The 71,135-nt window shown below is 42.3% G+C and overlaps 2 protein-coding genes and 1 long non-coding RNA gene across 3 annotated transcripts; 1 reads left to right on the forward strand and 2 right to left on the reverse strand.

Annotated features, from left to right (window-relative positions):
* Positions 1-17,088: 17,088 nt before the first annotated feature.
* On the reverse strand, positions 17,089-21,810 carry HSBP1 (heat shock factor binding protein 1). Its single transcript, XM_030457871.1, has 4 exons — positions 21,699-21,810; positions 20,940-21,006; positions 20,568-20,688; positions 17,089-18,477 (listed from the first exon to the last, which is right to left on the reverse strand). The coding sequence occupies exons 1-3, from the start codon at positions 21,741-21,743 to the stop codon at positions 20,570-20,572; spliced, it is 231 nt and encodes a 76-aa protein (XP_030313731.1). The 5' UTR covers positions 21,744-21,810; the 3' UTR covers positions 17,089-18,477; positions 20,568-20,569.
* On the forward strand, positions 17,517-43,723 carry LOC115598947. The gene is made up of 3 exons (XR_003988035.1): positions 17,517-17,604; positions 33,141-33,153; positions 43,712-43,723. It is a non-coding gene; the product is annotated as an uncharacterized LOC115598947 (long non-coding RNA).
* Positions 43,724-48,716: 4,993 nt separating this feature from the next.
* Positions 48,717-59,774, reverse strand: KCNG4 (potassium voltage-gated channel modifier subfamily G member 4). The gene is made up of 2 exons (XM_008491654.2): positions 59,040-59,774; positions 48,717-49,502 (listed from the first exon to the last, which is right to left on the reverse strand). Exons 1-2 carry the CDS (start codon positions 59,772-59,774, stop codon positions 48,717-48,719), a joined length of 1,521 nt encoding a protein of 506 aa, XP_008489876.1.
* Positions 59,775-71,135: the final 11,361 nt, after the last annotated feature.

Genomic DNA, 71,135 nt, shown 5'->3' on the forward strand with positions numbered 1-71,135 from the left:
AATTGAAGTTATTTGAACTCCTTTTATTCCCTTATTGTGAATTTTTTCCCCTACCCCTGTTCATTTTTCTTCAGGGAGAAAAGGATTGGGAAAATATGGAGTTACCAGGAGTCAGAGGCCTAGAAAGGATTTTATCTGAGTGTTGTGAAGCCTGGAGGTCTAAGGCCATACAGCTATGACAGCAAGTAGGTCCCTTCATGGAGGCAAAATGTCTAAAGACCAACTTGTATCTGCTGTGGTGGTGTAATGGATGTAATGTATGTAATACAATTGTGATCTGTGAGGGTGTAATGAAAAGCTGAAAACCTCTGGGGCAAAAGGAGGGAAAGGCAAGTGTAGATAGGGGACTGTTTGCACTGATTTTCTTCTTGCTGCCTGATTTCCTCAGAGAGTCAGCAGAGCAGCTTCTCTTTCTCCAGCCTGTCCAGACAGGACCTTTCATGAGTGCTAAATTTACATTTCTAAACCAAATGTTCACTCCATATTATTTTTGAATATGCAATTACATGGCATGCATGCTTGTATTTCTCTTGATGAGCATGTTTACAAGACCAGCATTTGTGATGCTTTTAAACCCAAGATAATTTAGCCTTCTAATTTTAGAGCTTGCTTTCTCTCTTCTGTGCAAACCTGGTGTTACCAATTGTAAATTGGACCCAGCTTTAACTTACAGAATTTAAAGCAGATTATAAGATTTGATTTTAAAAAATAAGGATCTATTCTTTTCCCCCATGTGCACTTCACTGTGGACTCCCCTGAAGAGTAAGCACATCATGGATTAAGCTCCTCACCAGGTCATTGCTTCCACCTGAAGGATTTGATATGGACAAAGAGGGTCCCCTCAAGTAAGGATTCCACTCAGCAAACTAATAAAAGTTTTTGTGTGCCTGCAGACTTCAGGATTTGTTGCTGTGAAGAACAGGAGCTCTCTGGTCAGCAATCAGAACCAGCAAACCCTTTGTGTTTCTGTGGCCATGTCCAGAGCCTGGTGCTGAGGTCCCGTTGTGTGTGGGAGCTCCTGCCAGGATCTGCCTCATCTCCTTCTGTGCTCCCTGACACACACAGCCTGGGGACATGGGGACAGAGAGGTTAAAGACTCCATGCAGAATGTCAGACCTTTTCTTTCTGCTTGTCCTTTTGCCAGAACAAATTAAGTGCTGGAGAAATGTGTCTTCTCTAGCTACAGCTCTTATGGGAGGATCCTCTTGCTGTTGTTTTATGTTTTTTTGTTGTTTTTTTTTTCCCCCACCAGATTCTTCCCTCTCTCTGATCTTGTTTTGAGTGAGGTTTCTTGCTCCAGAGATATGCCACAAGGGCTGAGCCTCTTCACACCAGGTTATAAATTAATAATTCAGGCTGTTGGCATTCATCCACATCCTCACCAAGGCTGTTGCCCAAATGAACTTATTCTTAAATACTTTTTTGCCTTTTTTTCTTGTTCTTACTTCTACTCTACTACCTCTCTCCCTTCTTGAAAGACAACAGTCTGTACCAACTCCCTCTTCCATGAAGTTCTCCAGGGACTACTGACTGCTCCTGTGGATATCTTGCATCACTAACAAGAAACAGGTTAAGATGTTCATCCTGCTTTGGGGTTAGAAATCATTTGTATTGCTCATACCTCTTGATTGTAAAGATCACTGGTCAGCAGGGCCCAACTCTGACACCTGTGCAGAAAACACTGCTCTCTATAAACTAAAATGGGAATATTTCTGGTAGAGCTTGTGTTAGCTCTGCTCCCTTCTAGAACAGGAACATGTTGTGATCTTGAGCAGGGAAGCTCTGAATTGGAGAGGCTGATCATGGGAGACAAATCTGTGTTAGTAGGAAGTAACTGGGAGGTGCTTGCTTTGCTCTGCCATCATTAATTTCTTAGCAATCTGCAGAAAAACCTGCTAAAGCCTTTCCTGAGCTTCCTCTGAGGATGCTTCCACTGGTGACCTGTGACACCACAGGGGAGGAGGATCTTTGTCTTGCTTTCTTGGTTTGACACAGAGTTCACCTCACTCCACAGAAAACCCTTCTGCCCACATGTTCCTTCTCCCTGATTGTAGGAAGATTCGTTCTCTTGGGACAAACCTTGTGTCACTGTGAAGAGAAATCAGTAGAGAGCCATGAAGTAATATTTGGGCTGCAGTTCAGCACAAGAAAGCAGCAGCTTCCCATCCCTCCAGCAAAGCTGCCACTTCTGACTTTGTCAGTGCCCTCCTGAATGATTTTATCCAGCAAGGACACCAAATAGCAGTGGTTTAGTCCAAAGGGATATTAGGCTGCTAAGTTCATGTCATGTCTGCTTTTGAAAGGCCAGCACCAGGCTGTCCTTGCTGGGCTGGGTAAAGGTGAATTATTCTGGTTCTTATCCCCTTGGGCAACACAGTGTTCCCCTGTAAAGCTGAACTTTAAATATGGTGGTTAAGACTTGTCCAGGCTTGAGGTTTAGCTCATACAAATCCTGACAGTAAAAATTACTCTAAATTATGACCAAACTTTTCCTTCCTCCCCACTCCTTTGCCCTTCCAGGATTGTTTTTGGAGAGAAAACTGAATCAGAATAGCTCAGGAAGATAAAAAAAGTGGCTTTAAAGCCAATTTTTCCAGTTCTCTTCCTAATATAAGCATTTATTGCAACATTCTGTGCCACGGTTGAAAGCCCCATGGTTGTGACATACTTTTCTATTATAAAATTGGCTCTTTGAGCAGGTAAGAAGTGGAGTGGGAGCACATCCAGCTGCATGGAGAGCTCAAGGGTAAGGAAGGTGTGGTGGAATTCACTTTCCTGGCTAAAAGCTCTATCAGTGTTGATGATATTGATGATATTGATGATGAGAAAGTGTTGATGCAAAAGCAGGTAAGTGAAGAGAAGTCACTAACATGGAAGTCACATCTGGAAGTTGGGCCACCAGGCACAAGAAACTCTGGGAATTATTTCCAACTGGGCTATTAAAGGGCTGTGCTGCCATTTCACCACTTTGTCCCTGTTCTGCCACTTTTTTTTCTTTCTCTATTCACGTGGCAAGCACCAAAGAGCAGTGACTGTGGGTGCTGCAAAGCTGGATTGATGCAAGGTCTGAGTTCAAATCAGGGAAGAGCCCCAAACTCATGGCAGGGAGCTGCAATCTGCTCTTCCAGAAGCAGCACATCCAAAATGGCAGTGAAAAGGAAGGGCAGGGATGTGAGCCTGCTGCCCCTGATTTTTGGGAAAGAAGGGGTCAGGAATTAACACCTTTTCTCAGGACCCAGCAATACCAGTCAGACTTTTGGTGGATCCAGCACTGGCAGAGTTGGCAGGAAGCCCATGGCCACTTTGGTCCTCCCAGCACTCTGCTGCTTTGCCTCTACCTGGAGGTGACTGAAAATACAGGCAGCCTGCATAGCACATTTGTCAGTTCAATTAAATGAGCTTAAAAAGGTCTCTTCTATTAAACAGATGCAGTTTTCTTACATATTCAAGGTCTGTTTTTCAAGGACTCTGTGTACAGCTCCCAGCCTGCCAGGGCTCTGATCTCACTGGGGATCTTGAAGCAGTGTCAGGAGCTAAGTACAATTTTACTTAGGCTGAAACAACATCTCCTTTGACTTAAGATAATGGTGCTCTACAAAGCTGCAGGAGTCTGCTTTTAGTCACCCTGTAAAAATACTCAGTGATGTTGCAGAGGGAAAGAGAAAAAAACCAAATTCTCTTGTGCCAAGTGATAAAACCTGCATAAGGTTATACTCCTGTCCTTTGCCCTTGTAATGCCTTTCAGAGAAGGATCTTGAGACAACTTCCAGACATTAGTTAATTAATCTCCATAACATCCCTGTGAATTAGGTGACTTATCTACTATTGTACAGATGGGTGAAATGAGGAGCAGAGAGTTTGTGTCTTTCCTGAAGTCAAACAGTGAGTTTGGGGGAAATTTTAGGAATAAAATGAAGGGCAACAATTCTATTCAAGAGCCAGGCCCTTCCACCAAGACTGGTTACCCAGGAAAGCTACCTCCCTCTTTACACCATGCCTTGTTTAGAAGGAAAGTGGTTAGACTCAAAGATGTCCATGGGTGTTAGCAAAACATTAGCTCATTGTATTTTACATGTTTGAAATAGATGACCTGGATTCTTGGGTTATAAGTGAGAGATTGCACTATGTAAAACTGATTTCTTATTTAAAGCCAATTAAACCCTTCTCACAGGGGAATGAAATTGGGTTTAAAGACACCAACTCCACGTGTATGTTTTGCCCCAAAAGCACTAACACTTCAAACTGAAATGTTTGGTTTTGAATGGCTTCCAAGTTTGGCACTCTAGAGAAACTGATTTTCAGCAGATTTTTTGATCTTGTTTTTCTTTTTTGTTTTTTGTTTTTTTTTTTCCTATCAGGAAAAGGAACTACTGCTTTGCTTTGTATTTAATCAGATATTCTGGAAGTCTGAGATTCCTTGATTTATAAGTTTTGACAGCCTGGGAAAAAGAGAGAGGTATCCCAAACCTGTCCCACATGCTATAGTCCAAACCAATATATACAGCAGGAAGGGCAGGAGTCTTGGAGAGCACTGAAGTTATAGTTGCCACCTGGTTTCTGGCAGGTACCATATTTACTAGCATGAAGCCCATTACTCTTTGAAATGCTCCAGCTCCAGCTGCTGATCTATTCTATTTTAACAAGATGTTTAAAAATCCCCAGCTGTTTATGAAGAGCCAGCACAAAGGAGATGATCTGTGTGACAGACAGAAGAGGAGTATGGGCCTCACAAACACTCCGTGGTGACTTTGGTGATTAATAGTGACACGTTGAATTTGGCTGCTCTTACTTGAAGCAATCCACAGGCAGATGGTGAAGGAATGGAGGGAGCTTGGAAGGAAGAGGCAGAGAGGGATTTCCCACCTGCCCCCCAGTCAGCATTCCCAGGGGCTGGCACAGCCTGGGATGGAGAGGAGGCTGGAGGGTGGTTCTGGGACATGATGGGCTGGGTGGGATGCACAATCTGGTCCTGCAGCTCATCTCCTGGGAATGACAAACCTGGGATAAGTCAGCACTTCTTCTCCCACTAGGGAAAGAAGCAAGCATGGCCTTGTTCCAACCAGCAACAAATTACCTTTGTTCTCCCAATTAATTTAGCCTTCTGCTTAGAGTGCAGCAAACGTATAATTAGCTGAAGCAAGACAGAAATGTTATTTCAAAAAACTGTTTGAAATATCCCGAAGAGGCATTCCAGGAGGCTTTACCCAGTGTTCCTGCATCTCCATTCCCACTGTAATTACCAATGAGCCTCCTTGTTTAATTCTATTTTATGGAGCTCTTCTTTCCTGCTCTGCTGCTGTTAGAAATTTGCTGATGTGGAAGAAACGCTGGGAGTGTCAAGAGGAGAATCATGGCAGAATGAGTTCCTTTTGAAAAATCACTATTTAAAACTAAAGCAGAGGCTTGCTGCTTTTTTGGTCTGAAAGACTGAGTGGCAGGGATGAATCCTCAGCAGAGGAACACAGAATCTGCTGTTATTCTTTGCTCTTTTTTGCTTGGGGAGATGGGAGGAGCTGGAACATCATCTCTCTGGCCCATGTGTTCTCTTATGGAAGTGGAAAAGTGAAGGCATTAAAGTGCAACATAAATTTGACTTCCAGTGTAATCTGAAAGCATCCTTATTCTGTGTTTGTCAAGGTGCAGTTTGAAATTCAAGTCAATATCAGAAGACAAAAGGTGGTTACTTTCATCTGGAAGTGAGATACCAGTATGATCTGTGGCTTTCATCTGTGGGTTCCCTGCCTCCCAGTCCCTAGAACTTTAGGTCTTTAATATTCCAACCTGTCACCTGAGCTGAGGGAGGAGGAGGACACAGGTAATGCCCCATCCATCCCACCTCATGCTGCCAGCCCTCAGAAACAAAAATACTTATTTCCTCCTACCCTTCTGATTCTACCTCATTGAAGTGAGTTCTTTCTGGTCTGTGCTGGGATAATAAAAGAGAATCAGATTTATTTTTTTTGCAGAGGAACAGAGATTCTGCAGATTCTGTTTTGCTTAGAAATTTGAAAGCTGCTTTATTGGAGAAAATGGGACAGAGATGCTGCTTCCTGCCATGCCCACGTGGTTTTATTTGGGGTTGGTATGCAGCCTAAGTACTGGATTGGATTACAACTACCAGCAGTGATTAAGGAAAATATTCTGTCCAGTTTTAACACCACTGGGAAGCTGCTTGCAGTCACCCTCACAAAGGTGCTGCTATTAAAATGGGTTTGTCTGTCTCTCTCAGATGAGGTCAGAGAATCACTTAACATGGAAAAAAAAAAAAAAAAAAAAAAGAAAAAAGAAGAGCAGCACACCATGAAGCAGACTGGCTGTGGAAAACCAAGAAGGATTATGTCTTCATTTGCTTCATTATGTAATTTCCAAAGTGCCTCCCCTAAAGTTAAGCCAAGTGTCCTCACTGCCCAAGACATCTCTTCATCCCTCAAGTATTATTCTTACCCAGAAACCACCCAGCACAGGCTGGAATTCAGTTCCCTGCTGGGCTGAGAAGTGGCACTGAAATCACCAAGGAGTTTAGGACGGGGAAGGAAAGATGCCATCACCCAGTACACCCAGTTTCAACTTCAGGGGACATTTGGGAGGCGAATTGTCAGCACCTGATCTACAACTGGGTCACTGGGCCAGCAAGTTGGGAGTGGCAAAGCCCTCTGCATCCTGCCATCTGCCAAGGCTGCTCAGCAAGCAGCACTGATTGCCACGCTAGCTGAGCACCTAATGACTACAAGGAGCAAAGATCTCTGCTGCATCCTCAGCCAGAACCTGCTCCTTCCCTTCAGGATGCTCTGATCCCTTGCTAATGACTACAAGGAGCAAGGATCTCTGCTGGATCCTCAGCCAGAACCTGCTCCTTCCCTTCAGGATGCTCCGATCCATTGCTAATGACTACAAGGAGCAAGGATCTCTGCTGGATCCTCAGCCAGAACCTACTCCTTCCCTTCAGGATGCTCTGATCCATTGCAGAGGGTGCAGTGCCATCTACTGAGCCTTCCCTGCCTTCCTCAGAAGTGGGAAGCAAGCTGCTTCAGCTTCCAAGCTTTTCCTCCTGCTCTCTGCTGACTTCATTTCAGCCAGAGCCTCTCCTTCCCCTGGGTCAGAGCCCTCCCATGTGTTCTGGCTGGAGCTGGAGGCATTCATGATAAATAATGGCCCAGCACCTCTTACAGAAGAGTCACACAAGCAATTTTGAAATCACATTATTCCAACCACTTTCCTGGGTGCTTTTGTGTCAGTTTTGAAGGCTATGAGACAGATTTAATGGGGAAAAAGCCTAATTTTTATCCACCTCATATATTTCTATCCGTTTTTAGGTTCTTTTGCAGCTGAATAGCTCTTGGACTCTGAGCTGTTTGTGGTTACTGTATGCATTGCTTACTCCAAAGCTTCCCAGTTACACAAACAGACCCAAACCACAGCTCTTGGGAGAGAGGGGGGGATTTGGGATCAACCTGGTGGGCCAGAATCCTATAGGAAATGTAGATTGAGGCATAAATCAAATATTGAGGTTTGCCATCACTAATGAATTAAATAATATTGTCCTCAATTGCACACACCTGTCTTGTAAAGGGGAAAACTGATGAGATTTCCTCTTTTCTTGTAACCTGAGGGAATTTCTATCCCACAGGCTCCAAGTTTGACAGTCACAAATGCTTCAGTGCTGCTTCCTCCTTCCCTTCAGGCAATAAATCTGTTCCTGCTCTTAGGAACAGGAAAAATCAAGGACTTGTTCTTGCTGCCATCACCAGGCTTTGACTCCAAGGCACCAACTGGAGGTTTTGGGTTCTTAAACTGAGTTCCTAAAAGCTGCAGAATCAGGGAAATCTGGCTCTGAAGCTTTGGGGCAAGGTTGGGTCTGGCCCATATGTCTGCTCCCTGGTGTGATCCCTTCAGAAGCTGATTAGCTCCACCAACTCCACCTGGAAAGTGGTAAAATCAGAGTCCTGGCCAGAGAAGATTTATGGATTTTCCATGCAAGCCTGGACTCTCAAAAATTTGGACTAACTTCCCACTGAAGCAAAACTTCAGCAGTAATAACTGTAATAGAAATGTAATGGAAATGTAGCACCACTCTGAGAAGGGCAGCTCAGAAAAAAAAAAAAAAAAAGACCAACATATTTCTGCTACTGAGCTTATAGAAGTATTTCCTCTGTGAGCAAGGTTTTTGCCACCCAGTTTAAAATTCAGATTTAAACCTCTGGTTCTGTGTACCAGAGAACAGGGGGAGTCTAATCAGTTAACTTTACCATAAGAGGAGGATTTTAAAAAATGGTCATTGTAAGAGGTAAGATGGGCTGATGTTTAAATAGTGATAGCTATTTGGGTGAAGATTAGAGGATTTTTAGTCACAGATTCAAATTCCTTTGTTAAATAAAAGTTCTAGTGACATTTTTGCAATAATGCTGAGGAATTATACTGTGTGTTTAGTGTGTGATAAAGCTTAACCTGGAGGATCTCCTCCTCCAGAAGTACAAGAGCCTTGTTTACCAGGAAGAAGCTGACCCATCCTCACTGCTGCTGCTCTTTCACCTTGGCATCCAAAGCACAAAGAACTCCAAGCTGAGCATCATCTTTGAGGCTGGCCTAAGAGGGAAGTCAAGTGGGAGTGCTCCAGAGTCATAAAACCTCATTGAAATTTCTATCACTGAGCATCTGTAAGAATAATTCAACTATAAATCTGATAGACTTGATAGCACAGTTATGCTTTGGTAGAGGCTGAGAGATAGCTGACTTCTCAAGGTTCTCTCTGGGGTTTTTTTCTCTGATTCTGACAACAGCTCCAGAGAAAACAGAGCTAGAAAAACCTTGCTCTGGCTTCCCTGTGCTTAGCAGTTCCCATTTCCCATTTAAGAGAAAGAGTTTTCAAAGGGATTTCCATAGCCTGGCACAGAGCTTTTCCTATCTTCAAGAAAATTTCCAATATTTATGCTGGGCTGTGAATGTGTGTTCACCCATCACCTTGAAGTTGGAGATATTGTACCCAGTACCCTGAGGTGAAGCATAAATCATCTGTGTCCTTGCAGTGGGGCCATGTGCCCTCCACCCTTTCCCTCTCTGAGAGCTGCGTTTTCCTGGGTATCTCCAAATAACAATTTCTCTCCTCAGCCCCAGTTAATACATGCTAACCTTAGTGTAAACAGTTTTTCATAGATAAATTCCCTCAGGAAAACTTTCTGCTTGATTTTTTTGTCGAGTTACTTCGCTTTAATCATGCAGAATTCTCAGGGTTTCCAGCCATGTGCCTCCTGCAGAGGTGTTCTGCCTGCTAATGATAGGCACTCGAGTTGTTGATTTTGTTTCTGCAAGGGCACTTGAAGGACAACTCTCCACTTTTCTTGCCATTCCTTCCTCTCTTCTACAAGAAAAACTGCAGAACTTTTGCAAAGTGTAATAGTCCCTTTGCTTGGTAAACTTGCCTCAGAAAATATATGGGTGTTGCTGGCAAGAAGGAGCCACTGGTTTCTGTGGGTTTTAAAAGGTTGCTGTAGGGGAAGGATTCCATCTTGTGCTGAGACAAGCTGTAAAAAAGTAAGAAAAAGACTAATGGATACCAAAAAATGAAAGCTTTCTGTCCTCAGAATGAAGATTCATTACACAAACTCCAGGCATGTCTTTAAGAGGGATTTTCAAGCATGCAGGGAAAACAAAGGTTTGTGTAGTTCTAAGCAAAGCCCTGTCTCAAATCATCTGCTGCTTTTTCTCTTGGAATCAGGGATATTTAGCAGACATAGGAAAGGTTGCTACAGCCTTTCCTGTGCCTCTGGGGAGCATTTCACTGCCCTTCTGCCTTCCCCAAGGCACACACCAGTCTGGCAAATCCCAGATCCAGGGCAAACTCCTCTGCTGCCTGGAATGGGAGCTGCCCTGTGGCCAGCTCTGAATTGCACCTCTGCATTCCCTTGAAAGGGTTTTTGAGACCTGGATCCACATGTTTTGTGCTGCCCCCATCTCCCTGTGCCTTTCCATCAATCAGCTCCAACATCCCTCCTTTCCTGGGGGGATTTGGGGAGGATGTGAGCAGTTGCCCCCTCCCTGTGCCTACTGCAGAGAGAGCCAGGATGTGCTGAATCCTCTGCTAGACAAGAAATTAGCCTGGGATGCTTGAGAATGCCCATTAGGGGCCTGTGTTTATACACACCCTGTGTGTTTTAAAAGAAAATGGAATGAATGATTTTACAGGCTTTATGCCAGCAGTGAATAAAGCATTAATAACACCAGGGATGGCAGCCCCTGCCTTTAATGTTGCCTGCCAGCTAAATTCCTATATTTCTCCTAAAATTTCACTCATTTCTTTGCCAGTGCTCAGAATATAAAATTATTTAACCTGCAACAGTGCCCATGTGTCCCCAGTGTGTTGTTTCCTTTAGTGGTGAAGGACTGGAGCTGGGGGCTGTGTTGGAGGCTTCCAAACATCCAGCTTGCTCCAGTGACCCAAACCCCCCTGAGGTCTTCTTGTTGTAGGGTTGGACCCAGTGAAACAAAGTCAGTGCAAAGAATAAAGTTCTGCAGAAGCTGGAGAGTCAACTAAAGCAAAGAGGAAAAAGAGCAAATTGTCTTTGGTACTTTCAGACTCTGCTACCTAAAATGTCTGTCCCATGGGATGTCATAGAATCATAGAATCATAGAATCCTTGGGGTTGGAAGGGACCTCGAAAGATCATCTAGTCCAACCCCCCCTGCCAGAGCAGGGCCACCTAGAGCACATCACATAGGAATGTGTCCAGACGGGTTTTGAATGTCTCCAGTGAAGGAGACTCCACGACCCCCCTGGGCAGCCTGTTCCAGGGCTCTGTCACCCTTACAGGAAAAAAATTTTTCCAGATATTCAACTTGAACCTCCTGTGCTCCAATTTACACCCATTACCCCTTGTCCTATCACTGGTCACCACTGAGAAGAGCCTAACTCCATCTCCCTGACACTCACCCCTTACATATTTGAACACATTGATGAGGTCACCCCTCAGTCTCCTTTTCTCCAGACTAAAGAGACCCAGCTCCCTCAGCCTTTCCTCAGAAGGGAGATGTTCCACTCCCTTCATCATCTTAGTAGCTCTGCGCTGGACTCTTTCAAGCACTTCCCTGTCCTTCTTGAACTGAGGGGCCCAGAACTGGACACAATACTCCAGGTGCGGCCTCACCAATGCAGAATAGAGGGGGAGGAGAACCTCTCTTGACCTACTAACCACACCCTTTCTAATGCACCCCAGGATGCCATTGGCCTTCTTGGCCACAAGGGCACATTGCTGGCTCATGGGCATCCTCTTGTCTACCAGGACCCCCAGGTCTCTTTCACCTACACTGCTCTCCAGCAGGTCAGCAGGTCAGCCCCCATGTGGCAACTTCTTGTTCTCCCTGTCCATAGAGAGGGTTGTTTGGGTAATAGTGCAGTTGGTGGAGATGTAGTTACTGCCTAATAATTTTAATATTCATGGCAGAATCAACTGCACCTATATACTCCCTGCAGAGCTGTGCCTTGGCTTGTTCCTGGTGTTAACTAATTGTTCTTTCCAGGTATAAAACATGGGGTCCCAGTGAGGAAAATCTGCAGGAAGAGCCAGCGAGGTGAATACATTTGGGTATTAAATATGGCTGAGAGAGATTTCAAATTCTAATCATGACTTTTCCTGAAGTATTTGTTCTGCCCTATCAGCTAATACAGCAATGGTGCATGTATTAACAGCCTGAAATTAAAATAGAGATCAAGGGTATAGGGTATAATTTGGTTTTAGAGCATAACATTAAATAATCACACCACACTGGAGCAGCCTCTGTGACAAAATTACTTACATTCTTGGTGCTGCTTTTTAAATGTGATTATGCATTTTAATTGTTTAGTGTCAGGCTGGGGAGTAGTTTCAAAGATGTTTTTAAAATAACTTCGGGCATGGAAACCTTCCTGGTTTTCAAACATGCCTCAGGTTCAATACATTTTGTTTTTCATTTTGTCTGATGTGTGAAGCAGGGGTTTTGTTCAGGGCTTTCGGGGGGGTGGAGCAGGAGTTGGATCAACAAGGCTGCAAATGGGTAAAGACACTCAAAATTTCCATTCTGTTTGTTGTATCACTGGAAGAACAGAGAGCTCCCAGCAGTTTCACAGTGTTGGGAAGGACACTTCTGCCAGACAAAAGGCATCACTGGGACACAGAGAGCCTCCAAGAAGGATGCAAAGGTGAGTGGTTTGTCTTGCTCCCTTCCTTCAGCCACTCATCTCCTGGTTATCCCCAGTTCCAGGTGGCTCAGCTGTATGCAGAACCCATTAGAAACCTCAGTGAGTGTGCTTAGCACTGTCCCTGTCCCCTCCATATACAGGAGGCAGGAAAAATTGGTCTGAAATTTACATCTCCCAGGCTCAGTAATGGGGGGAAACTGAAATTTCAATCAGTGCTTTATTGGGTTTGGGTCCTGGCTATGCAGAGAGCAGAAACATCATAATTTATAGTGCCAGTTGTCAGTATTTATTACCAAATCCTTGGTTAAAACTCTGGAAAGATGACACAAAAAAAAAAAAAAGGCAGATGGTGTCATTCTCCTAAATATTATTTACTGTTTCCTCTTGTTTGAAAAGTGCTTAAAATGGGATTTAAAGAACAGATTTATTGTGCAAGCAACAGACCTTTCCTTCCTTCCTTCTATTTGCTACATTTCTTGCTAATAAGAGACACTGCTAATCTATTTCTCAATCACCTTGAATCCCAAAGATTGTCTTAGTGGGGATCTAGGGGGAAAGGCCCTGATTATGTCTCTGGTCTCTGTGAAGCAATTAAAATTTCATGGTCACATTCACTTCCACTGTTGCTCAGGAGTTAAGTCTGAAACTGCTGTCTTGGTTTTTATTTAATGGTGGCTCTGACCTGAAAGAAAAACAATTATTAATGGGAAGACCTCGTATAAAAATAACCTGAAGATTCCCAAAGGTACCCCAATCATCTTCTCCTCTGCCACCTGCAACACTCAGGGATTTGAAGAGCTCTTGTTTATGGATTCTGCACTGATTCTGAATATATTTTTATTAAAATTTTTAGTTTAAAAGGTGAGAATTGGGACTAATTGTGAAGAACACAATTCTACACCTCCTCCTGAAACAGGGCACCTCTAATAATTTAGAAAAAAGTCTTGCAAAGAATTTCCAGATCAGTGAATTATCATCAAGAATCTACAATTAATTGCCTTTTAAGATGCACCCAGTTCTCACTTGCACAGTACACTTGTTGAATTTATTAAAATTGTAACCTTCTGATAAGCCCCTGATTCAATTTTTTGCCTGACTTGTTGGAGATCCCAGTGATGTTCCTTCTAATCTCTGTCAATCACATTTGGCATTAATTTTAACATTTGCAGTCTCATTAACCTTTTAAGAGTTGGTCTGATTTATGGTATCTTTCGTGTGGCAGTAGTCAGAGGGCTCACACTGAAAAGGTGTGAGGTTTTTGGCTTGGTTTTCCCACCTTTTCTCACACAATTGTGTCACATGTATTTTTTCTGATCTAAACTCAGCTGTGAGAGGGCAGATCCTTATTTTACACATTCACCTTCCTGCCCATTTTGGGAACCATGGAAATCCTACGTCCTCTGTCTTGATTTAAATCTAATGCTTGGCTCAGCCACTGTGAAGCCTTAGGTAATTTTTTTAATGTCTTTTGCTACATTTCAGATAGCTCTTTGCCTGTTTCCTCCATTTTGCCCATAAAAGATGGATTATTTGGCTATAATTTCATATTTGTACAGGGCCTTGCACAAGAAGGTCACAGATCTTCCAGCCAGGCACCAACACCTGGGAATCAGAGAGCTGCCAAACACTTAACTCCTCCATCAGTTCTCCAGATGCTGTTGCAAAGAGGATTTCATCTCCTGACCATGGATTGTCTGTTCTATAGCTTTGTAAATTATTTTTATTTCTGTATCTGAGAGCTTCATAAACATCAGGTCTATAGCAAAATAAGAGAACACTTCCTAGCAATATGTGTGCATTTTTCAGAGGCAATACCTGTTCAACCACTCTTACCTCAGAGTGCTTCTAAGATGGAAAGTTTCTATTTCCATGCTTTATTTTCCTAATGATGGAAAGTTTCTATTTCCATGCTTAATTTTCCTAACAACCTAATTTCATTAACTCTGCATCGGAGTCAGGGAAAAAAAAAAACAACAAAACACCTCAGCAAGCATCAGCTCTTTTCAAAACACAGTGAGGCTTAGAGCTCAGGAAGGGATTTGTGTCTCCTATTAACTTTCTTAATTGTAAATAAAGCCTCAGTGTCTTGTGTAATGACCACATTCAAACCAGCGTGGGGCTCATTAAAGTCCTAACATCTGAACTTGGACATTAAAGGTAACGAAATAATTAATCTGAGTAGTGCTCCTTCTCTTGGTGAGTGTGCCCACTAGAAGGCAGTATCTGCTAGAGTTATCATCTTGAGGAAAAGTAAAAAAGCTTCACTAATTCCATGTGAAAACCTCCACAAAAACTGCAGATAGATTTTAGCAGTTTTAGCAGGAGGGCAGGCAATGTCTCTGCCTTGGTTACAGGAGCTCCACAGCAAACCCAATATGGAATTAAAATCGTTTCCTTTTAGAAGGCACAGTGTCAAATAAACTTACAATATGAAGGAATGAATTTCATGAGGTTTCAAGTTTAGAGGAAGAACCCCTGAGAGACTTCAGCACCCCCCAGGGTTTGGCAGACAGGCAGGTTGGGTCTTTCACCGAGTTCCACAGTAAACTCAGGCAAACCAATTCCCATCTAAGGGAAGGAACCAACATTCCTTTATTGGGAGTGCTGGAATAATAGGTTCAGAGGCCAGAAAAACATGAGTTTTCACACCTGTTCCATCTCCCCTGCCAAAAATAGATTGAATAGTCCAAATAATTTCCCATGAGCTGTGTCCTGAGGCAGGGGTCCTGGCCAGGCAGCTGGGAGCCCTGGGTTCAGCTCCAGGAAAAGGAGGGAAAGCTTCCAAACCAGTTCCTCCAGTATGCAAGTGCTGCAGTGTCTGGGGTGTCCACATCCATCTTCACTTGGTGCCTGGACCAGATGGATTTAGTTGGAGAGCTGTCTGTGTGCAGTCTTACTTCCATACGTTGTCTTTAAGGCAGAGATTAAATGAATAATCCTCTTAAGGAAGCTATAAATCTGGATCACTTATCAGTGTGTCTCAGTCTTCCAAAACACAGATTTATTGTTGCCTGTCCTGACCAGAGTATCATTCCTGCTATAAAGAAAGGATTTAAGACACCAGACCAGATGAGACAGGAGTTTCAAATTTATTTCCCTAGCCAAGTGTAAAACGCAGAGGCCACATCTGTGCTCTGCAGCTTCTTTCTGGGTTCTCAGATAACAAAATTGCTCTTAAAGCTTAGCTTTGGAACTTTGGCTGAAGACTTGTCTGGTGTTCTCATCATTCCTGCCATGGAAAACTGACTGATTCTAATGTAGATCTTTGGGGAAAGAACATCCCTACTTGGTAGTTACCTGGAGATTGGTAACAAATGGCTTTGTCCTCAGTAACTGCTGAAATGGAGCTCAGGAGTGAGGGGAAGAGAAGCTGAAGATGGAAAATTGGAGCAGAAGTGGCAAGAGGTGAGAGCAGAGACAATGGAGGTGTTGAGGATCTTAGAGAGAAGGATGTTTTTCCTGATCCCCATAAATTCACACCTGGTGTGTGATTCCCACCCCTCACTCACAGAGCACCTCTGTGTCCTTCTGCTTGGGCCAGGATGGGAAAGAATGGAGGGAGCAGCAAGTTGAAGAGACCATTTTCCATCTCTCACCTCTGCCTAGATAGCAGCCAGGACACCAGAAACCCTTTCCCCTCTTGCAGGGAGGCAGGGGGCAGCAGTCACAGATCCCCACACTCACACAGGCAGAGAAGACAATTTTGCTGTTCCTGTAACTACAGCAGCTGCAAACTGGCAAAGGCAGCACCCTCCCCTCCTGCTTGTCCAAGGAAATCAAGAGTAGGGTGTGTTTAACCTGTAACTGTTTGTGAAAATAAACCATAGAGGGTAAATGTGTCAATGATAAACCCCAAATGGACATTACCCTGGTGAGAAGTAACAGAAAATCTCTCTTAAAGTATCAAGAGATACAGGAGACACTTTAGCACAGAGATAAATAACTAAAAAATGCAAGCTGCAATCCTGAGGGATGGTCCTAAATAAAACACAGCACCACACTGATTTTAAAAGTCTTTTCCAATCAAAATAATTCTATTGAAGTTGGATTTAAATGAATGCATAGAAAAGCTTTCTTCATAACCTAAGAAGGCAGACAGTCCCTACCCAAGAGCCTGATCCTCAGTTTCCTTTTTCTTTGCAAGCCAGGCAGCCCACTGGAAAGGGCAAATAATGTGAGGTAAGAACCAGCATATTCAGGAAAAATAAAACCAAAAAAAAGGTCACCATTCAAGCCCATGCAGAGTAACACTTAGGAAGTCATCTTCTGCTTTGCTCTATTAAACTGCCCTGCAAGAAAATTGTGGCCAAAAGGGATTGTACTTCAGCTTGTGCTGTCAATCTGGAGAAGCTCTATCACTAGTTCTGAGTCAGAATAAAACATGTTTCCCAAAAATCTGCAGCATTTGAAAAGCTTCAGGTAACACCTTCCTGTCTGAAAAGCCTGCTTTGAACTGCTAACTTTTCAAACTCAGTTAAGTGTTTAATTTAGGAGGGAACACTAACCCTGCTGAAAAGTGGTTAGGATCTTTCCAGTGATCTGAAGAATTCAGCTGCTTCTTACACCTGGGATGACTTCCCAGTGAGTTGTTCTGACAATTAAATCAGGAAACAAACTTACTACTGCTCCCTAAGGGACAGTGCAAGCTAATACAAGAAGTCAGCATTTTTCCCACAGGAGGAAGAAAGCTGGAGGAGAACTTATAGTTCTACAAACACCCTACAAAATGATCCTCCTGTGCCTTTGGTCATTATTGTTCCAGGTCTGACAGGGCATGACTCATGCTCTCTTTTTTATTACCCAAAACCCACTGATATTCTGAACTATTCTGTGACTAAAATCCTTCAGTAACTTACAGCTAAACACAGGCTCACATATAATGATAAATGTATGCTAGATGTTGCTATAATATCCATGACCTATTTGTTACCATGTAATAGTTTATTAGAACTTTTTTGAATGACATTACAAAGAGCCTGAGGCTGGTGTTACAAGGTATATTGATACATTTCCTTTGTTCACAAAGTTCCCCCTTTATCATGAGCTTTTGTACCAATATCTCCCCAATCTTGAAAAATAACCTGTCATGTTTCCTTCCCAAAACACACAGGTGCTGATTTGGTGGCACCGACAGAGCAGTTTTTAGTGGGGTCCCAGCACATAAAACTGCTGACAGGCACCAGCACTTTCTAAACTTTGTGTTTCAAGCAGGAGGAGCATTGCAGTGATTGTCAGTAATGCCTGGCATCAATCATTTTTCTTCCCCAGACTCTTCTAAATATGCTTTTCATTGCCAAAATAATGTTATCCATTAAACTCCAGGCCCATAAAACGTGGAAATTATTATAAAAGCAAGCACCTTTCTAAACCAAATGTTTCTGAAGAGTTCCAGTTAGTTGTTATTCAAACAGAAGCAAGGCTTCACCATTCTTACTGGTATTCAATACTCCACTGCTCCATTAGCAAACTGGTTTGTAGAAGCCAGTGAGCTGAAAGACCACACACAGACACTCCTGCAATCCCATCCCTGTTCTGTGTCATGACTTTAAGCATAATTACTGTTGAAAGGTGATGAAAATGGCATTTTCAAAGCAGTTTTACAGTCTTAAAAAACTTCAGTGCCATAGCAAGGTTCTTCATAGGTTCCTTCTCTGTCTAAACACAACAGATTTGAATGGCAGTGGCTGCTCAGCTGTACACAAGTCTCTCTAATATCAAATCTCTCATTTTCTGATTTACCTTCTAAAAAAAAACAGGTCAGGTAATAGCAGGAGTAAGAGACAGGATTTTGATGCTGAGTGCCTTATGCTTCCAAAAATCACCTTCTGGTATTTATGAGAAAACAAGAGGTGATCAGTTGAGGGACTGATGCTTCTAGCTAAGATTAATGCAAAGTTTCAGTCTTGTGCTTCACTCCACAAAATGACACAGTACAAGTGAAGATCTCCATTTGATGGGAGTCACAGGATGTTGAGCTATCAAAAATGAAACGTCTAGAAAAAGTGTAAGAAAGGGCAAAAAGTGACTTCACAAATACACCCAGTAGCTGAGACCCGTGAGATCTGTGGTTTAATAACCCAAACTGACTCAGCCTCACAACCAGAATTCAAAAAGTGAAATTACAGTACACAAATCAAAATAGAAACTAACCTACCCCTACCTATACAATATACATTAGGAATGCAAGCTCTGTAACAATATAAAAATGCTTTTACACACAGAAGTTGCAAAAAGCTGTTCTGTAATTCCAAGATTTTGTAGGAAAAAAACAACAGAGTCTTCAAGGATTCATCTTAAGTTATTGGCAACCTGTTGGGGAAAAATAATAAATAAACATGTTACTGAGAAAAATTCAGAGAATCATGCTTATCAGATTTTCCCTCGTGGGGTTCAGGTTCAGGGAAGTGGCTCTGGGGCCAATGAAGCCCCCATTAATAGTTTTTATTTCTGTCTGTATTATTCTACCTGTGGAGCATTCTAGACATGATCTGAGCAGTGCAAACCTAAGAAAGGCTGGGGCACACCTCACAAACAAACAAACTTCACCTAGCATGATCCATCTCATCTTTAATTTACAAATTGCCTTCCTTAGACTGCAGAAGTCAAGCTCTGTACCAACTGCAGTGAAACCTAAGTGGTCATACTGTAATTAAAGAGCCACCCAGATCCTGTTTATATGCAGCAGCTTTGGCACTCCTGCACTGCCCCAGCTTTTGAGAAGCCTTCAGCAGCTCTGCTGCTACCTGAGCACTTGGATTTATTTACATGTTATTGCACCAGACTTTGAACTGCTGCTTGCCAAGCAGCTGAAACATCTCCTCCAATGTTTTTGTGTAATGGAAGGGCAGGTTACCCATCAAGAATTTCTGTAGGAATATCTAATACCATATTTACCTTTCAGTAAGAAATTTCTTTTTCCAGGGAGTGCCTTGGAACACACCTTGTCTGAATCTTACAACTGCCCATGTCAGGACTTGCTCCTTTGCAGTGGCATTTGTGAGTCACCTGCTCCCAGCAAGGATTTACACAGGAGGAATCAGAGTGCCTTTGGTTGGAAGAGATCTCCAGGATCATCCAGTCTTTCCCCAAAACTGTAAGTTCACCACTAAACCTGCCTTTAAGCCCCAAGTACAGAAGCTGTTTAAATATCTCCAGGGTTGGTGACTCCACCAGTGCCCTGGGCTGACTATTCCAGTGCCTGAGAAAGTGTTTCCTAAGGATCTGCAGCTGATGGGCACAGCCTGGAGCTGAGGTGTCCAGGCTGCAGCAGAAGATGGAAGAGCAGCACCATGCTCAGCCTGGCTTCCCAGCTACTGAAACCAGAGCAGGTGTTGATTGCATGCATGAGATCATGGGCCTTTTCAGAGGGCTCAGATATGATGACAGAAGGGAAGAGAACAGCTTGCTTTGTCACTGCTGGTTTTCCTCACCTCCTCCCATGCTGCAGTGACAGTCATTATTCCAGATCCTACTAAAAGTCCTGGAGTAAGGGTGGAACAGGGTGAGTGCAGCTACTGCACTGCCTCAGAACTAACAAGATGTGGAGAAAATAACTTCTACACCCTTGTTGAATCATAGAATTGGCTGGGTTGGAAGGGACCTCAGAGATCATCAAGTCCAACCCTTGATCCACTCCCCCCGTGGTTCCCAGCCCATGGCACTCAGTGCCACATCCAGGCTCTTTGGAAAGATCTCCAGGGACGGAGAATCCACTACTTCCCTGGGCAGCCCATTCCAATGTCTGATCACCCTCTCCGTAAAGAAATTCTTTCTCATCTCCAACCTAAACCTCCCCTGGCACAACTTGAGACCCTGCCCTCTTGTCTTGCTGAGAGTTGCCTGGGAAAAGAGCCCAACCCCCCCTGGCTCCAACCTCCTTTCAGGGAGTTGTAGAGAGTGATGAGGTCTCCCCTGAGCCTCCTCTTCTCCAGCCTCAACACCCCCAGCTCCCTCAGCCCTTCCTCACAGGACTTGTGCTGGATCTCTTCACAGCCTCCTTGCTCTTCTCTGGACCTGCTCCAGCACCTCAATCTCCTTCCTGAGCTGCGGGGCCCAGAACTGGACACAGGACTCAAGCTGTGGCCTCACCAGAGCTGAGCACAGGGGCAGAATCCCTTCCCTGGACCTGCTGGCCACGCTGTTCCTGAGCCAGCCCAGGATGCCATTGGCCTTCTTGGCTACCTGGGCACACTGCTGGCTCCTGTTCAGCTTAACAGCCTTGAAGAGTCTGTTAGGGACCTGCTGAGAGGAGCTTCTTAAAACCTTGCACTGCAATGTCCAGGGCTGCTCTGGATGACTCCCAGACTCCCTCACAAATAGAAAAATTCCACCTCCATTCAAAGCCAGTACCTCCCAGTGAGCTGAGCATTTGTTTCAAGGCTAGGAAGCAACTGTCTCACTTTTAAGTCTTGTTAGGTGCAGGGGTCTTGTTCTCCCCTTCCAATTCTTCCACTCCTGCTTGTGTCATCAGGTCTGCTATGTTCTTCTCCAGGTCATCTATGCGACAGCTCATGTCATCAAGTTCACTGCAGTTAAGGACTCTGCCTGCAATCTCACAACACTGGGGTTGCCTTTTTTTGTACATTTTTTTGGTTGTTATTGATCATTTACATTTGGTTTTGGTTTTTTTTTTAATTCCAGTAATTTTTAATTCCAGCTTTTCTCAAACACTTACCATCACCTCCTCTTCCACATCCCACTGGTAAATACACATTTAAATACCTGTGTGTCTGCACTGTGCAGCACCTATCTCGCTTTAAAAAAAAGGATATTTCTTCCAATTATTTGGTCAGACATGGTTTGAAATTTGTCCTGCATTTGCTGAAGCAACGTCTGCACCTAACAGAATGGAAAAAAAGCCTCGTTAAAGAGGTTGTTACAGTTTTTCACTTCGGGTAATGTGGTCAGCACGGTGTTTTGCTTCACTGCTGAGCTCAGCTGTGCACAAACTGCACTATAATTCCATATTTAAGTAACGTTTTTATATACATAGATATACACACGTTTAAGAAGTGTGGCTCACAGCCGACACTTTTCAAATCTAGAAAACCCCCGTGTTCCACAACCAGGACTAAACCCACAACAACTGCTTCCAGCGGCCTCTCTAAACCACACGCTGCCGCTTTCGGTGCCAAAGTAAGAGCCTTCCCGCCGCAACCCCAACCGCATCCCTCCCAGACACCTACAACCCCTCCTTGTGCAGCGAGCCCCGGCTTCCCCTCCCGCCAGCACCGAGCCCTTGGGCTAACCAAGCGCTGCCACCCGAGCCGGCCCTGAGGCACCCGGACAACTCGGTTTCCCACAAGGGAAGCACCACAAGCCCTGCAGACCGGGATCACCCACGCTGGGCCGCAGCTGGTACCGCCGGGGCCCGCGAAGGGGCGAGGCCCGAGGCTTCTCCCCCCCCCCACCCTCCCGTGGGGGCCTCTCCTCAGGGAGGCCGCGTCCCGCCCGCCTCCGGGTGGCACTCTGCTGGGTGCTTCCCGCTCCCCCTCGCCCCCCCGAGGCGATGGAGCCGTCCCCGGGCTCACCACGGCGGTGAGATCCTGCACGGTTTTGGGGTCGGTCTCCGCCATGTCCGGCTCGGCGGGCGCTCGGCTCCCGTCTCCAAGGCAGCGGCGCTTCCGGGCCGCGCCCCGAGACTTCCGCCTCCTCTCGCGAGATGAGGGTGCGCCGGGGGGCATTGTGGGAAATGTAGTTTAGTGTGGGGTCCTCTGGAAGGAGGGGGAAGTTCTGCAGCACGGGGAGGAATTCCGGCACCCCAACATCTCCATAGGCGAATCAGGGATTCAGTCAGTCCTGAGGGTCAGCTCCCTGGGGTGCATTCTTTCCTCGGGTGCCAATATCGATAAAGAGATAGGCAAGAGATGAGCAAAGGCATAGAGAGCATTGGGAATACTGCGTAAAAGAGTCTGGAGCAATAAAGAGTCTGGAGCAATAAAACCCAAAGAAAATACAAATATTGGTGTCTACAGAGCAATAAACACCTGAAGAAAAGTACAAATATTGGTGTCTACAGAGCCATTGCATTGTCTACTCTTTTATATGGATCTAAATCATGGTTTTCTACCACCATCACTCATGACTCCTTGAACGCTTCCATCAGTGCTGCCTCCATGAAACCCTAAACATCCGTGGGAATGACTCCCTGACCAATGTCCCTGTCCTGGGATCACCAGGACTGTGGCCATGCTACTGAGGACACAGCAGTGCTGGGCAGGACATGTCTGCAGGATGGGGGATCACCCCCTCCCTGAGACTGTGTCACCAGCAGAGGAGATCCAGGTCCCTCAGCTCTGGTCCTATGGCTGCCATCAGGGGTCTCTCATGGGGAGACATGGAGACACCATCCATAATGCTGCTGCCTCCCTGCTTTGAGAGCAGACATAGGGTCAGTCTGGAGGAGAACAGACAGCACAGAGAGCACCGTGCCCTGGCTGTCCCCTCACGGGACTCTTTCTGCTGTGCTTTCTGCAACCTCACTGCCTGTCCCACATTGGCCTCATCAGCCATCAGCAAGTGTGGGGAGAGCCCCTCTGAAATCTTCCTGCAGGAAGCCAAGACATGGACGTGAGGAGGAGGAGGAAGAGGAGGAGGAAGAGAAGGAAGAGAAAGAAGGAAGAAGGAAGAGGAGGAGGAGAAAAAGGAGGATGAAGAGGAGGAGGATGAGGGGGAGGAAGAGAGGGAAGAGAAAGAAGGAAGAAGGAAGAGGAGGAGGAGAAAAAGGAGGATGAAGAGGAGGAGGATGAGGGGGAGGAAGAGAGGGAAGAGAAAGAAGGAAGAAGGAAGAGGAGGAGGAGGAAAAGGAGGATGCAGAGGAGGAGGATGAGGGGGAGGTGGAGGAGGATGAGGAGGAGGAAGAGAAGGAAGAGAAAGAAGGAAGAGGAGGAGAAGGAAAAGGAGGATGAGGAGGAGGAGGATGAGGGGGAGGCGGAGGAGGATGAGAAGGAGGAAGAGAAAAGGAAGAGGAGGAGGAGAAAAAGGAGAAGGCAGAGGAGGAGGCAGAGGAGGATGGTGAGGAGGATGGTGAGGAGGAAAAGGAGGATGAGGAGGAGGAGGATGAGGAAGAGGTGGATGAGGATGAGGAGGAGGAGGATGAGGAGGAGGCAGATGAGGATGAGGAGGAAGAGAAGGAAAAGAAAGAAGGAAGAGGAAGAGGATAAGGAGGAGGAGGATAAGGAGGAGAAAGACGAGAATGAGAAGGAGGAGAAGGAGGAGGATGATGAGGAGGAGTCACCCAAGCTGTACTGGGGCCTGAGGTGTCAGGGCGGGAAAACCCCGTGCAATCCCCGTCCCCTGTCCCTCACACCCCACTCGATTCCCCTTCGTCCCTTCCCCTCCTGTGGGGACAGAGCAGCCCCTGGCAGGGTGAAGGAGGTGGCTGTCCCCTCCCAGGCTGTGGTGGGGACCCTGGGGGTTGCAGGTGGCCCCTCAGAGGACTCCAGGCTCTTCCCCCTCGCCGCCTCCTTCGCCGCCATTGCTGGCGCCCAGCGGGGTCTGAAAGGTGAGGGGCTGGCTGGCCTGGCTGCTGGGTTAAAACAAATTATATCCCCCAGAGCATGAAGCTGACCTTGAATGTGAGGCTTAAAATAAAAGCTTTCCTCCTGGTGAGGTTTAATGGGCTTTGCTCATGCTCTTTAAAAAAAAAACAAAACACAACAAGATGACCTTTGCCAGCTGAGGAGGCGACAAATGCGTTTTTCGAGCCTGAGGAGAGGTGCTGCCTGGAGAAGTCTTTCCCCTGTTTTATCATTTAATGTAGGGCATTTAAAGTTTTATCATTTAATGTAGGGCAATGGCTTCCTGGGCTGTGTCAGTAACAGCGTGGCCAACAGGTCCAGGGAAGGGATTCTTCCCTTGGGTTCAACTCTGATGAGGCCACAGCTCGAGTCCTGTGTCCAGTTCTGGACCCCTCAGCTCAGGAAGGAGATTGAGGTGCTGGAGCAGGTCCAGAGAAGAGCAAGGAGGTTGTGAAGGGATCCAGCAGAATTCCTGTGAGGAGAGGCTGAGGGAGCTGGGGGTGTTGAGGCTGGAGAAGAGGAGGCTCAGGGGAGACCTCATCACTCTCTGCAACTCCCTGAAAGGAGGTTGGAGCCAGGGGGGGTTGGGCTCTGCTCCCAGGCATCCATCAGTCAGACAAGAGGCCATGGGTTGGGTATTAGGAAAGAATTGCTTTACAGAGAGGGTGCTCAGGCATTGGAATGGGCTGCCCAGGGAAGTAGTGGATTCTCCGTGTCTGGAGATATTTCAAAAGAGCCTGAATGTGGCACTCAGTGCCATGGGAACCACAGGGGGAGTGGATCAAGGGTTGGACTTGATGATCTCAGAGGTCCTTTCCAACCCAAATGATTCTGGGATTCTGTAGAAAGGAAGGAGCAGCCCGGCTGGCAAATGTCTGTGGGTTAATCTGGCAGCAGAGAGGGGCTGGATGGCATTTGGGACTCCATGGTTTTGGAGTTCTCTTCCAACCTCAGTGATCCCATGGTTCTGGATTAGAACCCGGGGGGTGGGAGGGGTATTATGTAAGTGGATGGGTGATTAAAGGACATTTTTTCTGGTGACATATTGTCTTCATTAAAGAGAGTGCAGCACCAAACTTGTGTGCATTAGAAGGTCATGACTGCCAGGGATTTGTGACGTGGTCTTTAAGATACTGTAAAGCTCAACAGAGTGGATTTTTGTAGGGGTGATGGATGCAGGATAAGCATTTCCTAAGTGTAAGTTTATAGGCTTTTTAGATGAAATCTACTCATTTGTAGGTTTTGTTTGTGAATTGAGCCAATGCTTACACAACTTGGTTATTGTTACTGAGAGAAGATGTAAACTGAAGTTAAGCAAAACCACTGAATATGGATTTGTAAAAGAAGAAGGTTTCCCATTAGCTGCTCCTGGTTCTCAGATGTCTTGTTTTGCCTGGAAGGCAACACTGTGCTGACACCCTCTGCCTTTTCCCATAGACAGTAACAAATGGGAGGCCATTTGCATTATTAATGTGCCTTTTGGAGCACTGCAGCAGTAATAATAAAAACCTCCTTAGTGCCAGTTTGGGGAAAGTGTTGTCTGACATGGATGCTTGTGCCTTCTTACTCCAAGCTGAGGGTGATCTTTATGTTACTGTGTGTTCTTCAGGTAAAACTAGATTGCTGTCTCCTTTTACCTTCTTAGTCTTGGCTGTTCTTAGGTAGTGCAGAAGAGAGGGGGCTGCCAAGAAACTGCTTGACGTGTAGTGATAGCACAAGGGGCAATAGTTTTTAATTAGAGAAGATTAGATTCAGATTGGATTTTAGTAACAAATTCTTTACCATGAGGGTAGGGGAAAAATGGAAGAGGTTGCCCAGGGAGGGGGTTGAGGCTTCATCCCTGGAGATATTCAAGGTGAGGCTTGAGGAGGCTCTGAGCAACCTGACCTGGTTGAGGCTGTCCCTGCTGACTGCAGGGGGTTGGACTGGATGGCCTTTAGAGGTCCCTTCCAACCCAAATTGTTCTGTGCCAATCTATTGGAGACCATTTCTGTCTCCTCTGAGCCAGGTGTCAAGGCTACAGCCCATGGGATGTCAGTCAGAAGAGAGATGGTCCTTCAGCAGTCCTCCAGCTTTCAGCAGGTGACAATGCTGATGGTTTTTTTTTGTTTCTCCAGCATTATTCATTGGCCTGACCCTCCAGCTTTTTTCTTGTAGGTGGCTTTGTTGCAGCTTGGCTTGAGAATGAGACATTACTGATTTGACACCAGCACTTTATGACCATGCTGATCCCAACTGTGGCAAGTTTAGGTATAGAGAGCTGGTGAATCTTCTAGCACAAACACCCCCAAACCATGTTCCATTTTAGGACATGAACAAGCCCTGGCTGGTTTTGAGATATCACTTGAAAAGTGTGTCCTCTAAACTGGCAAAACTGTCTTTGGCCATGAGGTTTTAGTGTCAAACGGCTACAGGCTTGTTCTCATAACTTGAGGGTGTTCTTTTTTTCATTTCAGGATAAAAGATTTTTGTTATTCATTAGCTTGGCATAGTTAAGCAATGACACTTAAGATTTGCAGGATTTTGTCTCCTTTTTGGGACTGGACTGAAAGAAAATGCTATGCAAGGAGGACTGGTGGGATTAATGATCCTTTCACTGTTATGTTCAGTGATTACTCAAATGAATGGAGCTGTAAAAGGCCAAATTCTCTTACTAGATTTTTATTGACAAAGTCTTAAAGTATTCAGAGAAGGAGGACCTTAAAATTTAGAGAGCCTGTTGTGCTCTTTAGAATAAAGGGAAATTTACTAAGCCATTTAAAAACAGTTAATGAAACTCCTTTAAGTGCAGGGATATGTAATTCCAAAGTAAAATGACTGGACCTTAGAGCAGTGAGTCATGATCAAGCTTTGTACAAAAGCAGCCACATTTTCAGTTTTCCAGAGAACTCAAGATGAACTTTGGGGAAACATTGCAGAGATTACTGTGACTGGCATCTTTAGGTCTGACTCAGTTCCTGTATCCTTTGGTGACATTGGATTAGGGCTCAATATAATTCCTTTGCAAGTAAGCACTTGAAAAAAAGGCTTTTACTTTAACAGCTTATTTTTTTGTGTGTGCCAGTTAATGCAAAAATCACCTTAAGTAGTTAATGCTGCAGAACTAAATGTCTATTTGTTGATGGGTCTCCTTTCCAGTGAGCATAATACAGGGATTGGGAGGCATCTAAGGAAATGTGAATTTTAAAAAGCAGAATAAAATATCCCAAAGGCAATTTCTGCAAAGACACATGGTTTTTTGTAACAGACCTTGTTCTTAGCAAAAACACTGTTGTGGGTTCTGTAATGACCTCAGAAGAGTTGTTGGCCTCTATTTACATCTTTTAAAGAGCAGCTCTGCCAGAGGACCATGCTCCTAGTAGAATTGTGGTGAATTAGCAGAGTCATAACAGTTTAGAGAAGATTGTATTATTACTTTTGCATTCTATGAGGCAAGAAATAGCAATTATACCTTGTTTGCTTTGACCATTCTATCTTATTTGGGTCCCTGGTGAGTTTCAGGTAATTCTATTAATTCTGAGTAATATTCATACTCAGAATTATTATTATACATAATATGTATATTGTATATTATTATACATATAATGACTGCACTCAAGTTGTTGCATCCCTTCCTGCTGCTTCCTCATTTGACTGTGCTGAATTTATGGCTCTTCAGAAACCTAGCACATAAAATCACAGATTAACCTTTTGTATTTGAACCAAAGACTTATGATGGAATATTGGGAATGAAATGTTAATAATTAAATTGCAGCCTTGGTTGCTTGTGGCAGAAGTTCTTGAGAAAATATAAAAATATACAAGCAGAACTGATTTATTACTTCCTGAGGAATAACACTCCTTAGAGGCTGACAAATATACATGAGGTCAGGGCTTATTAAACAAAGAACTGTACTTAGAGAACAACTGTCAGGGGAAAAGGAGATGTTCAGTATCAGGTTTCATGAATATTTATCTGGATAAAGCACAAATTATGGAAATGGCATAAGTGGGTCTATCAGAAAAGTGAAAGTGCTTTGGATTAAACCAGAAACAATTCACTTTTTTAGGAGTAGCTTTCAGATGAAGTTATCTTCTGTTACAAAACAAAGATATTTTTGCTTTAGTAGTTCCTCTCTGGGAACTGATCCTGTATTTTGCCCTCTCAGCCTTTGCTGTTACCTGCCACCAGAACTGACCAAGGAGCTTCAGAGCTTTTGGGCCACAGGAAGGAAGAGAAGGATGAGAAGGAGTTCTTTAAGAGTTGACAGATTTTAATTCAGGAGCTTGTACCAGAGGAAGGTGAGCAAGCTAAGAGTTAAAGATGTGAGAGATATTATCATAATTCATACATTACTCTCTGTCTCTTTCCTCCTCACTCCCCCCTTCACTCTTGTACACAGACACTTCAGAATGTTGCTTCCTTGGCATTTCTGCTGAACCCTCCATGGCTGAGAGAAGAAAATGAAAATGTGTTGGTTTTGAGGATGTAGCCAAACCATTTTGAACTTGGCCTTGAGCATGAAGTTTTACTGTGTTGATACTCCTAAATTAAGGGAAGGACAGTCAGTAATTGCTCAGAAGTGGATTTAGTTCTGCAGTAGTTGTTCTGAGCTAGAGGAATTGGGATTGCATTACATACTAAATGTGCTCTCTGAGAGGGCAGTGAAAGAGCTGATAATATTTAATCTCAGCTGGAAAGCTTGAAGAGCAAAGAATAAATAGAATGCAGAGTTATAGTAGCAACCTTAGCAAAGGACACAAATTATGTTGGTTTATTCTTGTGTAAAAACCCTGCATGGGGTGTGAGAAGTGCTTTGGACTCCAGTGGGACAAGGGGGGGAATTACTACTCAGTGACTGAGACTTGAATGCCTTGCATAGTGAACCATAGCCAGACAATGACTGTAACTACATGAGAGGATTTTTTCACCTCTGGATTCCTGAAAAAATTCTTACCATTATTAATTGTTAGTTTTCTGAGGGACATCAATAACTCCATCCATTTTATGGCATCCTATTAAAATAGCTTCTCTTATGATTATACATTTTTCAGGCTTGAATTACAGCTGTTGTCTCTGTTTAATGTATTACTTGTTTACTGAAGTTCTCATTTCTTTCCACAAAGATGATGTAATGATTTATTTCCCAGTTTTAGTTTTCTATGCACTATAAAAACCATTATTTTATTTCTTGCCTTTTTCTGGATGAGCAGTTAAGTTTAGGTGTGTCTTAGCTCTTGAATGTTAACAATCTACCCAGAATTAGCTGAAAATATATAGGATGACATTTCCTTGAAAATTTCTTCATTGGCATGTCTGCTGCTTCAAACAGACAACACTGGATGTATTTAATTATAAATATTTCATGTGTGGAGAATAGATAATTATTCTCAGTGTCTGCTCCACTGGGCTTTTTTTTTCTCTCTTATAGAATTAAAAGAAGTTTGGCAAATGAATCACAAATTTACAACTCTATATCCTTGACTAAAGAGAGCTGAGCTTTTTCCTCATTTCAATTGGAATTGTTTCCTTCCAATTCCAACTCTAAAAGCCAGGGAAAAAAGCTGCCATTTGTGAATGGACAGCAGTGCCACCTGGAAAACAAATGGACAACTCTGGAAGCCAGCAGGGAAACCAACCTAGAAAAGGAGTCAATTAAATGATTGTGGAGCACACTGAGTAACAGGATAATTATTGAGGCTTTGCAGAATGGGTAAATCTGTAACACTGGGCACCTTGGGGCAGCTCAGCCAATTCCTGCTCTGGCTGAATCTGGTGTTGAATTCCTGTTGATTCTGTCACAATCACAATGAGGTCAGTGCTGAGCTCTTTTGCAAAATCTGCCCACTGAGAAATGAAAACCAACATTTGTTTGGTCAGGATGAGGATAGGAAAGGTTTTCTAACTACAGCTGCCAGGCAAGCATGGGTCTACATTTAGCTTCCCAAATTACTCATTAAAATGGCCTCTTCCTTTCCTGCCCAAACCATGCACCAGTGCTTCCCATCCCACAAAAACATGGATTTGTCTTATCTGTTGTAGGTAGACTGTGATATTCTCCTGTTTATCTCTAATATCTCTGACAGAACACTATTCTGTTAATGTTAGCAACCTTAAGAGCAATGTCTGCAGTTCTATACCACAGTCTGTGTACTAAAATAATTTTTTGAGGCTGGACAACAAAAAACAATTCACATTCATCTTCCTTTTCCTAATTGTTGACCAAGTTGTTGGCAATTCAGCATGATGCATAAGCAATAAATATCCTTCTCTGCCTCAGATCTGACAGCTGGCTCCCCAGATTTCCTGCAGAACTGTTTTACAACCTGTTTGTCTGGCAGACAGCAGTTCCCTGCTAAATTATTCACTTCATTCTACGGCCAACAGGCTGGGTGCTTGTGACATGTCAAGTGAAATTCAATCACTACATCTGATGTAAACAAGCTCTCAGAACTTGTCTCTTTAGGAACAGAGCCTGTGCTAATGTGGTCATTTTCTCCCAGTCTATCCTTAGCACTCCAAAGGGGAGCATTAATAAAGGGAAGGCAAGAATCTCACCACTTAATGGTACTGCACCCCCTGTCTTTAGGCCAGTTTAGATCAGTTTGGGGTGAGAATGAGCAGGAATCAGAAAAGGAAAAGGCAGTTTGCTCACAAGAATCCACACCTGAAACCACTGGAGTAAAAGGGGTCCCTGCAGTAACCCTGGTGGATCTGGGGCTTCCACAGAGATTCCTTTTCCATGGGGCAGAAGGACAGAATGCAACTGTGCACATGAGCAGAAATTTTCTTTTAATAAAACCTGTGTTATTTGGGGGCAATCACACAGGTTCTAAAGTCTGACTCTGGGTTTTTGAGTCTTCAAGCTGCTGGCAGTCAACACTAACTGTATCAGTTGCCAATTTATTTTTCCATCCCTAGAGTCAGGGGGTAAGGAATGGGCTGGGGGCTGTATTCCTCTTGCCCTTGTTGCAGGAAGGGAGATTGTGTGTTTTAAAAATAGCAAAATGATATTGTAAAATTCAAGCCTTGAGATTTACATTTCCTAAAGCTGGAAATGTGGCTTGGAAACCACACGAGTATCATTTGTTCTATCTCCCAGCAAAAACTAATAGCAAAAAGGAGATTGTTTTTTTTTTTTTGATGTTTCCAATACTGGGGAAAAATTATCATTTGTTTTATTACTTTCTCATCCTCAAAAAAATTGTGAACTGACTTCAGTAGAAAAAGTACAGAAAATTGTTGTCGCAGACAAACTAGAAATGTCACTAATGAAATAGATGCTTCTTCAAGCTCGTTGTAACTCACAATAAGAGGTGCTTCAAAGTAAAAAATACCTATTTTAATTGTAGGAGAGATCTCATTTTGGCATAATGTTCCTAGGTTGTCTCTTTTTTGGACCCCTTTCCTTTACCTGTGAGAGGAATGAAACCTTTTCACCATTTCCTAACTGTTGAATCCATGCATGAGGTCAGACCATGGAGGAGGGGTTAGTAGGAATGATCCATTCCCTGTAAATGAAAGGCATGGACCCTTTGTTGCCATGCAACACTCAGACAGAGCCCTGGCTACCAGACACAGCTCATCCATCATTTCATGGGCTTTCAGGATCCTTTTCCAACCTGGCAACCAGAACTTCACACAGTTGTCCCCTCTCTGCTTTAGCTATCCTGTAAAATAACTTTCTTATTCCTACTCACTAGTCCCCCACACTTCCATTTAAAGATCCTCTCTGCCTTTTATGCTGCCATCCCCCATCAGCTGCTATTTTACCTTCAGATTATGTCACTGCTGTTCTCTCTCTTTTCATCAAAATGCAGCAAGATCTCCTCATGGCAGCTTAACCAGCAGATCAGTCCTAACGTGGCACTTAGGTCTCTGCTCAGAAAAATAATGTGAAAAAATGTCCATTGATCCAGATTCCTTCTGCTTCTAAGTAAGCATTTCCTAGGGGAAGCTGTGTTTGTCACACGGGATTCAAGAGTGTTGCCACATCGATGACACTAAAAATATGTTATAGGGCTGTTTCCTTGCCAGGTGTGAGGAAGAGCAGGTTTTAACAACTTGATCTTATATCAGTAGTATGATTGGCTAATACTGAAAACAACAAGTTGTTTTTTTATGTTATTATAAGCTGTATAAAAACATTCAGAGCATGTGATAAATGTGAGTTGTCTGCATGTGAGCAAGCTTATCTCTTCTTGGGTCTGAAAACACTGCTTATTTTTAGATTGCCTTGGTTGTACATGATAATTTTCCCATCTTGGATGCATTTCCTTTGATATTCAACAATGAATGCTTATTTATGCAGTAAAATGCCCAATAATATACAATATTAAGGTAGAAAAGGGCATGCAGGACTGCTGCCACAGTCTGCTGGTGCATGAACACAGTTTTGTCTCTCTGTGCCAAATGAAGAATCCCAGAGTCATAACCCCTTTGGAAGAAACAACCAGCAATTCTAAGAAGAAATGAAATTAAACTTTAACAGCACCCTAATTGCATGGCAGTAAAATTCAACTCTTAATAAGCCTGGTTATGTTGTCTTAGAAATGCTTTTATGCTATCTTAAGCTTTAGAAGAAGCCCATTAGGAGCCTAATCTAAAAGGGACTTGAAGTGGTCATCTTTTATTTCCTGCTCTAAGGCTACACAGGCTGAAAAACTTCAAGCCTTGTGTAATTTCCAAAATTATGTGTGCATGCATGACTTCCAGGGGCAGAGCTAAAACTAAATATTATAAGCCTTCTACTCTCAGATGTCAAAACACATAACTTGAGCAGGGTCAGCAGTGCAAAGGCATAAAAGGAAGAGAAAGATGGAAACTGAGGGGAGTCACATTTTGAAAATAAATTGAAACTGGAAAACAGTTCTAGAAAGACTGTGATAAATACCTGGGAATCAATCCCTGTCATCATGTTATTTGTGCAGAGTGTGATTTCATTGCTCAGCTACCCAGGAATAAAACTCCATCTTAAACAAGTGGTTATTTCCCTGCACTTTCCATAATCTAAGGCTGCTGAAATTAAACTAGTGCAGAGTTCATGATGTACTCTGACAGTTTCACTTATCTCTTTTGTTCAGATCTGCACCATTAGTGTCAGGGGAACACAAGCACCAGTAATTATTACAGCAAATTACTAAACTGACCTTGCTGAAATAAAGAAAAAACTGTGTAAAAGTCCTCTTGTTAATTAATTTGCTCAAATGCTTTTGTAACTTGGTTGCATAGCACAGTGATGGGACAGAAAAAGAAAAGACAGGCTCTGGAGAGATTTACTCAGGGTAGTAGATGATGGATGAGGTACTGTCAGCCAGTTGGGCACTGTGTTTTTACATGCACTGCTCTGAGGAATAACACAATTTCTGGGTGCCAATGGCTTAGGAAAGTTGGTTCAGGTGTTCTGAAAATGTTAACAAATGATGGCAATTAAAAATTACTTCTTTCTTTCTTACAGTCTGCAAGTTCAGGAGGGTTCTGCTCCTTGTGGAATGTAATCCTTTCAGTTGGTTGGTCTTGGAATAGAGCAGTTTCCCTGAGTTACCTCTGGCTTGCAGATCACAACCCAGGCTTGAAAGCAACGTCTGCAGGTGATACCTCTCCTTCTGTGGGAAGGGGACAAAAGCTTCACAAAGCAAGAGGAGAAGTGTTGTGAAGCTCTTGCTGTGAAAACTGAGGGATTTCCACACCCTGGCCTTTTTTCCCAGCCATTGAGGTCCCTGTGCACCACATCTAATCCACTCTCTGCACTGTTCTTAGCTACTTTGCTTGATAATACCAGATGATGAACCAGATAATGGGATTGCCTAATCCCAATCATATGCTTTAAAATATCTTGTGGGGTCAAAACTTCATTATTTTCATCTTCCACTGACCACTCTATGAGCTCTTTCACTTCACTGTGGCTTTTCTACAAAATGACATTACCTAGCATTGGCTTGGTTTAATATCCTCAAATAGTCAATAGCTTTTTAATTCAAGGTTTTGTTCTGAAATTCCTTTTCCACATGGTAAACTTGTCTTTCTTGGCATTGCTGTCCATTCAAACACTGTGGTGTTTACCTTTGTTATCAACCAGGGTTAAGCTCATGTTAAATCCGTTGAAGAATTATTCTGGTGATGCTGGGAAGAATACAGCTGAGTGTCTTTTTAAATCAAGTAATTTGAAATTAACTCTCTTTTCCTTATCTAGTCAGTACAGTCCATTGTTCTGAGTTTCTGGCTCAGGTTACTATCTGATGCTCAAAGCAGCATTTCCCAGAGGGTCTCCTGATGAGCTAAATGTCATTTGAGAACCTTTCATTCTTAAATGCTACAATTGCAATGAGATTAGGACTCAGAGTGGTTAAAATGAGTTTCCATTGTTAATAAAGATATTGGTAGATAATTCAGAACTTTTTAAAAGAGAGAAAAAAAAAGACTAGAAGCCTGAAAGTAATCCATATTGAGAGACTACCTGCTCTCCAGCTTCTTCAAGATGCAGCTCCCTTTGCTTTCTGACCATATGCCAGGTGTAACATTAATATCTCCCAGATCAGGTGCTGCTTGATAAAAAAGGGTGAGGAAAGAAATTCAGTGAGAAGGTGCCAGGTTCTCCTCTGTGCAGCTCACCCTGCAGCAGTCGTTTGCCCAGGCAAACAGGCAGCAGAGCTATTACCATTGAAGCAGCAATGAGATGTGTGATTTAGATTTTTCAGGTCTCTGCCTTTTATATTCTCATAATAGAAATCGTTAGAGATCCCCTGAAATATTCCATTTATCAGAGTAAATTTAGATGGCTGGAGACATTAAGTGCTGTTATGGGTCTGGGTGATGATTCCTGCCAGGCAGAGTCCTGTTCTGGCTGGCTGAGGATGCATTATCCCAAGAGCTTACAGGTTATTCTCTGTCACAGCTGCTGAATCAAGCCTGGTTTTTCTAACAACAGAGTAAGTAGGTAGGAAAGTGTCCAAGAGAAGTGTCTGCCACTTGGAGCTGAGGATGAACTCAGTCTTCATGCTTTTACTTGGGGAAATTGAAAGTGGTTGAGCTAATTCAACCTTTCCAAATGGCACTTTGCTGCTGCGTGCTGGCTGGGATCAGCTCCTTTTTATGCACTGGAGGAGTTATCACCTCTGTGACTAAGGAAGGGAAGAGGCAAGCAGCTCAGGATGAACCTCAGTGATGGGGTTCAAGAAAATTACACTCCCAGCTACAAACATAGAGAATTATCACAAACCATTAAGTGGTTTATAGCCAGTCTGTCACATCAGCCTTATTCTGGAATATGAATCTCAGCCTTTGAGTTCTATCACCTCCTAGCAGGTTTTTAGCTTGACAGCTAAAACTCAGGTAGCTCACAGCATAAATTCACTGTCTTGATTTCCAAACTCTGGCTTTACAAATTGCACTTATATAAAATAAAGCCATTTTTACCCACTGACAGTAGATGCAGTGCTTCAGTACACACTGGCTTGACCCATTGGATAGCTTAAAACTAGCTGCCTCCTAAATGTACAGGTCTAGTCCTGCTGCATGATAGTTCTGTCTGTAAGCACTAGCCTGCTCATCTCCCAGAAGAATCCACTTTTGCATTCTAAGTTTAGCCATTTTAATCTGGTCTGAAATGCACAGATAGAAGTTAATTTGTTTGTCTTGCTGGTAAACCTCAGGCTTCTGTTATTATAAGACTGCTTATCAGAAATAATAAATTATTGTGCTGTTCTCCTTTGAAACGCTGGCAAGGTATAATTATATTATGATTTATTTTATAACCTCAAGACCAGAACCTGAAATATTTACTCAGGCAAAATTAGAACTCAAACAGGGTGATCAATCACTCACAACTGGGGAACTGGAATTCTTTTCATGTCCATTTAGTCGACCAAGTACAGAATAACCCTGTTGTTAGCACCCCTGACAAATGCAAAGAATTAAAGTCAGGTTTCTGGATCTCTAATGTCCTTTCACTCTGAGCCTTATTAATGCCCCTCACCCTGAGGAACAGTAATAAACAGTAGTCCAGCCTTTCTAATACCAAGGTATTTGTGGAAATAATGATTATTTGGGACCTTAATTACTTAATTACAGTATGGGAGCACTGGACAAGGCATCCTCCAACATCCATTTTATTTCCTATGGATATGACATAATGATGGGATTTCTCTCACTGGTCAGATCTACTCCCAAAGCTATCAGTTGTGTAAGATTGCATTTGGGTTTGGGTTTTTTTTTTTAGGAGGGATGTTTTGCAGCTTTTTACCCATAATATTTTCATAGTTCTTTTGAAGAATGTGACATGGCTGCCTAGTCAAGAACTGGATACAACTTCTTCCATCAGGATGCTGATAGACATTGTTCCCACTTTTAGGAACAGAGTGCCAAAAGCAAAGACTCAAACATGCATCTGCTTTGGATTAGATTTGCAGGTCATCCTGGAAACACCAGAAAAGAATAAAGAGGCATTGCTTATTAACCTGGAATAATTTAATTTCAGGGTTTGCATCCAAAACTTGGATTGCTATTCTTTTTTTGGAAATAATTAAAGGTTGGCAGCACTCACAGTTATGTGAGAGTGTAAATACCCTTTGTAGTAAGGAATTTTTTGGTAGAACATGATGAGTTGAACTCATCTGGTTCTCAAAGAAGTTGGATAATACAGCTGATAGGTCAGTGACAGGAACTTCAAATAGGCTTTTACTATATATTCAAGTTAAAATAAATGTTGTAATGTGACAACAGAGTTCTTTAAAACAGACATAAAGGTTTTTCACAGCATTTTGTTTATCAGTGGTTTGCTGAATACCTGATGTGTCAGCCTTTCCCAGTTGTGTCAAAGTCTGTCCAACAAAAGGGTTGCCTGACTTATAGAAACATGCATTATTGTTAGTGCTAAGCTGTCAGAAAAATGAACAACCCTGGCTCTTCCTGATCCCTACTGTGCTGTAACACACTTTTGTTGGAAGCTGCATTCCTCTGGGAGAGGTGGAGAAAAAAGTATTGATGTTGCAAACAACTTTGTCTTTCTGAGACAGCTAGTGGGAAGCCAGCTTTTGAGAACCTGAAAGCTTTGAATTCTTTTTCCTGAAAAAGAAACAAAGGGTTTTGTCCTACTTTTCTAGAGATTAGCTTTTGTTTAATCTTCCAATCTCCTGGCATCCTGAATCACTGACTACTCTAATAACAACACACTAGTTAATCTTTATGAAAAATTTAGTGATAATTCAGCCTAAGAAACTTCAGGTTTTACTGCTGCCAGCTAAAAGCTTATGTTAAAATTTATCCTGTAATAGAAAACCAAAACAACAAAAAAAAATCAGTGTTTTTCCTCCTCAATTTTCTTTTCATTCAACTTTCTAATTACAGTGTTCCCTGTTATTTCAGGCCCGCTCATCATAGATGGCAACTTCTTACTGGGGTTTATTTTATTTTCCCTTTCAGGAGATGAAGGTTCCACCCTTCCACTTCATCAGCAAACAAGAAAAGAAAATCTGTTAATTACAGGTGGTGTGATCTGATCTAGCTTCACATAAATCAACAATTTTAATTGTCTTGGAAGAAAACCTCTGATCAGTAAAATCTGCAAGGAGTCATGAATATTTTGTGTTGATATGAGGATTTATTTATTTTTAAAAGGACACGTTGAGAAAAAAAGTCTTATCGACAGCTTCTCTTCAAGACATTTAAGCAGTATTGTGCTAGTTCAAGACATGTATTCCTAATCTGCTCCTTTTCTGCAAAAAAAAATCTGTGAAAATCTTGTCTGGTGCTCTCCCAGGCTTTGAATCTAATGCAATTAATGAATTTGCACTGCTCTTGAGGCAGGGGAAATCTGCTTGTTCACCAGTACTAGTGACCCAGTACTAACCAGTACTAATGAGGTTACCAGTGGTAACCTCACTGCATGTTTACTGCTGCCATGTGGGAGGGGAAAGAGGGATGGGCAAGAAAAGGAGGGTTTGACAGGACCCAGAGACCAGGACAGTAGAAACCAGAGAGACCTGGGGATAACAGAGCTTTAGGACTACAATTAAACTCACATTTCAAAACCTGCTTTTCTGGCAGTGAGACAGTTCCAGGTTCCAGCCCAGTTCCCTCTGCTTGCACTTGCTTTCTTAACCTTCTCCACTGTGCTTCATTTTTTACTTTTCAATTTGCCTCCTTCACATCTTCCCACACACTCAATTCCATTCTTCTGAGATGTTTAAAATATAGATGGCTGAAAAGAAGAAGGTGAAAAATGTGAATGTGAAAAAAGAATAATGTGGAACCCCTAAAAACACAGGGAAAATGTTTCTAATAAACCATTCTCCCTCTTTTATTTTTGTGTCAACAGTGAACTCAAGCAGACATCTTAATTCTCCCTACAGGTAATACACAGTCATTTTGGTGGCTTGATGTGAAGGGAAAGTCAGAGAGATTGGATGATCAAAATAATGTTTCTGGGCTTCCATTTCAATGGAACTGTATTTGTAGCTGTTTGTTACTGTAAGGTGGTGCAGTAATAACCACTGTGTTCAAGAATAATTGCCTTAAGAATGTACTGCTTCAAAGAGCACAGGATGTCACACTACTCAGTGTGAAAAAAAAAACCTCATCAAAAACATGACAGCTATACATTAATAGATATAATATAAAAATAATATGAAAGAATTTAAATCTTTTAACCATGGCATTTAATCTTTGGCCAAAATAAAGATGTGAGTTCATTTCCAATATTCCCAGTTTTTGTATTTCTCTTATATTATTAATTTGAATTCTCTTTGGGGTTTGTGGTCAGTTTTTCTAATCTGGTTTGCCAGTGTTTAATTTCAACAGGGATTTTTCTGCAGAGAAAAGGCAGAGGTCTAAAGATCAGTTCTTGTTATGTTTTCTTCCCATCCACCTTTTCAAGTTTCAGATAGCAAGTAATTTGTTTGGATTTCTGTTCACTTGCAGACATTGTATTTGCATTTGTAAATGACCAAATCCTAGCCTGTTATTTAATACATCTGTAATTCAGTCCACTTGCCCTGATACCTTAAAAAAAAAAAAAGAAATAATTTGTTTCACCAGGAGCTCCCAGGTAGCTTTTGAGTGCTTTGTTAAAGCTTCCTTTCTGGAAAGGTACACATCAGAAATCAAGTCTATTTACTTCTTGCAGGGTGAATTCATTGGGAAGCAGGGCTGGGCCTGAGACCTCACTGATTGATGCCTCTGAACTGTGAAAGCAGCTGGTATAAAGTCTCAGACAAAACCTGCTGCCTTTTTTTTCAGCAAAAAAGCTGAAAGTAAATTTCTAAGTCTGCATAACATCATTTGTTTGCTTCTCTATGTCCTGGAAAACTTATTGTGTCACTCTTCCTCCCTTAACCATATTATCATCCACAGCAAGATCTATATTTGCATGAGTGCCAACTAGAGCTTTTCCCCTTCCTTTTCTTCCTTTTGGTTGCTTGCAGGACTTTACAAGGAGATGTAGAGCCACAGCAAGTAAAGAAACCTCTCTTTAATCAGTCTGGTGGATGAGGGTCAGCTGGGGAGCATTAGAAATTTCCAGGAACAGGAGCAGGTGGGGCATTAGGGGAAGTTCAGGTACTTGGGGTTGGGGACCATCATACCAGCAGCCAGAGGGAAAGGTAGCTTCTTTTCTACAGAGGATTCAGACTGGAGGAGATAAGGTGGGTGCAAGGGTGAGGTGTGTATTTCTCTATTAATCTTTAAAGTTAGAAGTAGTTTATCTTGCATTATTTATTGGTTGGAGGGTTTCATGTATCCCTTCTGAGTGCTGGAGGAAAATGTTGCAGACAAGTTCTCTTCTGAGATAAGCTGAAGGGTTTAATTAAGTTTAGGCTTGAATGTGTTGAAGGTAGGGGAAAAGAAACTTGAAATCCAGTATGCTGAGATCCATCAATATCCTTATCTTTGTAGCTGAACAGCACTCATGTTCCTTTAAATCCTATTTCCAATATTTCTTTCTAGTAGGAATATAGAGAGTGGTTTGGGTAGCTGTATTGTGGGGTCAAATCATGCTTTTGGCAATGAGGAGTTGAGCTGTGTCACCCCATCTGCTGTGAACCCCTCCACATGCAGCTGAAGGCAAACCCCAGTTGGCTTTCCTTGGGTTGCTTGTAATATATGGAATAAAAATACCCTGCTCTGAATACTCATGCTGATTCTTTAATTTTTTTTTCCCCACCACCCCCTTTTTTTTATTTTTTTCCTCTTCCTTAACACTAGAATACATTCACCTCTGGGTGAACCTGAATAAAACTTAATATTCAATCTCCTTGCCTTCATGCTAAGCTCCACAAGATATTTTGCTGTTAATTTCACAGCTCTCAGAACACCAAGGCAATGCAGCACCTGTGAAGTCTTGAGCCCAGTGAACAGTGTCTGTAGTTAAGAATGAGTGAGCTGGTCTGCTAAGCTTAGAGATGTGCTCAGCATCACCTGGGGTTTTGTTGTTCTGTCATGCAAAGTATTTCAGATTTCTTCTGGTTTTTTTGCAGAGGGAAATGGAGGTTACAGAAGGGAATATGTGGAGACAAAATCATGACAAGGATCTCTAGGTAGTTCTGGGCAGGTGGTGTAAATCTGAGCATTTAGACTACAAAAGGATGCAGCTGGTGACTGAGGAAGAACTAGAAAAGCTCAGGTTGTGTTCATCAGGGTGAGCAGGGACCTGGGTCTGCAGAGGGAATCTGACAGCTTTTAACTGAGGTGTAGCAGATGAATGCTTGAAAGCAGAGGAGGGAGGAGAGTATGAGGAGGGTGCAGCAGCTAAAGGCAGCTGTGAGAATCACTGCACTGTGTGTTTCCCAATTAAAACCTTGAGGCAAGACTTTCACAGAGGTTAAAGTGGCATCTTCAAGTGTCTGTGGTCAAATGGCTTGAGTGTGTCGTGTATGTCTTGGAGCAGCAGTGCCCTGGCAGGCAGTGCAGGAGGAAAGTAGAAACAGTCCCTGCTTAATTTCTCCCTAGAGAAGACCAGAGGTCTGGTGATGGGATGGAGGGAGGTCTGGCACCAACATTTGCTTGAAGGAAGAAGCAGAAACCTCCCAGAGAGGAGCCACCTTGCTAGGAAGTGCAGGTGCCACTAGGTGGCTGTAACACAGAAGCTGTGAGGACTCTGAAGGGCACCCAGGACAGATCAGGATTCTGTGCAGAGCTTTTGCAAAGTGGTTTTGAGGTGGGGTTTTCATTATCAGAGAGTTTTGGGGGGAGAGAGGCAATCGTGCTGAGTTGTGTGTGATGGGAGCTGCCACTGTTAATTGTAAATGAATTTAGGTTTTGGCTTGGAAAGCATCACTCAGAGACAGGGTGCTCATGGTCTGCTTTGGGGTTTCAGAGGCTGGAGGCACCTCCAAATATCAGTGTTGTCAAGTTAAGTGAACTCTGATGTGGCAGTTTGTTGAAATGGCAGAAGGTCCCAGACATAAAAAGAGCTGAATCACTGAAGTGTTTTCCTTTCTTTCAACCCAGTGTTTTAATTTGTATAATTACAGGTTTAGAAGTGCATCTTAAAGCTGCCTTGTGATAATACAAAGTGTTTGTTCCAGAAGGCAGTAAAAAATAGAGGTGTTAAATAAGGGGACCAGCAGATCCATTGGTGTGGAGGTCCTGTCTTATCCCTACTTTTAGGCTCAGATCTGTCTGGAACAGAGCTGGAACTCAGACTTTGAAGAATGAGTGCATCATCACTCCATGTGTGCTTCACTTCCTTGATGGGCTGGAAGAGTGGGAGAGAATCCTGGATACTCATGTCTCAATATTGGCTCAGCACCAAAGCAGTGCTCCTGCAGATCCAGTTCCACTCATCACCATAAGCACCAAACATCCAGATCAGACACTTCTTCAGTGATTTTCTTCAGTCAGGAGTAGTGCTCAGAGAGACTGGATTGGGAGGGAGGCCAATGCAATGTTCCCAAGATACATTTCAGTCCTCAAATTGGCAGCTGCTGGGGAAATGTGAGCTTAAGAACTGTCTGCCATGGCACAGGGTATTTACTGATCCTCCTAAAGCCTATGAATAAAAAATAGATATTCCACTATACCTCTCACAGCACAAAAAGCATGAATGGAAAAGAGAGTAAATTCTCCCTGTAGCAAGCCAGGAGCTATGGAAATTGGAGTAATTTCTTAGGAGCAAACCCCTGGGTTTCCTAAGGAAAAAGTTCTGTTAGCACTTGTTCCTCTAGACCTGTTTTGCTGCTTGTCTCATGAGATCCAGTCATGCAAAAGCAGTTCCTTGGAACAAATCCCATGGATAAATTTTGGCAGAATTAAGCTCTGCCTGGTCTTCAGCTTAGAAGCTACTTGGCTTAGCCATGACATCTGGGGAGGGGAAAACTTCCAAACCTGATGTCATCTTGATCATTTGACAGAAAAGCAGCAAGGAGAAATGCTGTAACTGTCTTGTTATGTTCAGGGTGCTCCAAGACTTCTTGGCTGGTTGTTCTTGCTCTCCAAATAAAATGAGAGAATTGCATAAATATTGACAGTCCTCAGTGCTGCTTTTTAGCCAGAGCTGAGCAAGCAAACAGCTATGACTACAGAAGCTTTTCTCTCAAATGAGCATCCCATGAAAGAGCAGGTTCAGCACCTCCTTGTAACTGTAATTAGAGTGTATTTTGGAGAATAATTCTCTCCCGTGCACAAGAACACAACAGTTACCTAAAAGTGGCTTCCAGGTTGGAATATTCCTTAGTATTTAGAGACCCTTTGTTGGAAATTAAATCAAGAATTATGTCCTTTTTCTTGCAGTTTCCCACCCAGAATCAGCCAAGCTGGAAATCATAGAAGCTCTTAAGACACTTGCTGTCTTTTGGAAGTGTTTGGAGGTGTTTTGGGAGTGTTTAGGGTAGCTGTTTCAGTGAGTGCATTGCCAATGTTTATAAATATATATATATACACACACATATATATTTGGATACATATATATATATTTAAAGCTTCAGCTTGCAGATGTTGGAGTATAGATAAGAATGGAAATCAAAGGCTTGTGTTTGTGTCAGGGTTTGCCATTCCTGTCAACAGGTTGCAGGGGTCATAGTCCAACAAAACTTGAAGCCTGAAGTGTTGGATGAGATTTGATGGTGAAGGGAAGGTTCTTTCTCTTCTGATTGACTTTTTTTTTTTTTTTTTATGTTTCAGAATCACTTGGTGAAGGAAGTGAACAACAGTGAACAAGTTGCAGCCATGCAGAAGTGCTCAGAGCTGTGTCCTCAGCTGTGGTAAGTTGGACTGGATCTTTGGATTTGGAGAATGATTCTGATTTACACCACATTCAGGCTGCTTTTCTTTTTCACTGTTCCTGAAGGTGAGCTGCAGAAGCAGGCAGTGTGAAACATAGAGGTCTTTTCTCAAACCAGTCAGAATTTTTGTTACTTCAATGAACTAAAATATAGTCAAGTATAAAATTTAACTACTTTGTCGTAATATTTAGTTGCACTTCTTTAAATTTGCAGCATATTGGGTGATTCAAACTCTCTAGGCTTTCACAAATCCTAGAGGCACTCTGGCAGCTTGCAGGAATTATCTGACAACCTCTAAAAAACAGGGCTTTAATTTGCTGTTATTTCAACAAATAGTGGTTAAAGGCAGCAAATCTAAGCTACAGACATATTTTCTCTTTTGGGAGATAATTTATATATCTGTGTGTATCTTTTGTTCTGGGCAGTGTTCCCTCCCATATTCTTGCTCTTGAAATGCATTTCTGTGGGGGTTTTTTTGTGATTGTATTGGGGTTTTTAATGCCATTTGTGTAACAACTCTCAGGAGTGGACCCTTGGATAGAGTTTGATTCAGAAATGCAAAATTCTATAGAGAAATTGCCTTTTTAAAGTCTCCTAGAACATTTCATAATCTCTGAATCATAAATGTACATAGAGTATAAATGTATTTGACCTTCATTTTCCCTTGAGTATCTTCTTTAGTATGAAATTAGTTTAATTTGTTTAAGTGTACATGTTTAAACCTGAATGAACTGAAAGCATTATCTTTGTCAACTCTGGAAGTGACTCTAGTAAATCCTGCAAGTGTCATTCAAGACATGAACTTGTGTATCAGATCTGGAAGTAGCCAGTGCTGGTTTCAACCTGTTTTGATTTTAACCTCTCTTTCCTAAAAATACACTGTGAAAACCATACTAATTGTGCTGTATCTTTGCTAGACTGTGTAGCAACTTTTTCTTTAATCATAAATAGCTCATAGCTCTTTTATTTTAAAATTTATTTTCTCTGAAGCTTTGACTTGCCTGTAGCTCATTGTTTTTGAGCTGAGGTGTTTTTTTTTTTTTTCCCCATATGAAAGTTTCTCAGAGGTAGAACAGTTCTAACTAATTTGGTGTGGAACTAGGCAGTTAGAAAGGCTTAGCTAGCTGCAAAACATCAGGCTAATAAAACTTATATAATTTAGAGAAGTAGATCTGCAAGGCATGAAGTTTTAATGACTGCTGTCTGCTTTGTTGTTCTGGTAAAGTTATCTCAAGAACACTGATTTGCAAGTGAAATTCTAATTAGAAAAATTTAACAGATACTTTCTTAAAAGGTGGTGTAAGACATTTAAAGGACAGTGCAAACCTGTGGTTTGGAGGACTTAAAAAGACTTGATTTGTTTTATTAGTGCTCTGATTATGAGCACAATCCAATTATCATTAGTATTTGTCACACAGTAACTTTATGAATTTTAATAAGAAAATTCTTTAATGAGATGGCTTTTTCTCCAGCAAAGGAACAATGTGGGGTCCCAGAGTGGGCAGGTAAAAACAAAAGAAGCTGTGGAACTAAGGAGGTGTTTGGTCTGCATCCCATTTGTGTGGGAAGTGATGTGGGATTGAAGGCAAATGCTGGAAGCTCAGCAAATGCTCATGTTGTTTGTCTGAAATAAAGGAAAACATCATTGGATTATCAGAGAGGATTCATGAGGGCTTCATCTGCAGCAACTTTAGGTAGAATGGTTTTTTAGAACTCTATTTGTTCATACTGAGAATAGTCAGTTTCTTGAAAGCTGAAGGAAAGGAATTACTTTAAAGAAGCCAGAGCAAAGCCATAATATTTGGCTCAATGCTAGAACTGGCAAGTAGGAAATTTTGGAAGATGGAATGACCTTAATGCATCTGTGTGTGGAGTCCTCTGTTAGTGAGTTAAGTCCTAAAGGATTGTTTTGAACAAAGTTTTCAGGTATGAAGCAACAGACCTTTTAATTTAAGATTTATAATTGTAAGTATTGTTTCAAGAGGATTAGGTTTTATTCCTTGGATTTGGGATATATTAGTAGTGATATACCAGGCTCTGACTTTCAGTATAGAAGCACCCAAAGGGTCCTCTACAACCTTTCTCTTGCTTGCTACACCTTGTGTAGCTGTGGCAGGGATCAAGTGTGGAAATAATGAAATCCAAGCTGGATTTTTATCCCACTTACAGAAACTCCAGTAATATGCTGCTAAGTGGTTCCTTAAACACTTGGTGCTGCTGCTCTGAACCTGCAGTTTTACACAAGGTGTTTCCTTGGCATTATTCTGAATGCTGATCTCTCTTCAAAGTAGCTTTGGGATATGTTCTTTTCACCTCTATGAGGTTTTTATGGTGATAGATACTGGCATAAGGGACCTACTAGAACACTAAGTTTTGGAGAAAACAAGTTTTTGAGAACTAGCTTTTATGGGAAGTAAAATGGTAAAGACAGGAGCACAGGGATGAGGGAAACACCATCATTCTTTCTTCAACATATTTTTCTTGTATCATTTTACCCAGAAAAAAACCCAAACAATTAGAGTAACCTGAAGTGAGATCCTCATACTGCAAAGCAGGGGCTTTAGGTTCCTGATGAGCTCTGCATCCCATATGGCAGAGCTGGTTTGCCCAGCCCAGCTGGGGAGCTCTGCAGACCTGAGCTGCATGCTGACCTCCTCTGAGGAGAGAGAAATACTCAGCTCAGCCTCTGTGCTTTGCCTGCTGGGGAAAATCTATTTTAATGCCACATGTCAAAGGCCAGAAGGAAACCCAGTGTGCATACTGAGTACCTGATATAGTCACAACCTTGTCCCATTTCTGAAGGCATCCAGCTTCCATTTAGGAAATGTGTTATATCAGCCTTTTATCAGATTTTAACTTTAACATGTGGCTAATAATTTATTACTTGTAGAAGTAAAAACTTTCTAATGCTTCCCCAGGGAACGGGCTGTGCTTTTCATTTCCTTGACCTTCTAAGTTTTCATCATTATTTATAGATTAGTGTATTAAAATAATTTCATGAACAAAAGGGGGGGTAAATTCAACTTTCATTAGGAATAAAATTCAAGCAGGCATGCAGAGTGTTCTTTTTATCAGCAGATATGCTTAATTGTTTCAAATCACTGCAGAATCCTGTTTGAGTATAAAATATAAATAAAAACATTGACAAATGCAAGTTTTAACCAGCTCTGCTGCCATTTATGCCTAGGATATGCAGTACACATAATGAATTCTCTTGCAATTTATTCCTAAATTAATGTCCTATTTCCTCCAGTGAATTTGTGACCGAAATAACAAACCTGGAAAGTTTAATTACAATATGAATACCAGTGACTGGATGCAAACTTCAGATTGCCAAAGACAGATGAAAAGTAAATTTCAGGAGATCTAGCAGTAGGTTGAAATAATGAAATACTGATTCTATGAAACTAATGGGAGCTCACTACTGAAATTCTACATCCATCCACCCTCTGTAATGCTGCTTTGCTAAAAGTCAAGCAGGGGAAACAGCTTGGAAGCAGAATGGCTGCAGTGAGAATCTGAAACAATCTGCAGAATCCCTGAGGAAATGAGAGTTGGGTCAAAGCAAAGGTCCTAACCCCTCCACACTGTTTCAGCATCACTGAAAATTTGGATTTAGTCCATGATTGAGCACCAATCACTAAGGTTTTTTTTTGTCCCAAGTCAGACCAGTGGTTCGGAGGGTCCCTGTATTCTGTTTTCATGTGGTTCTCCCTCTCTGGCTGAAGAGCAGGGTATCCATCAACTTCCCCAAGCAAAACACAGTGGAGAGTTTTGTGGGCCCCTTCATTCTATACCTAGAAGCTTAAAAAGAGGTGTTTAGCACACTGGTGTAGGTAGGCTGAACAACATGATTTCATCTGGATAATGTCTGCTGTTCCTCTGCTCCTTCTAGGATTTAGATGCAGGGAAAAGGCTTTGAACTAAGGGAAGCTGGATGCAAGGCACCTGAACTGCTCTTTTAATGATGTCTGGTTATGAAATGATAGGATCTTGGCAACAACAATATCTGCTGATTGTAACTGCTTGTTCTGAATTCATTACTCAGTTGAGTTACACAGGCACTAAATGTTCCCCTCAACATATTTTTTCCCTCCTTGGTAACACCATGAATCATGAAGGATGTTTTCTATGGAAGCTGCTGCAGCCCAGACCCAGCAATAGGAAGGGATAAAGTTAGGAACAGGAATATATGTTGTGGTCCTGAGTCTGCTGAAAGGACAAGCACTGATGTCACTGCTAAACACTTGTTTGTTTTATCCCCATGTTGCAGCACACTTTTTCATTGTGTTTTGGAAGAACTTAAACAAGTTTAAATGCTTGGCTGAGTCAAGGTGTGGATTTGCTGTGAATCTGGGTGCATCTTATATCCATAGCCCCACCTACATCACTGAACCTGTAGGATATGAAGCTGTTAGAAGCTGAGCAGTAAAAACCCCAGTGTTTTTTCCAGCTATCTGTGTTTAGAGCAACGTGGCTGAGCCAGTTGTCTCTGGACTAACTCTTGAATTAGCAAGCAAACTGTCAAGTCAAAAATAAACCAGTTGCACTACTTAATTGTGTTCCCAAAAAGTGTGTCAGTGGGGAGAAATGGGATAATGAAAGCTGGAAATCTGATTAAAAACTCATTCAGGCCTTCATTCATCTCGGTGCCTAAATAATGCTCAACATTCAGAGTGTTAAAGAAAGTTCTGTATCAACAATGCTGCTCACAAACTGAGGAGCTGGGAGCTGGGACAGGCCCTAAGCACTCAGATGTCTGCACAGCCCTGGCCCTAAGGTGTTGGTGTCAGTTTTCATCAGCTGCATTTGCAGGATTTAAAAGGCTGAATTGTAAAAAAACTGGATTATCCATTGAAGTAGCATTGCTGACTACTGTCTAGTCCTGTGGCTTTCTTCTGGCTACACTTAGCCATCCCAAAAGAGATTTTTTTCCATTTGCATGAAGAAATCCCTCCCGCTGCCTCTCTAGCAATCATTCACCTCCTTCTTTACTATTTACCTTTGGATACTTTGCAGCTGTCATCTGAGTTTCAGAAACTTTTTTTTAATCTTTCTTGCAGAGAAGTTGTCACTGTTCAGTAAAAAAAGATAACACCAACTCTTTTTATATGGTCAATAAGTTGTTTGTTTGGTTTTTTTATTCCTCATTATTTTAATAATATGAAAAAGTTGGAAAACTTTTGCTGTCTAGTATGAAATGTAACAGCATTTCAAGCAAAATTCTCTTGCAAACACTATGTAATTTATATAGCAGCAGTGCAATTTGTTATAGTTTGATTGTCTGGCTACAGGCAAACTTTGAAAGCTGTCACATACAGTGCTTTTGTTTTAAGCTTATTAGCAGTTGCAGCTGCAGAATTCAGGTTTGCATTGAGGAGGCTTCTGTATGCCTGGTGGATGAGCAGTGTATAAACCATGCCAGTACACAGCCCTGAAAGAATCCATTCTAATGCCTGGCTCAAGATGTTAATTGCAAGAACACTGGAAACTCAAAGGCAAAGAAAACAACAAGTGTATTTGTGCCAACAGAAGCTGGTTGGTTTGGTTATAGTTCGATATTAGGTGTTCAGCAAGATACAGAACTGGCAGAGACAAACTTTATTCTTAATAGTCAGAATAAATATAAGAGAATAAATATTTATTATTCAATAAGCTCTGACTTTTGACATTCCATGTGTTGGAGTCAGCTGCATTGACTTGACTGCTCATTATACCTCTGCTGGCAGGGAAAAGCAGCACTGTCACCTACACCTTGCTTCGCTTGGGGTATGATGTTGCCCTAGAGGTGTGTGTATTTCTAATCCTGCTCTTGGGAACGTTTTACAACCAGCCTCAGTTCCCTTTGTGTATGTATTTGATTGGTGATGCTTGATCCTCCAGGATCAGGCTGTCTGTCTCATTGAAGGTGCCACTTTCCCCCAAGTGAGGGGCATTCTGGGCTCTGTTTAGCCGAGACTGCAGCCGTTCGTGTTCTTTCCTCAGCTCCGAATAGGAGTGGGAGAAAGTGTGGAATATGGACGTTGCAGGGAAAGACATGATGAGAATTCCACTGAGGATGCTGCTCAGAGCCACCATCTGCCCCGGGACACTCCGTGGTACCATGTCCCCATACCCCACAGTGGTCATGGAAATGATAGCCCACCAGTAAGAAGCGGGGATGCTGGTGAATTCCAGCACCTTCCCGGATTCGTTCTCGGCGAGATAAACCAAGGGTGAGAAGAGAGTGACAGCCACACAGAGGAAGAGTAAAAGCAGCCCAAATTCCCGGGTGCACTTCCTGACTGTGAGGCCCAAAGTTTGCAATCCCAGGGAGTGGCGGGCAAGGCGCATGACGTACAGGATCCTCAAGGCACGTAAAACCCGGAGCACCAACCCCACCTTCTCCAAATAGCTGTTGCTGCTTGGCCTCTCCTCCTCCTCGTTTGAGTCATCCTCTGAGAAGATGAGGGAAATGTAATAGGGTGAAATAGCCATGATGTCAATAATGTTTAGGGGTCCCTTGAAGAATTGACACTTGCTCCTCGCCTGAATGAAGCGGAGGCAGAACTCCAGGGAGAACCAAGCCACACAGATGGTCTCTATGATGAAAATGTAATAGCACTTCTGGGAACACTCACCCTGACACAAAACAAAAAGAGAAATAAAAGAACAGTCTGTGAACCAGCATCCAAACCCACTAAAGAAGCAGCAGTGTCAATCTGCTTGAGTCATTAGTATCAGAAAAGAACAAACCCAAGCTAGCAGGTAGTTGTAAGGCAGTCATCTTTCAGTAGTATGTGGGTCACAATGAGTGCTTGAAACATCTGAATGCTTTTTTTTTTTGTATGTTGCCTTTTCCACTCTAGATGTATTCTTGCTGAACAGGGGCAGATGTTCACAGCTGCAGAAGGTCAAGCAGAAATAGGGGTGATGAAGAAAGGTCTGTGCAGAGAACCTCCTTTTGGGATTGCAGAGTTGCCATGTGTTGTTCAGGAAAAACTGCAGACCCTTGGTTCATCAAAGGCTTTTTTTTTTTTTTTTTTCCAACCTCTGTATAACAAATCAAGTCTGCTGTATGCATCTTTCCTGCTAGCCTGTCTCTGAAATTAAGCAATTTAAAGGAACAATTTCTGGCACAGTGTTACCTATTCCCAGCCAAATTTCACAATTAAAACCCCCAAGGGAAACATATCCCTGCTGTTCACTGAACTCAGTACTACTGTTCAGTTCCCCTCCACATGGCAGTGTGATGTTGGGTTTTGGAGTGTCCCATGACAGAATTCTGGGGAGTCTTTCTGTTCAGTCAGTGTTTGTATCATTCTGGCTGAGGCTGAAATGGTTTGCCAGCTAACAATGCTCCTGTTGGTGTTAGTGATTGTGTTTCTTGTGTCAAATAACCTATTTCCTATTTGAATAATGAAAGTTGCACCAGTGCTTGTAGAATGCTTTGCTAAGAAGTACTGCTAGATCAGGATATGGATTCTTTCAGAATCATGGCATCCCTACAGAGATGAGTATTATCAAAGCTTTAGAGTAAAAATCAGCCTCTGGAGCAGCAATATGTGTGTATGCTGCTTGTACAGCAGATTTACAAGAAAAGCAAATCATATTATTTATGAAGCCAAGTTGATAAAAGTCCTTGAACTCAGCTAGAAGTCATACTTGAATCACTGTATGCAGGCACTGTTATTCCCAAGCTGCAGTTATGGATACCAGCTGGCTCATCATCATAAAATAAATGAATGATGAACAGAAAGGATCTGAAAACTCTTCCCAGCCAGATCCACCCTAGATGCTGTAGTGATTGCTTCTGGGTAGAAGCTGTTTTAGTGCTCAGTCACCCATACTAAATAGTCTCAGGAAAAAAGCAGGGAAGGAGCTCATAAAGTGATATGCTTGACCCTTCTTGATTTTAACTCCTATCAGAGCCCTAAAGGAGACTTTCCTTAAAACCAGGATTTGCTTAGCACTCTGCACTGGGAGGAGAAGCTGCCACAACCTCACCTCTCACACCAGCAAGGTGACTGATGCAAGGTCACAATTCCCACCTGCTAAACTTACCCTGGCACTGTCAGGGTTTTATTTGGCACACACAAGTCCAGGCAGGCACTTCTTGGATCCTTCCCTCTGATCCACACACAGTTTGGTGGCCAGAGGCCAGTAGCCACTGGAGTGGCAGCAGATGGGATGGGGCTGTGTTGTGGCTCTCCACCTGCCTTCTGCCTGCTTGTGCTGTCCCACAATTAGCAGAGAGGCTTAGCTCAGCAAGGCTTCTTGCAGTCTGGCCTTTGGGCCCACTCTGAGAAAAACTGCTCAGCCTCCTATGTGGAGGATTTAGAAGAAAAATTCCCTAGAATTCTCTCCAAGCCCAAGGTTGACATTCCCTGGGCAGGGGGCTCTTTTCCAGCCTTTTGCACTTCTCGAAGTTACAGCTGAGCAACGTGGCTCAGACTACAGCTCCTCCCCAATCAATTCCCAAAAATTCCCAAAATACAAGCTACTGTAATAGTGAAAAAGCCCCAAAGCTTCAATTCTTCCTCTTTCCACAGTCCCAAGGTGATGGGTCTTGAGTCTGAGGTTATGAGCTGAGTGAGGCAGATGAAGACTTCAGTGTAGTGCAGTGCAGCCCCCAACCAGCTGCTGGTTTTATCCCAGCAGGAAAGGAAGAGATGCAGGGAAGAAATCCCTTTTGGCTGTAAAATGCTGACTGGGTTAGAAAGGTTGTGCCAGGCTGGAGGATGCAGCTGCAGTGCTGCATGCAGGTCCTGCTGAATCACTGCAACCGCAGTGCTGCTGCTGGGTGAATAATGAAACCGCGCTCTGCTGAACCAAACGATGGTCTGGAAGGGGGGGAACTTGAAAACCCTGTGTTACAGAACACAACAGGGCTTGAATTTATGGTTACAGACTGATGCAGTAAAATCAAAAGGTTTACAGCCTGCTGAGAAAAAGCCTGTAGCTTGATTTACAGAACGATGAGCTTGTTAAAGGAGTGCTGTGTATTCTGGTCACAGAACAATTTCCCACTCTCTTGGTGGGAAAGAATCCTGAACTTAAGGAAACATTTATTACAACTGGTCCAACTAAGGGAACTAAACTAATATTGGGATTAAAGTAATGTGGACATTAGAAAGAACAGAGAAGGAAGCTACTTCTGTATTCACCACATAATTATCTCCTCTCAGGCAGAAGTGCAACTAAAATAAAATATGTCAATTAATTTCTAAGCTTGGGTCGTAATTCTGCAAACACTGAGATTCAGTCTGAAGAATCTGCATTTGATTTAAACTAATTGGTGACCCCCATAGTGTTTGTGTTAGGAGAAAGATGGGGAAGTATTATCTTTTCCTTGGCTTTCTAGTAAGAAATTTAACAGATTGTTAAATTTTATAACTGTGAAGAACACTACAGTCTAAAGGACAAGGTATGTGTCAGGTACTGCAGAGGATGACCTTCAATTATTTGGGTAAATAATTTGCTCTGTTGTTGTTTCTTCTCTGCATCTTTCCTGACTGTATTGCAGGTTCTTTGGAACAGATACTTGTTACTCTGCCTGTGTAGTACAGGGTGTAGAGCAGGGACCCAAATGTGGCTGAATCTGTCATAAGGAAAACTACTGGTGCTAACAGGAGGTTAGCTGACACTCTGGGAATCAAGGCAATGTATGCATTCCATGGCCCTGATGCTGCAATTAAATTAGCAATTAGCTTTGCTCTCAATTAAAATACCAGATTGTGATTTTGACTGCAGCAGTGGACTGAAGAGTCCCCATCACAGATTTCCATCACGTCCAAAGAGAAAGTTCTAAAACATCCAGATTTGGGTAGTTGTTTATTTTTAATACCTGAGGCATTAATTGCCATGAACTTGGGGGATGCATTAATTTCAAATACTGTTTTCCATAGCTGGAGTGTCTCTCTCAGAGAAAAACACTTGTCTTCCCCAAGAAGGCATTTATCAGGTAGTCATCTGTGCTGAACCCCTTGAGGATGATTCAAGTGAGGAAAGTAAACAGGATTTTTTTTCCTATTGTATTACAAGCGTGAAAGCAGGAAAAGGGAAAAGAAACCATAATTCCCAGTAAGGAATGTGTGCTGGCATACAGAGGAAGAGTTGATTGCCTGTTGCAGAACAGCTGGAACAGCTGGATGTGCCCCCAGCATAGCGTGCAAAGGCAGGAGACTTACTGCTGTTGGGATACAGCCAAAACTGGATGAACATAAGGCAAACTAATAATGTCTAATTGTGCTTTCTGAACACTGGGCCTTGTGCTAGCAGAGCCAGCTTTGGAAAACCACCTACAATCCATTTACTCACTAAAGTGCAGGGTCCAGACTTTCTAAAGAAGATTGTTTTCTGAGTGAGCTGAGGCACAGATGTTCAGCAGCACCTACCCTCCAAGTCCTGTCCCTCTTTGGTTATGTAGAACAGGACCTAAGTAATGACATTGTACATATGTTATTTAATAAATAAGGAATTCTGTTTGTGGATGCTTGCAAAGCAGCACTTATCATGTATAACTATGAAATCAGAGGCTTAACATAATGGTGCAATTTGAAGGTCAAAGCTTTTGAGGTTACTGAAAGGAAATGGAATCCTCAAAAACAGGCAGAGCCCATAAAGCAATAATTTTTCTCAGTGTCAAAGTCTTAGGCTTGGATGTTCTCATACCTGTCTTATTTCTTACACCTGTCTTATTTCTTACACCTTTTTATTTCTTACACCTTTCTCATTTGTTATGAATTTAAATAAATAACAAATAACATACTAATCCAGCTAAGCAAATACCTTAGCTGGATTGTACTGTGCCACATAAATCTACTTAAAAATTCTGCAATACTTCGTTGCTGATCAAAATGGGTAGAAAAAATCAGAATTGTACTAGATGAGGTGATAATCTAGGAGTGTGAGTGTCCCCAGTAAGTGTCCTGCTGAAAAGTCAGAAAAATGTACTGAGCAGATGCAATAAAACCAAAGCACTTCCAGCTTTATTTTGTTCCAAGTAATTTCAAGTCCTACACTAATGTATTTATAGATAGGCACGTACACATAGGCCTTTATAGTCTTCCACTTTTAAATGAGCATTAGAAGTGCTTCTGAAAGTCAGAATTTCATTAATCTCTTTGCAGTAGAACAAGTCATTCCAGGTCATGTTTTGTGTGGTGCACACTTGTGTGAGACAGGAAATTTTGAACACCAAGTTAGTGTGAAATAACTCTGCTTTTCAGGTATAATCTCAATAGTGCCCCACTTCATTAGTAACATTCTGTAGTAACCACTGAAAAGGATATTTTTCAGTGGGAAACACATTATTATTTCCTGATCAATATTTAAATTCCCTTATTTTAAAACTATAAAAACAGTTGCCAGCAGTATCTGTCCAGCTCTGGCTATCACACTCCATTTACCAAAGGTGGTTGCTTAGCCAAGTTACACTTTGAAGTAAGAACTTTGAAGCAGCAGAAGTGGGTTTACACACCTCTCAGTGACACTCTCCAAAAGGATTATTATCTCCTGCAGTCACTGCCAGTTTCTTTGGGGTTTCCTGGAGTAAGTGCACAAGAGATTGTTAATATTATCTGCAGGCTTGGAGCTTTAGCTTTGAATTTCTTTGTAGTGGATTTAATAGCTGGAATACTGAGGTTATAGTTCTGCAAGCTTATCTTCACATCCTGAACTGGCTAGATACATGTGAATTTTTATAATTAATAAATTTCAGTGTGGCAGTGGTAATCCTGATCAAACAAATACCTTGTTTTCTTCACAGCAAGACCAAGAAATTGGTTTTTCCTCTACAAAGTAAAATTACTCCACTTCTAAATAAAACTTGTTTCTCAGCAGTTTCCTCTGGTGTACAAGGCAAATAGACTTGGTTTTATATTTCACAGACAATATCAGCAACATCCAACACTGAAGAACATAATTCAGGACTCCCAGAATAATGGTGTAGGATGACAAAAATAATTCTTAAATAGTTGTATGAATTAGGTACTGCTTTCTTTTCCTCTGTGTGAGTTTTCTGAATTCTCAGTGCAATCAGAGATGAAAAAATCTTCTAAAAGGAATGAGATTTTCACATAATCAAGTGCCTTCAGGAATGGGAACTTTAAAAAAAAAGAATATTATATATTTCAAGATAAAATCATGAGCTCTGCCAATACTGCTTGCAGCCTCTCTCAGTTATGTTTCATTAGGTTATATATAATAGATAAAGCAATTACAAGCTTCTCAAGGTCAAAATCAGTAGTAAAGAGATCTGACCACTCACTGATCACCAGAGCAGAGAAGGGGGAACAGAGAAATGATATTTCCTTCTCTCTTAAAGCACACTTACATGTGTGTGAGTTCTTGGGACCCATCTACATTGGGGGGAAAAAAAAACCAGTTGTTACTGAGGGACAGGGACTGGAAATGGCTGGGGATTCTTTTTATCCCTTCCCCTCCCTCTGATCTTAATTTACTCCTGAAGGGACCTTGCTGTATCCTTTCTGCTGAGTCATTTCTCTAGAGGATGCCAATTTTTTAGGACTTCTTCCTAAAGAAAATCCCAAGAGTGCTCCAAAGCAGTTTCCCTGCCCAAGCTCTTCTGCTGTGGTTTTATCCTGGAGTTCTCAGGCATACTTATGTTTTTTCCTTTGGGTAAGGTCTGCTGAGCAGTGACTATTTCAGGCACACCTCTTGGACCCTGACTGTGACCCTCTCATGGGATGGGGACTTTCAGAGGACTTTGTCAGGACCCCTGCCTTGTCTAGAGGGATTATCTTAATTCCTTTCTTCAAGGGAAACCCTGGTAGGTGTTATCACTTCACCTGTCTCATCCTCTCTGTATGGTCTGTGAGTCAGGTTTGTAGTTCTGTCCTTTCAGGTCAATAATAAAGAGTTTCTTACCTCCAAATGGGAAATTTTTTTTTCTGTCTCTACATAAACATGTGTGTTGGTTACTACATTTTGGTGATGCTATATTTGCTTCCTTTGTGAAGACAGTTTGGTCTCTATAACAATTAGTTATGTCTGTTATTTTATTCAGTATTATAACACAAGTTGTTTAAATGAGTCCTCCTTTAGCAGCATGTATGGTAAACACTTTTCTATAGCTGTTTCATGGTCAGACTTAAACTTGACATCACTTGAGCTCTATATTTACTGCTTTAGAGTTTTCCTGCATTGTTGGCCTCCTTTTCCTGGGGATTTGTGGCAGGTGCTTACATGATGCACAGTTAGAGAATCACTGCCCATCTATCTGTGACTTTTTCTCACATCTCTAATGAAGAGGCTGCTAAACAGCACTTGACATATTCCACAGTGTTTCGTGGAATCAATTAGAATTACTTTGCTCTTTATTTCCAGTCGGATTCCTGTCTTTCAGCTCACACTCCCTGCTGCCCAGAGATGGCTCCTTCCCTCCCCTCTGGTCACCTGGGTGACTGAGGTGGCTTCCCTGAGGTGGATGCTCTTGCCCTGGCTCTTTGCCATCCCTCTCCCAGAATATTTCCTTTCCCTGAGATGCTGAGGACTCCTCTTCGCTCTTCTGCCTGCCCAGAAGTCTCCTTTCTAGGCAGACTTGGTTTAGCAACTGCTAAAAGGAAAAGTGATTTCCTGTGCCTGCATGGTGGGCTCAGCCAAGCCTTTGGGTGAAGTCACCTTGTATTATTTTTCCTTTTGGTTTTGGTTTGTTTTTTTTTTTAACTTTGATCCTTCTCCTTGAGCTGGAGTCCAACCAGCTCTCTTCATTTGCTTGTGATGATGAGAAAGAGGAGCCTAGAATGGCACATATGCTGCAGAGGTAAAGCCTTTTTTATTTGTATTTCAGAAGGATAAATTCAATTTCTAGTAGCTCTTTATGCAGAGAGGTTTTATCAGGCTTTAACCCAGAAAAGAATAAATCTTGGGACAGGGCTTCTTTGAATTCAAATGGAGAATTTTACAGCTTGCTGAGGAACTTCATGGAGGAATTTGGCTGTTTTGTGTCACTGAGCAAACAGATATTGTGTGATTTCAGGATCTGCTTGCCTCTTCCAGGTGCCTGGTAAATGTAGCCCTGTCTTGGAATCTCTTTCAGAGGTCAGGCAAGTGAACAATTTTGAGTTACAAATCAAGACTGAGTGCAGTTTTCCTGGGTTTGACTCAACCATAATCAAGAAGTAATATTTTTTGTTAATTAAGTTCTCAGAGTTTTGTCCAGTTTTAGCTAAAACGCTCATTTCAGATCCCAGTAAGAAATTCTTAGGTGTTCCAGGTAAAGAATTCAGGGATGGAAATTTAGGGAATTTGCCCTTTTTAGGGGTGGAAAACCAATCAAGTATTTCTTTTCTGTGCTCTTCCACAAAGCATGAATATTTTCTCATATATTCCCCTACGTTTTCTCTGGCAAAGTTTTAAATAATTCAAGTGATAAGAGTTTCACTGCCCTGTCCTTTGCTCTAGTTCATCCTTCATCTTCTCCCATGCACTTTAAACTTTTTTATGCTTTTTTTTTCAGTCCAGTTGAGGTGTTACAGTGCTGCAGTAATGTCACTTCTGTGCTTTAGAGGAACTCTAGGAGCTGCAGCTCCCAGGCAGACCCCTCCACATGCTTTCCTTTCTAACATACGGCTCATTATTTTTAAAACACACAACATATTACATCTAGCTGAGCTCTGAAACATTCTGTGCCTGTTCCTTGGCATGAAAAGTATTTATAAAAGCTTTTCCTGCAGTGACTGGGAAATTAAGATAAAATGCATCGGGCTCTTTCCATTAACAAAGTTAGTAGGAAGCACTTGCTAGAGCAGAGTTTGTAATGGTTTTGTGTCTGCAAGAAGGATGCTCTATATTTAAAGCACTTCCTTGGAAGAAGCATTAGAACAGTGTTACAGCTTTTCCTGACAAAAGTTATAGCTGTGGAGGGCTGCAGGAGCAGTAGATTTATTACTGGAAGGTAATAGTCTTCCCATGCAAATCGAAGTTAATATCCAAGGGGTTAAATGGAAGAGAGTCTGCCTTGACATTTCAGCCTTAGTTTTATGCAAAGACATCCAACACCACCTCTCCTCACCATGCCTGTGCTGCTGGGAATTCCTGCTTGAGCAATAAAATACACTGATTTTTGTCTCATGCGTGCCATGCTGTGCTCTACATTTTAAAATGGATTTATTCACCAATTTACAGTACTCTGAGGAGTGTCTTACAGCAGTGGATGGGGCAGGGAGTTTATTAGACATGGATTTCCTCCACATTTTTGGAAGGGCAGTTTGCAAACGAAGTGCAGGATTCATTGAGGAGATTAACCCCAGTTATCTGATAAATTTGGACATTACTACTTCTGAAAAAACTTTAGATTCTTACTCTCCTCAGAGAAAATAACAAATCATTAAAATGCCAAGATATTCACAGCAATGTTCGTGAAGATCCTTCATGTGTGATGCAGGCTTGATTAATTTGCCTGGAATTACTGTGAATGACTGACTTGAAAAGGGTTTGATTGCTGTTAGTTAGCATTTGGCATTACTACTGCAATATGTACATATATATTATTGGGCAAAGAGAGAGTTCCATCAGCCTGGAATTCTGATTTTTGGAGCTTTAAGTATCAGTATCTGCAAAACCAGGTTACATATCTCTCATCCTTTATGCAACTATTGAAATGTAACAGTATTATGGGGAAAAAAATAGTGACTCTTTCTTCCTCTTTAAGATTTGACTTTGTTATCACAAGGGAACACACCTGGCTATTTTTAAAAGAAAAGATATCAGGGGAAATTTATTTTTTTAGTTGATGTTTCCAAGTGAGTTTGCTTTTAAGTAGAGAGTAAAGCATGTTGAAAACTCCACGATGTGAGTTTGAGAGTCCTAGTGCTAAAAAGTGAAGGTAACTTATGCAAGCAGTAGCTTTTTATGAAGGAAAAGCAAGGCTGTAATAAAAAGTTACATATCTTTTCTACTCAAAAGCTCTTTCCTTTATTTTACCTTATAATTAGTAAAATATTTTGCTCACATTACTCTTAATTGATGACCAGCTTGAAGCTGATAGAAAGAATTAAAACCATTCTTACATTTTATGCTAAGACATTACCAGGGAGAGTTTTGAACCTCATCACTTTAGATTCTCTGTATCTCTTTTGTCTTTTTAATGATTTATGCCTGGCAAGACATCATTTTCTTTTAATTCTGTAGTGAGAGCAGTTAAAAAGGACTTACCCTGTCTTCTTCAGCTCTTAAGTCTGGCATGGTGCTAACACAAAGGCTTATAGCTGTGGTGGCCACAAAGAGAATGGAGAGACAAGCAAAGACTTTTCCTGGGAGTCCTGATTGGGGATTTTCTACCATATCTCTGAGTCTGTTCATAAACTGTCCAAATTTGGTTTTCTCATCCAAGACACAGGTAGTTTCTTCAGCCCTCTGGAGATCCTCTTCTTTTCGTGCCTCCGCCAGCTCTTGGAGTTTTTGAAATAGTTTTCGGATGCAGCAGTTCTCCAGGTTGGATTCCTCAATCCCCCAATATCTCAGCTCCTCCTGAAAAGACAAGGCACACATGTCCCTTAAGAGCATCAGCTTCCCTGCTGCTAGGAAGCTGACAATCATCCCAAAAGCATTGGGGTTTCTGTCAAAGAAGAATTCATGGGTGTCTTCATCGTAATCGTCACACAGCTGAATTATTTCCTCATAGCTGCTGCAAAACTTAAGTTTGCTCAGTCTGGTCAAGGGAAATTCATCTAAAGTGCTCCAAGGTAGCAGGTACTTGATGCCTCCAACATTTATCATCATCTCTGTTTTCAGATCAACTGCAGAGACTTGGTCGGGGTGGTAAATCCTCCTGGCTCTTTGGTAATAGACCCCTTTGGCAGAAGGGATTTCAGCAGAGACAGGAAAGAAGTGGCTCAAGGAATTACAAGAAGCATTGCTAACGTCACTGCCTCCAGAGAGAATAGGCATCTCTGGGAGTTCTCACTGGGACATCCAAAATGGCATCAGAGCTGGGTTAGCTGTCAAGCAGAAGATAGGAGAAGAAGGAGAAAACATAGCAGAGGTTATTGCAAGAGAAGAAGTGTTTCAGGCTACTGTCCTAAATCCCCAAATGAGTGAGTGGCTGCTCTGTAACAAAAAGTCACCTCTCTGCTGCTTCTGAAAGTCTGCAGCCTGTGAATGCAATTTGCTTTGCAGCCTCATTGGTTGTCTGGCAACACAGGAGCAGAGAGGAGAGCTGAAACCTCATTCATAATTATCCCAAAGGCTCGGGTGCCTGCAAATCCAAACGCCAACAGATCTCTCTCTTCTCTGAGCAGATTTCCCCCCATCCTTAGGTTGTGTTTCCTCATTGCTTTCTTATTTCTAGAAACCCTGAAATACACTGGAACTCAGCTAAGAGTGGTCACATACCTGCCAGCAGCTGGATGTAAAGTTCTTAATTGCTTTAAGTTGAATGCTCAGCTTGCAATTCCTCTTCTTTTCCCTGCATGCCTGTTCTGCCTCTCAGGGCTTTTGCAAGGATTAACTAATACATTTGGAAAATGCTTTCAGAGGTAAAGTGCTGTATAAATTATGACATTTCTTTACCCCCCATCTCATGTCACTGCAAATTGCTGAGAGGATGCAAGGAACATTTGCCCACCCTGGAGGAAACTTTGCTTAACAGACTGAAAGCATTTTATCAGCATGGGGGGGAGAAGCAATTGAAAGTTGCCCCCCCTCCCCTTCCTCTTTCAGGAACAAACCCCTGGTTTTGCTCATCATTTCTAAAGGGTTAAAAGCATTTCTTACCCCAAGACAGTGACCTGGAAAAAATTGCAAGGGAACTTGCCTGAAGTTACTCACCAGTGTGCCAGGAGCTGCTGCCCAGTGCCTGGCTTCCCCGCAGGTGAAGTAGACATCCTGCAAACTGATCAGCTGTCCTCTGAGTTACAGTCCAGCAGAAAGACCTGGGGATGTTTTACAGTATTGATTACATGGAAAAAAATCCCTATAGCCCTCTGGAGATCGCAGGCTCTTTCCTCTTTCTCTCCTTCTTTCCTGGAAAGGGGAAATATTCCCGTGTTCATGTGATGGATGTTGTCCTGACAGATCCCGTGCAAAGGAGACAGTGTCCTAAGTGGCAGCTCCTCTCCTGGAGCTTCCTGGTGAAATCTGCTGAGTGAGAGCTGGTGGATCCTGCCCTCTCCCTGTCTCTCCTGCTTCCCTTGGGACTGGCAGTGTGGTCCTGGAAGAGGAGGGGAGAGGGAAGGGGGAAGGGCTTAGAAATAATCTCTCCAGCATCCCTCAGTCTATTCAGCTGGCAGCAACTGGCTAAGAACATGGAGTACAAGGACAGTCGCTGACTATAATAAGTAAACTCTGGCAAACCTGCTTAATAAAACAATTTCAGTACCTATTAACTCCTTCCACTGTAGTTGTAGCACAGTTGCTTGCTCTGGTGACAACGAATTCCTCAGGAGCAGTTTCTGTGTCCTGCATCCCTCTTGAAATTGGGATTTTCTCTTCACTTCCCTCTCTCTAGGGATATTTATATCAAGTCCATGAATGCTGGGCCTCAGCCTTCCTTTGGCTACTAGGGATAAACACTCCTCCTGCAAAAAAAGAGATCTCTGGCTTGCAAATAGGTACTGAGAGCTCTGTTTGCCAGATCTGCAGTGCTTTTCCAACACCTTTCTTATTTACAGATGGTGGAAAATCAAATAGAATCCTTCTCTCATTTTTCTCATACCTGGCCATATGGGAGGGTGGGGGTAGGGGATGAGTTGCTGTAATCCTTTTGGGTTCTGTACTGCCAGTAGCTCTTGGGCTGCCTCGCTGTAAAATAGGGATGACATGGATTTGACCCAGATTCTTCCTACTTGGCCTCAGCCAGTGGTTTCAAGAAGCCTCTGATCAGACCCTGCTCTCAAGTCCCCTCTGGGGTACTCCCAAATTCAGGAAAAAATGCAAATTCTGTCTGTTGCCAGCCTGGCTGGAAGCACTGAGCCTGGCTCCTATCACCAGAGAGGTGTGAAATTCAGGATTTACCTGTCCCACTGGGAGTGAGGGGGTGACATGGAGAAGTGTTGATGAATTTGGATGGTACCAGGGGCAGGTGGTGTCCTTTGCCTGCACTTTGCTCCTCACCCTGGCAATGCACATGGGGCTTGGACACTGCTGAACTGATCCGCCTTCTGCTGCAGCTGTTTAATCACTGCTGAGCAATGCTATGGCACAGCCCTGGATGGAAAATCTTTGCTAATTGGACTTTTTGGTACATCTTTCTTGGCCCATGTGGTGCCCAGAAGATAAACTTCTTATCAGGCTTCACCACTGGGGTTTTCACTCAACTCTTAATTATTCCATCCACAAAGACCAGATAGATGCCTGAAGGCAACTGGGTTCCAGGGGCATAGCTCAAAATCACTTAAATCCTACCACCTTTGTGCAAAAGGCAGTTTGCTCTGCCTATCACTCTTTTGTATGGATTATTTTTGCAAAGAAAAAGCAAACCTATTCTAATTAACTTTGGATGGATTGTTTCACAAACCAATTAGCATTTCCTTCTTACCTTGTGAAGCCCTCGTGTGGTGTTGTTAAAGGTTATATTGCTGTAATGAAGAGGTAAATAAATTCAAAAGTATGAGTAATTATTGGACATAACTTGAATGTTTAAGTTTTTATAGGGAAATATATATATATATTGATGTTTCAGGCTTCACTTCCAATATTAGGCTCCCTAATATTTGCTTTATGGGGATGTGCAGCAGGATCTGCAGCAAGATCAGGACCTTGCAAGTATCTGTCAGTCCTTAAGAATCATCTGTCTTCATAAATAATACAGAGGCAGGATAGACATATTTTTATCTTGATTTTTTAACATGCTGTGAAGGCACAGAAAAAAGAAGTACTTTATTTGGTGGCTGAGAAAGCCAGGCCCTCACCCCAGCTCTGAAGATCTCGAACCATTAGCTTGCCACCCTGTCCAGCCTCTGCCTTGTGTTCTCCTGGATCCTCCTTGGCAGTGAAGTCTCTCAAACTCTTAATGCTGACACCACAAACTCTAATCTCTGCCCAGATGGGAAGGGCATATTGCTTGGCTCACTTCAAACCTCTGCTGAATTGGGGTTTTTCCACTTTTTTTTTTTTTTCTCCTTTTTTCTCCCCTAACTACTGCTGTACTCTTCCTGCTAAATTCCCTTTGCATTTGCCCTATTCAACATGAACTTCATGATCTTTTTTTCTCTTTTCTCATTCTCTGATTCACTTACTGTTTCTGGACTTGCCTTCTCCTTTTTCCTTACCCATCCAGCCATATCACCTCTCTTACCTGCCCCTGATGCCTTCACTGAAATGTCCATAAACTTCCTTCATTTATTGATGTGGATGCCATCCCTGTCTCCTCCCTGTTGCTTCCCCTTTTTGTTGGTTTGCCATTAAATGTGGTTTAAACTTTTCTCTTTCATCCCCTTCCCCCAACAAGAAGAGAAGCTGAGAAGCAAGCTGACCAGAAGATGCATAGAATCATAGAATCATAGAATCGACTGGGTTGGAAGAGACCTCTGAGATCATCAAGTCCAACCCTTGAACCACCATTGTGGTTCCCAGCCCATGGCACTCAGTGCCACATCCAGGCTCTTTGGAAAGATCTCCAGACACGGAGAATCCACTCCTTCCCTGGGCAGCCCATTCCAATGCCTGATCACCCTCTCCAGAAAGAAATTCTTTCTAATCTCCAACCTAAACCTCCCCTGGCACAACTTGAGACCCTGCCCTCTTGTCTTGTTGAAAGTCGTCTGGCAAAAGAGACCAATGTCCACCCGATTACAACCTCCTTTCAGGGAGTTGTAGAGAGTGATGAGGTCTCCCCTGAGCCTCCTCTTCTCCAGCCTGAACACCCCCAGCTCCCTGTACTGTCTTCATCCATTGATTTAAGAATCAGCCCAGTGCTGAATCTTCACTTGGTGCAATTTCATCACAAAATTAATGGGTGTTGCTTCTTTTATCAATTTAGTATACAACCATGTGTCTGTGAGGGCTAATTTTATAAGGCTCAGCCAATGTATAGACCTGCTCTTTTCCAGGTTCTTTATGTTTCTGCCCTGTGAACTTCTATGATAAATAAAGGGATTTTTCATTTATTTGAAAAAGAATTGACATGGGATTGACAAGAGCATTTTAACACTCACATATTAGTTTAAATGCTCCCTTTGTGTTCACAGGTGGTTAACACATTTGGAAGTAATTGGATTTAGGTAACTTGGTTACCTGGAAATTCAGCTTTTTTTCAGATCCTTATATAACTCACAGGGGATAAAAAATACCCTATCCTTCTTTTCTTTGTTTAATTATGACATTAAACATTGCAAGGTAAACCTTCAGGATTCATGCCAACATTTTATTCAGTCCAGCAACGTTAGCTTCATGTTCCTGTTTATTTCCTCATAATTTGTCTTTATGGAGCAATAGAAATACTCTTTCTTGCCAAGTGCCTGCTTTGTATGGATAATTAAACTGACAGTAAAGGGCTCAGCTTACCTCTTCATTATTAAAGTCTCACCAAGTTGCAGAAATATTGATTCCAGCAGAATTCCAGCAGAATAATGCTGCAGGAGTTGTGGTAAAAATCAGGCAGTGAGTACCTTTGGTTTGTTAAGGTCTTGTATAATATATTGCTAGTCCTTCCCAGCCCTTAGAAGCCCCATTTGTGGTCCAGGCTCCTGTTGTGCCACAGATTGTCTTGGCAGACCAAGCCACATGCTGTGGGCAGTGTTCTGTTCCTTATCCCTATCCTTGTCTTTGTAAAAGTTGTTTCTTTTTTTCCCTATCAAGTTGGAAAGCTAAAAGGAGCCATTTCTGCTTAAGCAAAAGAGCACTAAAGCAAATCAGCTCTTCAGAGAATTTCTTTGCTATGTAAATATAAAATAAGGTTCATGATCTGTACCACACCAGTGTCTGTGTCCTTTGGCTCTTCCCCATGCCTGAGGACTGAACCTGGGGATTAACTTCAGCTTCCCAAAGTTTTCTGGGCTCATTTCCTCTGGACTGTGTAGGAAATTATAGCCTTGAGTCGACAGTACCTGAGGAAACTAATTTCAGATGGATAATCATTCCTATGTTGATGGGAATGAATTTTGCATTAGGGCTGAATCACTTAGGTTTAAAAAGTTTCAGGGGGATTAAAATGTTGTGTGATGTGGGCAGAGGAAACAGAGAGCTGAATGCCACAGCTTGGAGCTGAGTGCTGTTATCTCTCCACAATGCAGGAGACTGATTAAGTGAGATATGCCCAGATTATGGGAGAGTCATGCTTTAGAGAAAGACAATCTCAAGTCTTTCATAACCTCATCTGCAGAATAATTCCCTCCTCTTTGCAGTTCTAGTGAACATGTTTAATAAATATAGCATAAATACCTAAATAACAGTGCTGCTCAGGCCCACCCTGAGCACCACACGTGAGCTGAGTGTTTGACAAAGAAGTTTTTCTGGTCCATTTGGAGTTTTCAAATTGAAAGCAGAAGCAGTGTTAAAATTACATTAGCTACTGTGACAAACTGCCAGATTAAAATGTGAATTGCTAAGCAGGTGAGGTGGGTTTGAATACTGAATGCTGCTGCTTTTTTTTTTCCCTTCTCCTGTTAGGACTTATTTCTCAAATCATTTAAAGCTAGTGAAGGGAGATATGAGAAATTTTTGAGAGTTGTTACTGGTGAGATTGATTACTTCATCTTGTTTTTTTCTAATACCATACTCTTCAAATGAATTACCACACAAATCCAGTTTTCCATTTGTGATGCATTGAATGTCAAAAAAAAAAAAAAAATCATTCTAATTATATTTCTTTCCAAGTCTCGAATCCTTTTGCTGAAAAGCAATATACAGAAAAGATGTTGTGCATATGGTACCATCCAGTTGATAATAAGTACCCCTAAGACCTTCTTAATAATTTAGCTAATTCCTTGTTGAGATCTGTCTGTATGTGAATCAATGAAGTGTTAGCCTCCTTCGGGTTAAAATACAAAAATATTATGATTTGATCATGAAGCTAGTAGAAAGAGATTATGTGCTTGTGGTGCAGTCTCTGCAAATCCATGAGAAGATCCCCTTGCCTCCTTTTCAAAGGAAAGGAGAGGATTTGTCCTCCTTATGCTGGTTCTGGAAGTTCCACCACCTGATTTGGAGACAACTTCATAAGGACAACACTGAACATCTTTTTAAAGCCCCCATCAGGTGAAAAACAAAGTTTTTCCCTCAAATGTCCTTGTCAGCCCCATTCTTCAGCCAGCCTGACAACACCTGCTCGTTGCAGGTTCATATTTCAAAAGTGAATTAAAAGCTGCAGAGCCACTTTCAGAACTAAGTCCTTGCTTTTTACTTTGTTCCCTACAAACTCCCTCCCTGTTTGCTTGAAACGTTGCCTTTGCAGCCAGGCACAGAGCCCTCTCAGCATCCAGGACTGGAAGCCTCAGTACAGCAGAACTCCAGCTTCTGCCCTGCTGTCAAGAGTTAAATATTTTCCACTTTTCACTGATCTCTGGCTGCTTCATCAGCCTTTCATGCAGAGGAGTTTTTGGATTGCTTCAGGGTCCACTGGAGAGCTGGCTTGGCATGCAGGGCAGGGGTATTAGGAAGGTAAAGATGCCCCTTGTGAGCTTCTCTGCCTGAAGCTGGAGTTTTGGGCCATTACCTTTTGCAAACTGGTCACTCTGTTCTCAATCTGTGCTCCCCACCTCCTCCTGGCTTGCAAAGAGGGCTTAGCAGCTGTGAGTGCTGAGATACTGAAGGGAGAAAAATAATCAGAAAGTGTTTGGTTCTCTGTAATCTTAAATTTATCAGCATCCTGATTCAGGAAAGGTCTGACTGGAAGTGGCTGGGCAATGATGGATATGTGATTCACATTTATAACCCAGCTTTTCTTGTAAACACCACAAAGATGCATTGGTTAATGATAAAATCAAGGGGAATCACTGACATCAGAGGTGGAATTAGAGAGATTAGAGAAAATGGTAGGCATGAATAAAATTAGCCTGGACATGGGTAAAACCAGTAATATGTCTGTGGGGGAGTAATCTAAAGAAAAACAGTCATAAAGTGGAAGATTTTGGGTTTATAAGATGATAGCATTAGCTTAAAGCAAAGCATAAACTTATTCCTTTCTTGTAGTCCATCTGCCAAACTAATCAAAAGATGCTTGTTAAACTTGTAGAGTTAGTTACTACTAAAGTTGGTCTACTTGCTTGTAGAGTTAGTTAAAAAGAGGATGCTATGTAGCATGGATTAAATGGAAGTCATACTAAGTTTTCAGTTCCCGTGGTTTTGCATTTCATTGTTTGAAAAAGATTTGCAGGATTTGAAAGGAGTGGGGTTTGGCAAAATAGTTGCAAGACATCAAAGCTTTGTCTTATGAAAAAAACAAGAAAAAAAAAAAGAATTTAAAATATTATGAGAGAAATAACAACCAGCCATGGTGGCTGAATTGGTGTTAACATGAAGCAAAGGGAAATGCTGCTTTGAATTATTCAAGTAAAGACACAAATTCCAGTCTGGCTGCTTGGGCTTAGGCAATAGGAACTCCTCACTAAGAAGTTTGCTCAGGCTTGGAGGGAGAGGAGAATTTCCAGGGAAGTTGCACCTCTACCCAGAGGTTTTGTCCTGCCAAGAGGTGTTGGGGCTGGTAGGAGTCAGGGGCTGGTTCAGATGAGTACAGATGTCTGCAAGTAAGATGTTTGCCCTTGATGTAACCAGGAGAGAATGTTGTTTGAGAGAATGATTTGTACCCTGGGGTCAGTTAAGGGCAAGTTCTGTAAACTGTGGGAGTGATGATCCTGGAGGATTGGTCAGAGAGGAGGTGTTGGAAGCACCATTATCCCTCTGTCCTTCACTGAGCTATCAGCAGCTGGCTGCACATTTTGGGTACTGTTGGGCATTCTCCAGGGTTGGATCTCTCCATGCTACAGAGAAATAAATGGAGTGGGAACTCCAACACCCCAGCTCTCTCTCAAGCAGTACATACACCCATCAGAGCATTTTCAAATTCACTGCTCTCATTTGTGCTTTAAAACCTTGGTTTTTTCTGTGGAGCTGAAATGGCAGATAGTCCTGTTTCTGCAGTGCTTTCTTCCTGGTCCCTTTCCCTAATTCCTATCCATCTACACCTCATTCCCATACTTCTTTTCATTGCTCCTTTGGTAACAGGACAGGAAAGATATGTGAGATGCTGAGGTATTTATGTGGTTCAAATACCCCTGATGTTTGAAGGAGGTAACTCAGTTACCACTGAGTCCTTTATTGTTTGCCTGGGAAATAACCAGGCAGTTGTGTTACAGCAACTGAGATGGAAAACACAGTTTGAAGGCTCATTGTGACTGTAATATGTCTTCACATATGCAACTCAAAATTCCTTAGCTCATTTTAACTATTTCACCTGGAAAAACACTATAAACACATCTCCATGCACCCCTTGTCTCCAGGCAAGCAGAAATTATCATTGTATTTAGTTGAGGTGGTTTTACCTTCAGAAAAAAAATGGCTTGACTTAAACATGGGCTGCAGAAAGTTTAAGTCCCTGGTAATTTTACATCAGTGCATGTGGGTTTTTTCACAGACTGTTCCCAGGACAAATTCTGTCTCTAAGATCTGGCCACTTGGAACTTCCCTTTTTAAGAGTGTTGCAGAAGGACTTAGAGAAATGACAGCACTTGGCATGGGTCCATCTCACTTAATGAAGGAGACTGATTTGAAAGGCTTCATTCCAGGCTATTTGGAGAGCAGAAAGCAAGAAACTACTTAGAGAGTGATGGAGAACTCTGGAAGGTTGCTTGTCCTGCTGCTTGTCCTTCCCTGCTGGGTATAAAGCTGGCCAAAAGGGCTTCCCTTTCAATCTGAATGACCTCAGCCAGATAACTGAACTCAAGGGATGAGCCCAGGCTTTGTGCAGGGGTGTTGATGTTCCCTCCAGCAATATTTAATCTGCTAAAGGGATTAGAATGATGAAAAGATTTTTATTAGAATGAAATAACCCAAATTGTTGCAAGCTAATGAGGTAACTCAGCAGAAGCAGCAGTAAGCTTTCCCTAGCATCACTACTGATGGGCTCCATCAGTTCCCTGGTTCCTAATCATGCACCTAATGAGTTTTCAGAGCTCTCCACACTCTGATTGCTGCTGTGGTTTGGTGGTGCTGGCATTTGGTACTGCTGCTGCAGTCATTCTCCTTTTCAGAGGAACTTTCAAGAGCTGCTCAGGGGTCAATCTCAGTGTCTAAGTCCATGCTGGTGAAAGCAGGAAATATATTTTTATTTATTAAGTGACAGCTGAGTGTGTTGTGCTTCTATTCTCCTCCAAGCCCTGCTGATCATATGCTCCTGCAAAAGCTTGGAAAATCCAGGCAGGTGCTTCCTCCATTCATCTGTAAATGCATTAGTAGATAAAGACAGGGAGAGTACTTGAGGTGATCTAAACACCAAATTACAGAGGGCACCAGCTGAAAGCTCAGCCTGCTCTGAGCAGTGACTAAGGCAAAAATCATACTACTCAACACCCCCCATTCCCTACTTGAACTCAGAGGCAGAACTGCTGCTGGTCCTGACCACGCTGCCCTCCTCCAGCTTCAGGGAAGCAATCCTGCTAGCAGATAAGGAGTTAAAAATCCTCTTTTCTTTTTTGTGCATTGTCAGCAGACTTGGTCACAAAGTTCAGGCAGAGTTTGGTGATGAACGAGAGCTAAAAGGGATCCAAGAGGACAGAGGGCATAGGTTGGACAACAGTAGAAGGTCTTCATTAGTGATGATACCAGGATAAAAGCCCTAAAGCTGTTTGGAAAATCTGAAAATGCTCTTATGTGTTCCTGGATTAGGGTGAGATCTAGATTTTAAGACAGAGCTTTGTGAAGTTTCATATTCCAACATATTTTGGCTGGCTGCAGGGCTTTGGAAGGACAAATAGATTCCAGAGTCCCATTCTGATAGAGCTGATAATTATTTTACTGTTACAGAAGTGTTGTTTTTTTTATATAAACTGATATTATTTCATAATTCCAACTCCAAGCAAAAATGTTTTGGCGTATTGGAATACAACCAACTCCTCAGTGCATCACATATTTTCTGTGGTGTTTTTGCTGTATTTCCAGGAAAAAACAATGTTTTGTTACATGAGTATTGTCTAAAAATCAATGCTGGCTCTCTGGATATCTGAAACAAGATTGCTTTTGCTATTACTTGGTCATTAGTGGTGTTGTAGCAGAGCTTAAGAATCCAAGAAAACTACTTGAATGTCCTCTTTGGTAAAAACAGAGGACAAACAGATGGTTGTTGAATCAGAAAACTCACCCTTGGAAGAGGTGCAACATATTAAGCCAGGCCCTGTGGGTTTGTTTGGACTCCAGTATTGTATGGAAACATCTCCCATTGATAAGGCCAAACCAGGTCTCTGGTTTCACTGGCTCTGGAATGAATTCCCATAGCTGTCAGCAACCTGCCAGTTCCCCTGTATGTGTTGTTTAAGGGCCAGCTCCTGTTTGCCTCTGTGCAGGGGTTATTCTGGTCAGTTCAGACCCAGTGGATTCTGTCCCTGTTCATTGTGAGCAGAAAATGGACCTGGCTTGCAAAATCTGTCAGTGCTTGGTAAAGAAAAAGATGGACCATATGTTTTCATCTCCAAGTCAAAGCTGAATGTTTTAAACTACAGGAAAAATATTCTGAGCTGTAGATCCTATGCAGAAAAGTCAGCAGAGAAGTGTTGGTCTCATTCATATCTCCAGCTTTATATTCCCTTCAGGCAGCAAGGCTTTGGCTGGGATTAGTGCATCTTAAGCTCAGGAGCCCTTTGAGTTGCAGTCCCTTCCACAGTCTATTTACAAAGGGATTAATTGGTTAATGATAATATGTTTGAGCTTCATCCTTTAATAATAAATTCCACTGATAATTCTTTGCTTTGCTGAAGCTTTGTCCTGTTACATTCACACCATGAGTCTCCCCCAGGGAGTCTTTATTGAATGAGCAGATTGCAGTTATGTAGTCAGAAGCTACACAACTTCATAAAAGATTCAGTAGTATTCAAAACACCTTGTTTTAAAAAGATTTACATTTTATTCCATTTACAACTCTAATAAAACGTTAGAGGCAACACTTATTCTTTGATGACCATTTGGATTTCATGCACTAAATAAAAGGGAGCTGGAGTGAATATGTGATGATAAGGAGCAAACTCTTCTGGCTGGAGATGTGATATGGAGCTAGAATCATAACTGAGCCCTTGTATTTGCATTATATTCAAGTTTTTAGAAATCAATTTTTAATTACTGAGCCCAAGCATGGCCAGAATACACAATTCTGGTTTTACTGATGGC

This window comes from Calypte anna, chromosome 11, assembly GCF_003957555.1.
Source record: "Calypte anna isolate BGI_N300 chromosome 11, bCalAnn1_v1.p, whole genome shotgun sequence".
Classification (NCBI taxonomy): Eukaryota; Metazoa; Chordata; class Aves; order Apodiformes; family Trochilidae; genus Calypte; species Calypte anna.

Excerpts from the sequence above, each read along its gene's own strand:
- HSBP1 (XM_030457871.1), bottom strand. The coding sequence starts at position 21,743 with ATGGCGGAGACCGACCCCAAAACCGTGCAGGATCTCACCGCCGTG. Across the intron at positions 21,007-21,698 it reads TGCAGGATCTCACCGCCGTG|GTGCAGACGTTGCTTCAGCA; the intron begins GTGAGCCCGGGG and ends CCATTCTGTTAG. Across the intron at positions 20,689-20,939 it reads TGACCAAATAATTGGAAGAA|TTGATGACATGAGCTGTCGC; the intron begins ATATCCTTTTTT and ends ACTGCAGTGAAC.
- KCNG4 (XM_008491654.2), bottom strand. The coding sequence starts at position 59,774 with ATGCCTATTCTCTCTGGAGGCAGTGACGTTAGCAATGCTTCTTGTAAT. Across the intron at positions 49,503-59,039 it reads TAAGAGCTGAAGAAGACAGG|GGTGAGTGTTCCCAGAAGTG; the intron begins GTAAGTCCTTTT and ends GTTTTGTGTCAG.